This window comes from Diabrotica virgifera, chromosome 4, assembly GCF_917563875.1.
Source record: "Diabrotica virgifera virgifera chromosome 4, PGI_DIABVI_V3a".
NCBI classification, from domain to species: Eukaryota; Metazoa; Arthropoda; class Insecta; order Coleoptera; family Chrysomelidae; genus Diabrotica; species Diabrotica virgifera.
Genome location: NC_065446.1, coordinates 142,273,106 through 142,345,194, shown reverse-complemented (window position 1 = coordinate 142,345,194; position 72,089 = coordinate 142,273,106). Strand labels below are relative to the sequence as shown.

The following is a 72,089-nucleotide window of genomic DNA, read 5'->3' as shown; positions in this document are numbered from 1 at the left end:
AACAGTGACGTCAGTGACTAAATAAAAATAACAGGAAAGACATCAGCTAACTTCGTACTTCTCCTAACTTAAAAATGACGTTTATCATACTGTCGCAGCTTTACTATGTGTAAGAGTGAAGTAGCACTAATCCAAAGAAAAAAGATGGTGTCGTCACTTCGCTCCGAATGACACTCTCTCTATGTCAATATATACCTCTATGGGCAGTAATGGAAAGTCACATTCTAATGTTTTGACAGTTCTCTTACGTCAAAAATTTTGACCTACGTAATAACGTTTTTGTAGTAAAAATACTATATACTATATTAATAATGAATCAGTAGAAACGATTATATTTAAATTTGGTAAATTATCTATAACTCCACTCGACCAGTGAGCAGCGCACACAACTCAAAACACAAGTACGCAAATACGGTTGCGTGAAGCGTGGCGCAAAGCCGTGGAATTTACGAGACTCGCTAGGTCTGTAGATCCAAGTAAAGTTCATCAGTAAAAGTATCTTTATCATGTATGTATTATTTATTTTACAATATTGGAAAATTGTTATTTAAAATGTGGTTTGGAATAAAAAAGTATGTTCTGATATAATATGAAATTACATCCTTCTAATGGAAAAAAATATTTGACGAATTTTCTCAAATTATGGATACCAACAGCATTTTCATTTATAACTCTTGTATTTTTAATTTGACGAAGAAAAGTTATTCTTCATAAAAATCTCTTCTTGGTCTAAGATTTATGATGCAACCATCATGAATCAAATTTTATTAATTTTATACGAGGTATGTAAAAAAATATGAATTTCGAGTAAAGTATCTTTATAGTTCACAACATTTAAATTAGAATGATGTACTTGCACATTAAAACATAATTTTTAATTCTAAACAGTTTTTCGTAATAGCAATTTTCTATATTATGAATTTAAATAGGTATATAGACAAAGTTTTCGTTATGATAATGCTCGCATTTTCAGCTTGTTTATTTTTTAAAGCTTTAAAATGAAGATCTTTCAATTATAAACATAAAAAAATATTGTAAGGCCTGATTAACGAATTTGTTGCTTAGATATTATAAATTGTTTATCCCAAGAGGTCAAATGTCGAAGGCTATAACTTTTTGAAAAAAAATCGTAGAGAGTTGGTGAAACATACAATCTACTTCTAAAGAGTTATATTTTTATATTCTGATGTAAATAAATGCGTAAAACGTTTTTAAACCTCTAATTTTTGGGTTTGAAAATAAGAGGCAAATTTCGTTAAAAACATTTAGAGCTGAAGCGGCCCTGTACATCCTATAAGTTTTTAACTTACAGATTATTGTTTCTGAAGACGAAACGAAGATTTATAAAAAAATTTAAAAATTTTACGACCAACTGAAGCCGAGCTAAATGTTGGGTTTGAAAATAAGGGGGCAAATTTCGTTATAAACATTTAGAGCTGAAGCGGCCCTGTACATCCTATGAGTTTCTAACTTACATATTATTGTTGCTGATGACGAAACGAAGATTTATAAAAAAATAAAAATTCTCTACAACTAACTGAAGCCGAGATAATTGTTTATTTTTTCTTAAATCGTGGTGCCTTTATTTAAAATAATTAAGAAATTATTTTACAGTCATTGACTAAAGAAAGACTTATATTATCTTAAAATAAAAATTATTATAAAATATAGTTACATATAATTATTAAAAATTATTTTTAAAATCGGTGCTTTTGCGAGCGGCCGAATTTTGCAAATCGCCCGGCTCGCTTCAAATCCGCGCGCTCGGAAAATTTTTACGGAACTTGTATTAAATTTTGACCAAAAACAATTTAATAATATTACCATTATAATATACAGTCTATTTACCACTGTACTTGTTTTTCTTGATAAACTTTTATATGTGAAATCTCATTTCTGAAGAAATAATATTACAAAAATGATACATATAAAACTTTTTCTTCTTGTAGTGACTATCCGTTTTGGATGTTCTCGACCATCATGGCAATTTGGCTAACCCCATTTGGAAACTGAGAACCAGGAAGGCGAAGGATTACCTTGCTATGTAGAAAAATTTACGTACGTCGTTCAACACAACAACTACAAATCTTTTTAGAGCAGCAGTACCGATTTAGTGAGCAAGTACAGATTGCTATGATGGTCGCCAACATCTAAAACGGATAGTCACTACAAGAAGAAAAAGTTTTATATTGTATAATAAGAAGTACCATTATTATTATTATATTTATAAAACAATGAAAAAATTAAAAATATAGTTATATATTTCATTATATGTACTTAATGTATCATTTTTGTAATATTATTTCTTCAGAAATGAGATTTCACATATAAAAGTTTATCAAGAAAAACAAATACAGTGGTAAATAGACTGTATATTATAATGGTAATATTATTAAATTGTTTTCGGTCAAAATTTAATACAAGTTACGTAAAAATTTTCCGAGCGCGCGGATTTGAAGCGAGCCGGGCGATTTGCAAAATTCGGCCGATCGCAAAAGCACCGATTTTAAAAATAATTTTTAATAATTAAATGTAACTATATTTTATAATAATTTTTATTTTAAGATAATATGTCTTTCTTTAGTCAATGACTTCAGCAACAATAATCTGTAAGTTCGAAACTCATAGGATGTACAAGGCCGCTTCAGCTCTAAATGTTTATAACGAAATTTGCCCCCTTATTTTCAAACCCAACATTTAGCTCGGCTTCAGTTGGTCGTAGAAATTTTTAATTTTTTTATAAATCTTCGATTCGTCTTCAGCAACAATAATTTGTAAGTTAAAAAGTTATAGGATGTACAGGGCCGCTTCAGCTCTAAATGTTTATAACGAAATTTGTTCCCTTATTTTCAAACCCAAAAATTAGAGGTTTAAAAATGTTTTACGCATTTATTTACATCAGAATATGAAAATATAACTCTTTAGAAGGAGATTGGATGTTTCACCAACTCTCTACAATTTTTTTTTTTTTTCAAAAAGTTATAGCCTTCGACATTTGACCTTTTGGGATAAACAATTTATAATATCTAAGCAACAAATTCGTTAATCCGGCCTTACAAATTTTTTTTATGTTTGGAATTGAAAGATCTTCATTTTAAAGCTTTATAAAATAAAAAAAATTATTTGTACAATAAATTACGCAATTGTAAAAAACGGTTATTTTGGACCTTTCGCAGGCTGTTTTGCAATAACCAATAAACGAAATTAAACTTGCCATAGCTCAAATTGTAGATTTTTTAATTTACTACAACTTTCTATTAAAAAGTTTTTCTTTAGAATCAATATCCTAAGCTGCAAAATTAAAAATCTTTAAAAATTGCAAATTTAACAAATTAAAATCGCAATAACAAAAAAAGCTCACAATATTTTTGGTCACATTTTAGCAGAAGTTATTCCTGGCATCGTCCTTTACAACACCTCATAGGTTTCAAAAATTTCTGAATTATATCCTGAAATCGACCTATTTTTCACCCACAGCCTGGAGTATAAGGCACAACAGTTTTTTCTTATATTGCAGTCACTTTTATGTTAACGTTGCTTAAGCCATTGTTTACTTTGACCAATATAACAACCTTGACATCCAATGCAATTTATATTGTAAATTATGTTGCTCTTCAATGTGTTTGGAGTATTAGCTTTAGTTTTTGAGAACAAACTTGAATTTAGAAGTGGATTCTACTTAACTAATTTGATGTTAGGAAAAGTTTTAAAAAGTGGAACAATTTTAAAAAGTACAATCCACTTCTAAATTCAAGTTTGTTCTCAAAAACTAAAGCTAATACTCCAAACACATTGAAGAGCAACATAATTTACAAAATAAATTGCATTGGATGTCAAGGTTGTTATATTGGTCAAAGTAAACAATAGCTTAAGCAACGTGTCACTCAACATAAAAGTGACTGCAATATAAGAAAAAACTGTTGCGCCTTAGTAGATCACCACATAAATACAGGACATAAATTTGATTTTAATAATGTAAAAATATTGGAACAAATTGATAATTATAAAAAGCGACTTTTCCTTGAGATGGTACATATTAACAAAACTCCAGAATCAATTAATTATAAGACTGATACTAACCATTTGAGTAATATCTACTGTAATATTCTAACTAATACATAACATTTAAATAAACAAATTACTCAATTTATCTTCTAATAGTTAATCTACCTCAATTTTATCTAAGTTCTAAATACCAATCTTACACTAACTCATTAAGTACCATCAATTACATTTTATAAATCAATTTAACTTACTCTAGGTCCTTTCTTAGTTTTCTACTATTACCTTTCCACCTTAAAATTTCGTAAATGTGTAATTTCCTTTTTTTTTACTTTGACCTATTCACTAAAAGTTGTATATATCAAATAACATTCTATTAAAATAAAATATATTGCAGTTACCTTAACTCCCAAATAAGTCAAAATAAAATCTGTCATTTTCTAAATCAATTTTCAAAATAATGTTAAAGAAATTTAAATTTTTACTCTTATAGTTGTAAGTATCGAAATATTTAAGTTTGTCCATGTCTAATATTAATAAATTTGCAGTTTTCTCCTGAAGAAGTCACCAAATAGTGACGAAATATTGAGACTTAAAACAAATAGAGTTTTCTTTCAACTGACCGAATCGCCGTTATTAAAACATTAACATTTAACACAGTACGGTCGAAAATATTTGTACAAATATATATATATATATATATATATATATATATATATATATATATATATATATATATATAATAAATATATATATATATATATATATATATATATATAATAAATATACGTACAAAATTTATTTCGCCGCAGAGATGACGGTCGCCAAAAAATCCTTTTCCCCATCCAAAAATAGATTTTACATTTATTTTAAATTTAAATATTTCTATACAATTTATATATACATACACATAATATACTGTTGTAGAATTGTTTTTATCTCCTCATTTGTTATTCTGTCTCTTCTGGTGAGACCACAGCATCTTCTCCAGTATTCCATTTCGGTTGCCAGAATGCTTTTTTGGGTTTTTTTGTTTATGACCCAAATTTCTGCGGCATATGTCATGATGCTTATTACTATTGTTTGGTATATCATTCTTTTTGTTTTTCCCTTGATGTTTTTATTCCAGATTACATTATGGAGTTGTCTGATGCAAGATCTTGTTTGTCCCAATCTAATTTTTATTTCTGCTTCTGTTGTTCCGCTTTTCGACATTATAAAACCCAAATATTTAAAATTCTTCGTTCCTTTTATTTCAACTTGTTCTTCTACTTCTAAGTTTTTTACGTCTTCTTCCGATATTACTAAGTATTCCGTTTTCTTCATATTTATTTCCAGGCCCACCTTTTTGTATTCCTCTTTTAGTTTTCTTACCATGTAACTGATATCCTCTTCATCTTGAGCCATCACCACCTGATCGTCTGCGAAACACAATGTGTAGAGATAATCGTCCCTTATCGGTATTCCCATACCCCTACACTTTGTCTTCCAAGTTGTTAGTGCGTGTTCTAAAAATATTTTAAATAGAGTCGGTGACGTTGGGCATCCCTGTAGTAATCCTTTTGTTGTTTTGAAGTTAGCAACTACCTTGTTTCCGATTTTTATATTTACTTCATTTCCACTGTACATGTTTTTGATTGCTTGTGTTAGGTTAGGTGGTATCCCTATTTTAGTCATTGCTTTGTACAGTTCTTTCCTTGGCACGGTGTCGTATGCCTTCCTAAGGTCTATAAACGCCATGTGTACATCTTTGTTCTGAGAAGAATGCAAGTGGAAAAAGATGCCCTGCAATATATAGACGAGAGAAGACTGAAATGGTACGGCCACGTACGCAGAGCAGAAAACACTTGGATAAACAAGGTTGCAGAATGGAGCCCAAGAGGAACGAGAAGAAGAGGACGACCTAGAAGATCTTGGAAAAATGAAGTCGACGAAGCCATGTCTAAGAAAGGATTGGAAGACGGAGACTGGGAAGATCGAAAAAAATGGAAGTCCTGGCTGACGGAAGGGAAACGGCATTAGCTGTAGACAACCCTTTATATATATATATATATATATATATATATATATATATATATATATATATATATATACATATATATATATATATATATATATATATATATATATATATATATATATATATATAGAATTGTTTTTTTTTAAGAAATTCAAAAATTATAGTTTATCATTTAAAAAGAAAATTAAATTTATATCAAAGACCATTAGATCCTAGATTCTCATCCCAATCTAATTTAGCTATTAGACAATGTTTCGGGGAAGTGAAGACGATTAGTGATAATGATTCGACGAAATGAATTGGTACAATAACAAACAATTTCGGGTTTAGAAAGTGGACATATCGTTTTGGCGAGAACAATAATGTTTTGAAAATGTTTCCGGGAAGGTTTGATGATTGTAAACACTTTGTTTTAGTTTTTAGAAGTAAAATAATGTAGGAAAAATCTAATTATGATATTTCTTAAAATTTGACAAATGGGAAAGTTATATAGAAAAATATTTGGTTCTTGAGAAATGGGTAGGAAAGGTTTTGAGAGAGGCTTGTTTTTAATTGGGTGGAAAAGAACGGTAGAAGGGATAAGAAAGTTGGAGTCTGAATTTGGAGAGAAGAGAGGGTCACTGTATAATGGATATCTAAAGAGAGCAGTCGAGTTTCCAAAAGTGAGAGATCAGTGTATAGTGTTGTGATCGGCCTTTGCGAGCAGAATCAAGTTGAAACCGAATTGTCGACCGGTTGAAAAGTTAGTTTCTCCTGGTCCGAGAGAGATTCCTTTGTTTTGCCTAGAACGAGTAGCTAGATAGCCTAGATAGTTTGTGCCAATTCCTACAAATAAGAGAATCACGTCTAAGAGAAAGAAAATCAAGAAGATCGCAAGAAGATTACAGACCCCGAGAAACACAGGATTACAGGGATAGAAGACAAAACAATAGGAGGGACTATACAAGACGAGATTTTAATCCCAGGAGGGAAAACGAAAATAGAGACAACGGAAGAGGAAATTATGAACAAAGAAATAGGCAATGGAATGAGGACAGAAATCGAGAAACCCAGAATAGAAACACCACACGCACAAATCAAGAAAACAGAAATAATGGTAGACAAAATGAACAGGGATATCGAGAAAACCGAAACAGATCCGACAGACCAAGAGAAAATAGAAGAGAGGTAAATAATACCCAGACAGAAGAATATAACGAAGGGAGACATTACGACGAAAATATAAACAACGAAAAGGAACCGGCGTCTTTTTCACGAAGGCCCTCACTAGAAACAAAAACCCAAACAGGAATTTTTTGTCACCCGAAGGAATTTATAAAACTGACAGGAAACAATGAAAAAAGAAATGGAATAAATTTAAAATTTGTGAATGGTTTTATCAACGAGAAACCAATTAAAATTTTGATAGATACTGGCTCGGAAATAACACTGGTCAACAGAAAATGAATAGAAGAAATCAATTTAACAAATTTAATTTACAAAATACCTAGGGTGAACTTAGTGGGTGCAAATAAACGGACATTGGCAACAATAAATGAAGGCATACGAATAAAGATACGAGTGTGTAAGAGACTTTATGCACTACAATGTGTGATAATGGCAAATCTGTCACATGACATGATTGTAGGAGTCGACAATTTGACAGAAAAATACGTAGCAATTGATCTCAAAAATGACAAGGAACATGAGAAACAGAACATGGACGAATCAGATAAGGAACAAACAGTGGAGATGAATTTGGCAACGAAACAAGGACAAAGCAAAAAGCAGAGAAGGCGGAAAAATAGAATAAAAGGAAATGAAACCTGGGATTCCTCAAAAGAAGAGTTGAGCCCCGAAGAAAAGGAAAAATTAACAGTTACAAAAGAAAATGAGACCTGTGATTCCTCAAAGGAAGAGTTGAGCCCAGAAGAAGAAGAAAAAAGGATAGTGTCAAAGGAAAATGAAACATGGATTTCCTCAAAAGAAGAGATGAACCAGGGGAAAGAAGAAGAAATGAGATTAAAAAAAGAAAACGAGCATAATACAATTGAAACAGTGTTAGGAGAAGAAAAAGTATGTGAAAACGAGGATGCAGAATACACGATAAACATGGGTAAGCAGTTAGAAGGAAAAGAAAAGATGCGCTTGAAATTAAGAGACTATAAAAATTTCATAAATGAAGAACATAGAACGCTCCAAAAATTTGAAAATGCATTTGAGGTAAAAAAACCTAGGAAACGGTCGATCGAAAACTTACCCGATTCCGTATGAATATCGACAAAAGGTGAAAAGGGAGACTAGTAAAATATTGAAAGATCAAATCGTAGAGAGATGTGACTCACCGTGTATCAATATAATCGTAATAGTGGAAACTAGCTATGTTTTGAGACATGTTGATTCGGAAAAGATCAGAGGAATTTATAATATTCACGATGTGTACAAATATCATGAGTAAAGGAAGGAAGGACACATAGGAAATAGCTAAGGTAGGAAATAGGAAATAAATTAGGATAATGAAATAGGTAGACCGGAAAATTGTTTTGCCTCGAGAAAATCGGTTGCAGATGCAAAGAATTTTATCGAATTCAAAAGGCGGGGATTTTGTTGTAGAATTGTTTTTTTTTAAGAAATTCAAAAATTATAGTCATCATTTAAAAAGAAAATTAAATTTATATTCAAAGACCATTAGATCATAGATTCTCATCCCAATCTAATTTAGCTATTAGACAGTGTTTCGGGGAAGTGAAGACGATTAGTGATAATGATTCGACGAAATGAATTGGTACAATAACAAACAATTTCGGGTTTAGAAAGTGGACATATCGTTTTGGCGAGAACAATTATGTTTTGAAAATGTTTCCGGGAGGGTTTGATGATTGTAAACACTTTGTTTTAGTTTTTAGAAGTAAAAGTATGTAGGAAAAATCTAATTATGATATTTCTTAAAATTTGACAAATTAAAAAGTTATATAGAAAAATATTTGGTTCTTGAGAAATGGGTAGGAAAGGTTTTGAGAGAGGCTTGTTTTTAATTGGGTGGAAATGAACGGTAGAAGGGATAAGACAGTTGGAGTCTGAATTTGCGAGAGAAGAGAGGGTCACTGTATAATGGATATCTAAAGAGAGCAGTCGAGTTTCCAAAAGTGAGAGATCAGTATATAGTGTTGTGATCGGCCTTTGCGAGCAGAATCAAGTTGAAACCGAATTGTCGACCGGTTGAAAAGTTAGTTTTTCCTGGTTCGAGGGATATTCCTTTGTTTTGTCTAGAACGAGTAGCTGATTGATATCTATTTGCACAAGATATCGAGCAAGGAGAAAATTGTGTAAGAGAATTCGAGCAAGTTCCTGTGAGTTATTTTGGGAGCAGTTTGGACGAGAGGGACCTTTTCGCAACATCTAGAGGGTACGTTGGGAGAATCAAGAACCACGCAATCCGGAAAAGGAGGGAGTGAAGAAACAAAAAGGTTAGTCAAATAATTTGTCGGAAGGGAGAGAATTTGTTTATATCAGAACCATATTTGTTTATTTTTTTTTTAATTAAACATTACTATAACGCAGTTAGTTAGTTTAATAAATTAAAATTTATTATAAAAATGTGTGTACCATTTTTATATATCCAGTAAGTTTTCAATTTAAAAATCTTTTAGTAATTTTTGATATTTTTCAATATTAATTATTTGCTATTAGGATTGAAAACTTGCTTCGTATTAAAATTTATTAAATTTAATATGAGAAAATAATAATTTATTTAAATATTTTTTTTTTTGTTAAAACAAAGAGATATCAGAATTAAAGTTAAATTTAATTAAGTAAGAAATTGTTGCAACAAAGTTAAATTTAGTATTTTTAAATCATATGTACACGGCTTATTTGGTAAATGAATAATATATTACATTTATATGATATTGTATTTTTTTAATTTCCCTGTTCCATCCTGTTGTATTGTCCTATTGTATGTCCTATTGTATCAAATATAGAATTAGCCCTGAGAATAAAATTTATTGGAATATTTAATTTGAATTTAGTTTTTGTTTTACATAGGCAGTGATTAAAGTAATTGAATAATTAATTGAATTAAGAATTTGCCAATCAATCTAAAGAAATACATAGTTAAAATAGAGCATAACAATACATACGTACAAAATTTATTTCGCCGAAGAGATGACGGTCGCGATGACAATTGCCAAATAAATAATTTTTCCCCATCCAAAAATAGGTTTTACATTTTTTATTTTAAATTTAAATACTTTTATAGAATTTATATATACATACACATAATGTATATACGTACAAAATTTATGTAGCCGAAGAGATGACGGTCGCGATGACGGTCGCGAAATAAATGCTTTTTCCCCATCTTAAAATATTTTTTACAGTTATTTTAAATTTAAATACCTCTACACAATTTATATATACATACACATATAATATAGCATAAGCGATGACGGTCGCAATGACGGTCGCAATGACGGTCGCGATGACGGTCGCCAATTCAATGCTTTTTCTCCTATCCAAAAAGTGCACAACGTCCCTAAAGAAGTTTTCACTTCAAAAAAATTTCTGAGCTAAAAAACTTCAATGACTGTACTAATAACGTCCACGTTGCAAACAGATAAATGCATATTAGCGCCACGGGTGTGAACGTTACAGAATCTGCAATAACTGACAATATTTGGTTGGTTGACCACTAGAGATCAGCACTAGCCGACATTTTATAATAATTCTCAGAGAGCGAGAAACATGGTGCGCGGTATTCCCCCACCTTCCCCTATTATGCAACGAGCATTTAATGATGGTCATATGAAGCGAGTATGAGGGTTACGAAACGAGTCGTATGCGGCGAGTAAAAAAACCCTGAGAAAACTATCAAACCTTGTCTCAACTTACATAGAAACATCAGTAAATCTCTTTTTCCGCAAATCGCCAGGAAATTTTGACATTCCTGTCAAAATTTCTTGAAGAAAAGTCAGGACTTCCTTACTGTAAGGAAATGTCATTTCCTTACTGTAAGGAAATGATATTTCCGTACAGTTGTTAGTGTTCTACATAAATGATAGAAAACCTCAATACGTTTCCATAGTAACCCAAGTAATTTTATTAGGAATTTCAAAGCACCATTTATTTGGGAATAAAATTATCGCGTTTTTTTTTAAATCAATCAATATCTGTGGAATTTTAAACGATTTGCGGAAAAATAGTATGTTTACCTCGTAGGAAAAGCCACATTCCTGGACTCTGTGTTGCTAAGTCTCGGCTTGCGCCTCGACTTAGCAATCTTCACAGTCGTCCAGGAATGTTAAGCTTTTCCTACCCGGTAAACAATGTACTATTATTAATATATCTGTCTTTACTGTTTTCTAAAACAGGATCACAATAAGTAAATAGTTCCTCGAATTGTGCTTTAGTTACTGGAGCCAAACATTGAAAATCTTCATTATCTAAATTATCAATATTTAGACCTTTTATTTCTTGAGCAGCAGCGCAGATTCTAAGTTCGCGTAAAAACAATGCTAATTCTGGACCTTTGATTTTATATGGCCGTTTAGTGAAACCTAGACAAGGTAACAAAATATCAGGAACTAGGCCCTTTTCATTTAAATGTCCTACACAGACTCTGACATCGTAAGGTACGAAAATATTTCTTTTTATAAAAATGTTCACCCTACAAGACATTGATATTCGCTGAATATCATTATTAGCATTACAAAATAAACATACAGCATTAGCTGTTTGTGTGAACACATTCAGTTTAAGGCAATTTGGATCCTCTTCCAGTAACGATATTATATTTCATTTCTAATGGAATTATTACAGTTAATGCACAATTTTGAAGCTTCATTTAATTCCAAGGGTGGAAGATTCAGTGATTCACGTCTTGTGACAGTTATTTCACGTTTAATATTATTTTCATCTCCGTTTATGTGAGCTAACTGTCGGGGATTAAATTGTCTATCGCATGCAAAACATCGCAACCTAGGCTGTCTGTGAGCCATAGTATTGTTTCCAGTCAAATATGATTTATAAATATTTATTAAAGTTTATACTAACAACTAACGAATACTAACACTACTGAACTAACTGAACTGAAGTAACACTATGAACTTTATATAGATACTAATAAATACCTACTAATAACTGAAAAAATAGCTAACAAATGGTATAGTTTAGAAATATTTTGAAATAAACTTGTGTAATGTGTGTTTGATACTTGACAACTCATAGTATCAACAAACCTTTAAACTGTCATTGAGGCAACTCAAGTGCTGAAAGTTATGTGCCATCTAGTGACAAATCTGCGTACACTAGTATCTTTTGAAGATGTAACTTAGTTTAGTCTTTGTCTATTGCAAATGCGTATAATATAAGTATCAGGATTATATCTAACCATTTAAGTAAAGAGACGAAATGACAAATCATATTTCATTTTTGTTTGCTTAAAAAAATACAGAAAGAAAAGTTTATTATGATTATACTCAAGTATGAATATTTTATTTATAAAAGTAACCCTACAACATTATTCTCCATAATATTTTTTATTAAAAAGCTCATCATCATTGGCTATAGAACCCCTGGTGGACCTCGGCTTGTTCGAGAATCAGCTTCCATTCCTTTCTATCCTCCGCCTTGGTTTTCCAATTTCGTACTCTTAACACCCGTAACTCATCTTCTCTGGTCCTTAAATCGTACTCTGGGCCATGGGCACCCATACCCATGGGCAGGGGGTGCCGTGGCCCCCCTAGCTTTTCGGGTGCTTTGAATTATATATGGTTATTCCAAGTATACAAAATATAATCTGCAACATCTTCACGTTTGCCCCCTACCCCTAAAAATTTTTATATGGGCGCCCGTGCTCTGGGCATACGTCTTTTCGTTACACTATCCGCTCTTTGGTTATAAATGGGTTTTGATGGCTCCATCACTTTCATTTTCGTTAAATAAAGTTTTTCATTAATTCTGGAACATGTTACCGGTGTAATTACCCCTATCCCATCCCCCTAGATCCGCCACTGTTCAGTAGTTTTCTAAAGATAAGGCGAAACTGCAGTTTTGCTAGTATTGCATAACTGAGAAGCCTTCATGAAAACAGAATGCTTATATCGATCTAGCAGCACATTTTATACCGCACTTCTTTAGTTTTCTGAAGACGTTTCGGAGGTTTTCTGAAGACTAAAATACGATCCAATTATTTTTGACCACGAATTCATATACAACACGCAAGTATGTATGAAGAACATGAGTTTCTCTTCTTCTAATAATAAACGTTTTCGTTCATTTGACCGTAACTTAGTGCTTAACGTAAACCGAGCAGTTTCCGTTATCAGTAAAACCAATAACTTCAGAAGGCCAATTAGCGTCTCTTTGCAAAGACAATGACGTCGACGTTGCAAAGTAACAAGACACTTACTCAACACACACACTACACATTATACCTGAGTTAGTGATAAGTTATACAATTACGTGGCTAAAGATTCTAGTTCTAAACCAAGGCCAGAATCAGAGAAAAAAAAACTTCAGAAGGCTGTAACTCAAGAATATTAGTTATTCAGACCCAGGTGCCATGGACTTTTTTAATCTACACCTCAAGAAGTATCATTTAACAAACTTTGATCAAATTTGACCGGGACCACTTTTCCATAATAGACTGGGAGATATTATACAGAAGTTCAGCCGCGATTTTCTAAGTCCTGCCTTTTGCAATACTGGAAGGGTAGACGATGTAATTACAATCTGTGGAAACATCCACAAATTTCCTGTGACATTTTCCTGTAAAAATTAGATTTTCCCAAAAAATAAAAATAGGGTTTTGCGATGAATTTCTAAGTCCTGCCATATCCGTAGATAGACAGGATACTATCGATTTTATGAAGAAAATTTTTTGGGCAGGACGGTCGCAAAAGTACTTAGGGAGTATACATATATACAAATATGTAATGAAAATAATGAAATTTTCATGATTTTCTAAGTCCTGCCAACTTAATAAACTAAACATATTTATTTCAAAATGATCAAAAAAATATTGGCATGACGTCTCCTAATGTTTAAGTATACTTGTCCCTTGGAAAATTCTGCGGAAAATTCTCACCCTGATTCCGTGATTTTCTAAGTCCTGCCTTTAAAAAGTTATAATACTCAAATACAATCAATACCTTTTCGGTACTCGGCAGGAAGGTTAAACGGTTCTTGTAAGACGGCAGGAGTCCTAGATTTGTAAGAAAATTCGTGAAAAAGTCAACGATTTTCTAAGTCATGCCATTTTGCACATGTTTCAAGAATCTTAATATAAGTCTATATACAAAGAGGCAGGATGGTTTTATGGTTATTTTGTATACAGGGTGGGGCATTAGTGTGGGCTAGTCCAATTACTCGTTTGTCGTAAGATATACGAAAAAAGTTATTTAGGTAAAACATGTGCCACAGATAGGACTATAATTTAACAGTATTTTCTAATATACAGGGCTACCCGTTTTCACAGGGTGACAAAAATTTATGTTTTTTTAAATGGAATACCCTATATATTTTTACATTTTTGGATTCTACTCGATGTTCTCTTTAATAAAATATAGTGTTTTGAAATATTCTACGAGGTAGTTTAAAATATAATTACGTTTTTTTTTTAATTTTGTAGGAACATTCACACCCTATACATATTGTTAGTGATTTGATATCCAAACTTCTATTAATTTATGTTTAAACGATTTTTAATATAGTCTACTATTGTCAGTTATTAATAGTATACCAAAATGTTTAATTTTAGTATACGGGGTTGGTTGAAACTTGAAACTCGGAATGAGTATTTTTTGAGTTTTCTTAAATGGGACACCCTGTATTTTAGTATTATAATAAAATGATATTTTATGGTACCTTTTTATTTGCTAAGCATTTTCTATACCATATTTATATATTAATTTCGGCAGTAAATTGATACAGACAGATTACTCAGGTGGTTTTTGGGGTTTCTGAACAAGAATGTCACATTAGAACAGATCTTTACCTAGTGCTCGGGGTGACTGATATTTACGCCGTATTCTTAAATTTCGAGGCTTTCAGACACTAAAGTGATGCAAGTAGATTCCTCGAAGAGTTTTGTGGTTGCTGAACATGAATACGCCATCAGAATCGACCTCCAAAAACTCTCTTAAATTCGAGATCAGTCACCCTGGGCACCAGGTGCTCCGAGGGTCGGTTGTAATGTCATATTCGTGTTCGGCCATCCCAAAAACCATCGAATATTCTGTTTTTTTTTTTAATTTATTGCCGATATCCCACGAAACTCCAGATGGCGTGCCTTAGCAGCAACTCTGGGCACTAGGTGATTTAGAGGTCGGTTCTGCTTGCGTATTCTTAACTCCATAAACCTCCCAAATAACAAAATTTTGCCCTTCATACACCGATTTTGACAGGTTTATGCACTTTTGGATGCATGTTATGCACTAAAATGCAATTTCCACCCATTTTTATATTATTCACCTTTTCCTGATGTTATCCTGAACACAATGCAAAAAGTTGCAAGTAGATAGATGCTGTATTTAAAAATCGATTTATTCTGGTGTTGTTAGTGTTAGTAAATTTTGCTATCAAATATAGGAAACAATATCAGGATAATATCTACAATCCTACAATGTCAGGGAAACGAGTTGAGTGCGGCAACTCAGCGCCTGTTACATGCGTGTGTATTTTGTGTTCGAACAAGTAAGAAGGCGGGATAAAATTGCTATGCAAGAAAATAAATTAATAAAAACAAATTGATTTTAAGGCAATTAATAATTGCAATAAAGGCAATTAATAAATTTAATAATTTTAAGGCAATTTAACACAATTCAACTAATCTGAAAATGCTCCCTAAGGCAGATTAAAATAACATAAAACGTGAAAGATGAGACGTGAAACATGAAACTTGAAATAAGAAACAAATAAATTGTGAAAAAACATTTGATTTCATGTGTTATACTAATCGAAGAAACAAAAATAAAATTTGTATAGTCGACAATGGAAAGTTATGACGAGGTCGTTGCTGCCATGGCAAACCTTTATTACTTTCTAAGGGAGGCCTCAGATCAAAGAAACGTGAAGTAAAACATAAAACGTAAAACATGAAACAAAATGAATTGTGAAGGACGAAACCGTTTCATATTATATACTAATCAAAGAAACAAAATGAAAATTTGTATAGCCAACAATGGAAAGTAATGATGACGAGGCTGTTACTCTTGCGGCAACTTTTTATTACTGCCCAACTTCATAATCATAGTACGTATTTGGTTGAAAACGAACTAAGTAATCATCTTCCCAAATTTAAATAATTTTATAGACTATTTATACTACTATAATTTTATAGAGTATTCAAACATCTACATTGTTTTATTGTGGGTCCTGGTTTAAAGAAAACTGATATTTTCTTATCATTACCTATTCGAGTACCTCTCCAGGTTATAATAATTGTACAACTCTTCGTTTTACTTTACAACAGAAACCAATGCAATATTAAATTCTTGGTTGGAATTCATATTATGCACGTAATTAACTGTCCAAAACAATGAAACTGAAACCGAAAAATACAACACGATCTCTTTCCTGAAACAGATTTCACCAAGATAAAAATGTTTTATGTGCATGAATCACACTCGCTTCTTGTGTGTGCGGACTTCAATTTGTTTAGCTGTGTTTTATTTTCATGAAACGTGTTTTACGTTTCATGTTTTATGTTTCTTTGGTGTGGGGCCTCTCGAAGATAAAAAAGTTTCAGGCACATGAATCACACTCGTTTTATTGGTGGGGGTACTTTTAAATAAACGGAGGCCTATGACCAGTACTAGAAATTCACAATTGATAAAATCGATTCATCTCTGGAAGAGAAATAAACGTAGCAGTTTTCGTTTTTCTAAATAGAATTTTTCTAAATTCTTTTAAACTCAAAAAACCAAAAAACGAAAAATTTTTCACATCGATTTTTCTAGAACACTGCACTGCGTATTCTTCTGAGTTAAAGCAAAAGTACCTTTTAGTACAAAACTATCCCAGAATTCAATAATCCAGTGTCAGAGATGCTTAAAAGTTAGACAGAAAAGTTATTCGATAATATATCCGTTTCCGTACCCAAACCGGTACTAACCTATGACCGGTACTAAAAATTGACAATTGATAATTGACATTTGACAATTGACCTCTGGAAGATAAATAAGTGTACCAGTTTTCGTTTTTCCAAATAAAAGCGTTCTGCAGCTATTTTAAAGAAACTAATTACAAGACTTCGATATGCTTCTTCTAGACGAAGCATATCGAAGTAGAGGTCGTCCGCCAACCAGATGGTCTGATGACATTTGTAAAGTTGTAAACGGTTTTAGATTAGTGTTTTTTAAGCATATTCGACATGGTATGACTCAAGAAAAATGTGGTGATATGAATATGTTTGTATAACACCCTGAAATAATTTTACAGACAGATAATTTAATTTTTTTATACGAAATAACTATACAACCATCCTGCCTCTTTGAAAATAGATTTATATTAACCTTCTTGAGATATGTGCGAAATGGCATGAGTTAGAAGATCGTGTAATTTTCCACGAATTTTCTTACAAATTTTTTAACTATATATAGTAAAAAAAGTGTAACTAAACATCCTGCCATTTTGCATAATGTATACTGAAATTATTTATTTTGTAACAAAATTTATTTATGACTTAGACAATCACGGAACCAGAGTGAAAATTGTATACAAAATTTTCCAAGAAACAAGTGCAGTTAAACATTAGGTGACGTCATGCCAATATTTTTTTTGGTCATTTTGAAATAAATATAATTAATTTATTAAGTTGGCAGGACTTAGAAAATCATGAAAATTTTATTATTTTCATTACATATTTGTATATATGTATACTCCCTAAGTACTTTTGCGACCGTCCTGCCCAAAAAATTTTCTTCATAAAATAGATAGTATCCTGTTATTCTATGGATATGGCAGGACTTAAAAATTCATCGCAACTCCCAATTTTTTTATTCATGGAAAATCTAATTTTCACAGAAAAATGTCACAGGAAACCCGTGGATTTTTTCACAAATTGTAAGTACCTTCTCTAACCTTCCAGTATTGCAAAGGGCAGGACTTAAAAAATCGTGGTTGAACTTCTGTTAATATCTCCCGGTTTATAAGGAGTGTTGCGTGGTCCTTTATTAATTTTGTAACAAAAATAAATTCAGTAGTTTGTCAGTTTGACGGTTTGTTCACAGTATAGGAGTGTGGTTTGATTACATATTGAGAACTTTCAAAGCGTATGTATTTGACTCGCCATTGGTCACTGCGCGTGTACCACCTTTGTCGCGAATGCTATATCGCGATTCTATTGGTTAAAAATCTGTATCTTAATGAAAATCTGTATCATAATGAAGTTCATTATAATACAGGTAGTGACATCATAATTGATATATTATAAAAGTAAAAGATGGTTTTACTTGTTTTTGATTTAGAGAGATGCACAATCGCTGGACAGCTGTTCCCACCATTTCAGGCTTTTTCAACAGCGCTAGCGTGCACTCGCACTCCTCTGAATCGAAAAATAGCTCAACCATCAATTTAAGGGGAATTTGAAAGATCATTCAACTTCCCATTGGGACGCGATCCAGCGACATCTCTTAACAAATTGAAGAGTCTCAGATGCCGAATTCGCCATTATAATAAAATTAAAATGGTAAATAGTTATTTAAATGTGAGACTTTTCGTGTTGAAAGTTCTTTCTGGTAGATCCTTAATCTGCGACTTTTACAATTTATAAGACCGCAGACGACGAATATAGAAAAAAAAATGATTCCTTGCAATCACATTCCGTTTTCATTCGTCTAGGAAAAGGACAGAAGAGGAACTTTCTAGTACTCAAATCTAAGTAAAGATAGAAAAGTAAAAGATGGTTTTGCTTGTTTTTGATTCAGAGGGATGCACAATCTCTGGACAGCTATTTCCACCATTTCAGGCTTTTTCAACAGCGCTAACGTGCACTCCTCTGAATCTAAAAACAGCTCAACCACCAATTAAGGGGAATTTGAAAGATCATTCAAATTCCCATTGCATCTAATAGCGGCTTCCCACGATCGGCAATATTGCGGACGGACACGGACCCGCTCGCACCACGCACCGTGGGAAGCGTATCGTCCGTGGTAGCAAAGACAAGAATCTACAGGTCGAGCAAGTCTCGTAAATTTCACGATTGCGAGCCACGCTTCACGCAACCGTGTTTGCGTACTTGTGTTTCGAGTTGCGTGGTCGTGCGGAGTTATATTTACCAAATTTAAATATAATCGTTTCTATATGATAAATCCTTAGACAAGGAAAGAGAGGATAAATCAATATGGCTACTGGCTGTAAAAGATAAATCTTATTCTATCTGTTCTTAATGAGTTTTAGATAATTTTAGTTGTATTTCTTTGTAATTTTGTGTTTTACAAAGATTAATTTAACATTTTCTCTGGAAGTATTAATTTAGAAAGATAATATGCTTCATTGGTGTTGTGTTTTGAAGTGTGAAATGCAAAGTAATTGTGATAAAGTCAAGATAAAGTTCACTTTTAAACTGAACTAAATAAGGTATCTGAGAGACAACAATGGTTAAATGCAATACAATGTACAGGTTTTACTAGCGAAATGAAAATTTTCCTGTCCTGTCTGCTGTAATCATTTTATATCTGGTAAGTTACAATTACAATAGTAACGATTTTTGAAGATGTTAACATTTTAATCTTATAGGAAAACCAGCCGACTTAATCGATAATAACAATCTCCAGATTGGGTTCCTTCAATAAATATGGGCTATAAACACAATGAAATAAGTTCCCCAAAATCTAAAATGAAGTGGTATCAAAGGAGAATTAAAGGAAAAAATATTCATATTGAAATTATTTATAAGGCACTGGACTGTTTTAAATTCTACAATAATACTAGGTGGGTAAATGATTTTAGACATTTTTCATTAAGAGTAGATTAAGATTAAGTAGATTTTCATTCAGTAGATTTAAGACTTGTTTACACGGGTAGAGTAATGATGCAAGTACTTGATAGAGTAGAGTAACTCTACCTGTAAAAATGCTCAGCACAGTAGAATAGCTGGTAGAGTGTATAGTTGGAGTTAAAGTAGAGTGACTAGCAACCTATGGCAAAGTAACTACTCTATGACCACCACTACTGCCAAAATGTCTACTCAGCTGCACACTCTACCCATGGAACACGCTCAATTATGGCAGAATAGAGTAGGTAGGAGAGTACATGGGGGCGCTGTCATTCTGGCTGGAATTGTGTTTTGTGTAAATAGTGAAAATGAAGTTCACCGAAGATGAAACTTTAAAACTTGTAGAGCTATAATACGGCGAATACCAATGTTTATGGAATTTAGGTAGTGTATACTACAGAAATAAAAGTTTGCAGCAAGCTGCGGAGGATGAAATCGTCGAAAGAATGGCAAAGGGGGCTTTGGAGTAAACGAGCTTAAGCAAAAAATTAAGAATTTAAGGTGCACTTATAATCAAGAGTGTTTAAAAATACAAAAATCGGTTTCACTATACTAGCATCAGTACTATACTTGTACTCTCCTCATGTCAATGGTATCAAGCCATTTTTGGTAGAGTACTACCGCTACTCTACTCTCCTCAAAACTCTACCCATGTAAACAAGTCTTTAGAAACAGTGGAAAATGAGGTAGCTAGTAGAGTAGTAGTAGAGTAAAATATACTGGTTTAGCAAATCACAATGTTTTAAGGTAATATAGTAGCGATCAACAGGTAGCCAAAACGTGTTCCAAGATTGCCACTGTAATTTTGAATATTTTTTCGAGGTATTTGGCACACGTATTCGTAAAATAATAAAGAATGGCGGTACAGAGCCCAATTTGAAAAATATATTAATATGTGGAAATTACTCTGTAATTATACAATATTTAAAAAACGAGCCTGTACCGCCATTAAGAAGAACAAAAAAATACACTTTCTTCAAATAAATTTTTTATGCGATGCCTAGATTTTGTGTAATTTTGGAACTACTAATGAAATAAAAAATTTTAGTAGTTCCAAAATAACACAAAATCGGATAAAAAAGTTGTATTTGAAGAAAGTGTATTTTTTTGTTCTTCTTAATGGCGGTACAAGCTCGTTTTTTTATATTGTATTTAATTACAGAGTAATTTCCACATATTAATATATTTTTCAAATTGGGCTCTGTACCGCCATTCTTTATTATATTACGAATATGTGTGCCAAATATCTCGAAAAAATATTCAAAATTACAGCCGCAATCTTGGAACACATTTTCGCTACCTGTTGATCGATACTGTTTCCTCTTAAGATAGTTTTAATAGTTATTTATGATATAAGTATTAAAAGTACAATTTTAAGATGCGCATGTGAAAGTTAACTTGAAAAAAAAATTTTATTAATGTTTTGACTTCCACATCAGATGTCATTGTCAAAATACAAAATATTCATTATTATTAGGTTTGTTCTAGCAAACAGTCAAACTAGTCAAAAACCGTCAGCAAACAGTTGGTCAGTAAAAGAACATAATACAGTCACCAGTGCGATCCCCTCTACTCGCGCTGGTCCACTATTCGCTGATGGTTTCAAACTGTTTGAAACTGATGCTAGAACAAACCTATTATTATTATGCATATCATTATCTGTAAATAATATTTCTTCTGATTGTTAATTGTAAAGGATAGAAAAATTACCATTTATTTTATTTTTTTAGAATCAGCTGAGAGAAGTGGTCTACAAAAAACCAGGAAGGAAACGGAATATGTGGCTACGAAAGGCAAAAGAAAGGTTTACAAAGCAAATGTGACACATTTTTTTGAAATATTTAGGAATATCAGTAAATTGCATTAAAAAAATGTATGAAAAGATTTTTTTCAATAAAAATGTTTATATTTATCAAGGATGTATTATTTGGTATGGCCACATATCGTCAGTGATGTAATAATACATCCTATCTGTTTTTTCATGAGTTTTGTAAGAGAGACTAAAAACTTGTCTTAGGGTCACCTCCTGTTTTCATATGATATTTTTTGACTTGTTTTGTAGTAAATTAAACTATCTATGAGCTACAAAACAAGTCAAAACTTACATATGAACACAGGAGGTGACCTTAAAACATGTTTTTCCATCTCTCATACAAAACTCATGAAAAAACAGATAGGAGGTATTGTCACATCAGCAAGGATGTACAGTGATGAGTGCCCTAATAACCGGCAAAATATGGGCAACATATTTAGTTGTGAGATAAAAAGAAATGAAACTAGTCGAGCTGGGAAATTTAGCGAAATTAACCTTTAAATTTACGTTATATTGATCCCACCTTTACACATATCGGAGGAGTATGTCAACTAAAACTGTCACTGTGACAGTGGTAGTTTCCAAACTCGTCTGATACATCTGAAGATGGTACAAAATCAATACAATCTAAATGTATAAGTTAATATCGCTAAATTTCCCAGCTCGACTAGTTTCATGTCTTTTTATCTCACTACTTAATACATCTTTTGTGCTATTTTGCCGGTTATTAGAGCGCTCATCACTGTATGTCTGGTATATCCAGGGAATGTCTACAAAATATATTTTGAATGTCCAGAGAACATTCGTGGACATTCATGGAATGTTCCAATAAGACATTCAGGTAATGTTTAAAATGCTGACACAGGATTTTCCTGGGATGTTCAGGGAACATGTTTTCGGGGATATTCCAGGAATTTTTCAATGTCTTGTGTACCTTCTATGGAATATTTTGGTGTTATTACCGCCGCACTCCACTTGCGATTTGTAATCAGGAAGATTGAACACATTGTTTCAAATACAAGTCAATCCATTTGTGACTAAATAATCATGGATTGACTTCTATTTGAAAGAATGTGTTCAATCTTCACAACTACAAATCGCAAGTGGAGTCCGGCGCTTAGGGCTACTTCCTCTTCGGTAGTATGTATTATACTACAGAAATCAGGAACTTTCCTTCTAAATATATGTATGCATCTTGGCCATCAAACATATTCTTCCAAACATTTTTTTAAGGGGTTACATAGGCCTTGTGGGTAAAAAAAGTGACTTTTAAAAAAAATTATATCTCGAAAACTAAAATTTATTTTTATTTATAATTGGAACATGTAAAAGTATAGTACTTAAGGTAGTCTCAAAAAAAGTTTCAGCCAAAAATATTCATTTTTGTAGAGTTTAAGTTTTTTTTGCGTTGGCAGCATAACTAAGTCCAGTCTCATCTGAAATCAAAAAGTTTCTTGTAGTTTATACCTCTGGCTAGAATATGAACGAAGGAATTAAAAAAAATGAAATTTGAAGATTTTACATAAGTTTAAACACATTTTTGACCCCAATTTTTCTCATTTTTAAAGTAGTTTTTTTTATAAAACAAAAATGACCTCATCTAATAAAAAATCCTTTGTTCATTCACTAGCCAGAGGTATAAACTACAAGAAACTTTGATTTCAGATGAGACTGGACTTGTTATGCTGCTCACCGCAAAAAAGGGCTGTTGTCGAAAAATTGCAGTCAACTCTACAAAAATGAATATTTTTGGCTAATATTTTTTTGAGAGTACTATACTTTTACATGTTTCAATTATAAATAAAAATAATTTTTAGTTTCCAAGATATAATTTTTTTAAAAAGTCACTTTTTTTACCTGCAAGACAACAACTTAACAAATTGTTGATTTCAAATTGTAACAGTTGTTTTGCAAAGTATGCTGCCCTCTTGTATTTTCTGTGTTATCTTCAAAAAACACAAAACAAAAAAAAATAAAACAAAAGTTTAACCACCTTTACACCACAGAATCAAGCAATCAAGTTACACAAATTTTCAAACACCTCACCTGACACAGCGTCTCAAGTACGATTGCGCGAATTGGTAAATATAACTCCGCACGACCACGCAACTCGAAACACAAGTACGCAAACACGGTTGCGTGAAGCGTGGCTCGCAATCGTGAAATTTACGAGACTTGCTCGACCTGTAGATTCTTGTGTAGCAAAGACGCATCTGTGCTGGTCCGTAGTAACTACGGCTTCTCAAGATCGGCAATATCGCCGACGGACGCGAACCAGCTCGCACTACGCACCATGGGAAGTGGTCGTCCGGGATAGCACAGACACGTCTGTGGTGATCCGTCGAAAGTCGGTACAGATCAAAGGTGCGTTAATGACCCGTGTGGACGCTGTCATGATTTTTTAACACGTTAAACGCCAGTTTTTTTATAAATTGATAATTTAACACATTTTGATAAAAATAACATACATAATATGTATAATTATTGATTTGAATCATAATATAATACATTTCTTCTTAGTAGCTACTAATAAAAATTTAATAACTCTTTTCATGAATATTATTGCATTAATAATTCTGATTTATGTGTAACAACCAAACATTCGAAACAACAAAAAATTTTACAAGCACTACATTTGTAGCGAGTTTGTGAAGATTTAGCTTGGGTATATTATTATTATGAATATCATTAGCTTTGAATAAAGATTTTCATGGAATGTCCATACTACACATTTCACACCATAATATGCTATTAACGAAAACATGAAAGTGATAAGAAACGTGAGAAACGCAAAGTAATCAATAGCCAAATTACAAATTAAATGAGTCACATACATAAAATCCGAAATTCATGACAACGTCAGTTTTCGCTATCCAGCATTTCACTGATATTTTTCGCGTCACTGTTTTAACGGACGACAAGGCATTGATTGGCAAGTTAAAGAAATTGTTCATTTGCTGACACCAGAAGTTGTATTTAGTGTTGCTAAAGTGTGTTGAGTTGTTATTAGATTTTTTTTTGCTAAAAGATGGAATGGACCAACGAATTAATTTTTGATTTTTTTAAATCTGTACTAAAATGAACCCACTTTGTGGAATTCGACGGCACCAGACCATAAAAATAGGAACGATACATACGATACATGGAGCCGCATCAAAAGCCAAATAAAGAATGGCACTGTTTCGATAAAAGATTTAAAAAAGAAGGACAATTTAATGTCGACCTTCTTCTTAAAGTTCCATCTCCTAGAGGAGGTTGGATATCATAATGGCTATGGTCATTTTGTTGGCTGCTGCTCTGAACAGTTGTAATGAACTACAGTTAAACCATTCTCTAAGGTTCCTCAGCCAGGATATGCGTCTTTTTCCAATGCTTCTTCTTCCTTGGATCCTTCCTTGCATAATAACTCTCAGCAGCTCATATTTCTCTCCTCTGGTAATGTGACCCAAATATTCATAATTTCTAACTCCTTATTTAAACGTCGTAGCACTTCAACATTGGTAATCCTTTGATCCCACTGAATTTTCAACATTCTTCTGTAACACCACATTTCGAACGGTTCTATTTTCCTTATGTGTTGCCTTTTCAATGTCCAAGCTTCCATTCCGTATAGTAATATAGAAAATATGTAATATCTTAGAGCCCTCAATCTGAAGGCAACTGAAGGTCTTTGTTTGAAAGCAGTGTCTTCATTTTTATAAATGCTTGCCTTGCAGTTTCAATTCGGACTTTAATTTCTTTGCTTTGGTCATTTTTGTCATCAACCCAGGTTCCCAGATATTTGTATGTCTTTACTTTTTCTATTTGGGTTTGCTCTAGTATTAACCTTTCATTTCCATGTTGTGTTTTTGAGACAATCATAAATTTAGTTTTTTTCTTGTTTATTTTGAGTCCATATCGAATGCAATAATCGTTAATTCTATTTAACAATTCTTGTAGCGACTCCAGGGTGTCTGCCATTATAACGGTGTCATCAGCGAATCTTATGTTATTTACTATTCTTCCGTTTATAGAGATTCCATCACTTAGTTCCGCTATCGCTTCCTGAAATATGGCTTCACTGTACACGTTAAACAGTAGCGGTGACAGTACACAACCCTGTCTTACCCCTCTATGGACCTCTACTGTCGACCTATAGAAGGCAAAAAACAAAAGTTAAAGAATCAATGGGAATTGGTAGTGGGACTGATGACGTTTACAAGCCTGAGTGGCCTTTTTATGATATCATGGCGAAAATCTCATATAGCGACCAATGCCGGGTTAAACAAAGTTGTTGTGCATGACTGAAGGTTACTGAGTTGGTACGACTAATGTAAGTGTATAGGGGGTTGCCTCCCCCCACACCACAGTCTTTTTTATTTTTTTGGACAAACTGTTTTTTCCTAATTTTATATGATGTATAATCAAAAGATACATGCAACCCTAAACAACCCTTTTTTCTAATAAACAATAGTTTTTTGTGCTGTTTGCGCAAATAATTATTACTTAGGTTGGTCGAATTCACTCAGAAGCCTTCCCGGGTTCATGTACAACAACTTTGCTTGAGGTCATCCTATTATGATCAAATGCATAGTTTACAGGGGCGTCATTTGGGCGTCCGGGGGGGGCATTTGTCCCCCCTGGCCCTAAAAAATGACTAAAATTTACAAAAAATACATCAATATTCATCATAACATCATATATAATGTATTGTATATACAGGGTGTAACAAAAATACAGGTCATAAATTTAATCACATATTCTGGGACCCAAAATAGTTCGATTGAACCTAACTTACCTTAGTACAAATGTGCACATAAAAAAAGTTACAGCCCTTTGAAGTTACAAAATAAAAATCGATTTTTTCCAATATATCGAAAACTATTAGAGATCTTTGATTGAAAATATCCATGTGGCATTCTTATGGTAGTAGTACCTTAAGAAAAAATTATAGTAAAATTTGGACACTCCATAAAAATTTTATGGGGGTTTTGTTCCTTTATACCCCCCCCCCAAACTTTTGTGTACGTTCCAATTTAATTATTATTGTAGTACCATTAGCTAAACACAATATTTTAAAAACTTTTTTGCCTCTTGGTACTTTTTCCAAAAGTCAGTTTTTATCGAGATATTTTGAATATTTGTCAAATCCACCACATATTTGTATATGGCTAAGTACGATTATGGAGACTTGGTAATAATATGAAAATTTATTTATGATTTACATGTTTAGGTATATTTTGAACCATATTAAAAAAGCAGTAATATCTTGATAAAAAGTGCCTTCTCGAAAAAATACAAAGAGGCAAAAAAGTTTTAAAAACACTGTGTTTAACTAATGGTACCGCAGTAAATGTTTAATTGGAACATACACAAACATTTGGGGGGTTTAAAGGAACAAAACCCCCATAAAAGTTTTATGTAAACATATTAAAAAAGAAGCCGCAACTCGATAAAAACTGCCTTATCGAAAAAATACTAAGAGGAAAAAAAGTTATAGAAATATTGAATTGAACTAATGGTACCACAATAATAATTTAATTGGAACGTACACAAAAGTTTGGGGGGGTTTAAGGGAACAAAATCCCCATAAAATTTTTATGGGGTGCACAAATTTCACTATAATTCTTTTTTAAGATGTTCCTGCCATAAGAATGCCACATGTCCATTTTCAATAAAAAATCTCTAATAGTTTTCGATATATTCGAAAAAATCGATTTTTATTTTGTAACTTCAAAGGGCTGTAACTTTACCGGTGTTACCTTAGCCATAAATTCCATCCATAATTTTTTTTTCATATTTTCACAAAAATTTGGTATAAATTTATCAAAAATGAATAAAACAGATAATATTGACAAGAAAAATGTTATATATGTTATATATGTTTGGAAAAAAAAATTAAACGGGCGATGTATTGACGGTGAGTAGATAATGCCACTCAAATTCAAAAATCCTTTATGGATGGTACGTTAGTCAACTTTTTTTCTCAGTTTTTTGTTAAATTCTCAAAGTAAATATAATAAAGCATAACATATAAAAAAATCGTGATGGAGGTATTTTCCAAAACAAGCGAAAAAAATTCTGAAACTTAGATGTATTGCGCGCTATTCGTTAATACGTCTCAAATTCAAAAATCCTTTATGGATGGTACGTTAGTCAACTTTTTTCTCAGTTTTTTGTTAAATTCTCAAAGTAAATATAATAAAGCATAACATATAAAAAAAACGTGATGGACGTATTTTCCAAAACAAGAGAAAAAAATTCTGAAACTTAGATGTATTGCGGGCTATCCGGTAATACGTCTCAAATTCAAAAATCCTTTATGGATGGTACGTTAGTCAACTTTTTTCTCAGTTTTTTGTTAAATTCTCAAAGTAAATATAATAAAGCATAACATATAAAAAAAACGTGATGGAGGTATTTTCCAAAACAAGAGAAAAAAATTCTGAAACTTAGATGTATTGCGGGCTATCCGGTAATACGTCTCAAATTCAAAAATCCTTTATGGATGGATCGTTAGTCAACTTTTTTTCTCAGTTTTTTGTTAAATTCTCAAAGTAAATATAATTAAGCATAACATATAAAAAAAAACGTGATGGAGGTATTTTCCAAAACAAGAGAAAAAAATTCTGAAACTTAGATGTATTGCGGGCTATTCGGTAATACGTCTCAAATTCAAAAATCCTTTATGGATGGATCGTTAGTCAACTTTTTTTCTCAGTTTTTTGTTAAATTCTCAAAGTAAATATAATAAAGCATAACATATAAAAAAAATCGTGATGGAGGTATTTTCCAAAACAAGCGAAAAAAATTCTGAAACTTAGATGTATTGCGCGGTATCCGTTAATACGTCTCAAATTCAAAAATCCTTTATGGATGGTACGTTAGTCAACTTTTTTTCTCAGTTTTTTGTTAAATTCTTAAAGTAAATATAATAAAGCATAACATATAAAAAAAACGTGATGGAGGTATTTTCCAAAATAAGAGAAAAAAATTCTGAAACTTATATGTATTGCGGGCTATTCGGTAATACGTCTCACATTCAAAAATCCTTTATGGATGGTACGTTAGTCAACTTTTTTTCTCAGTTTCTTGTTAAATTCTCAAAGTAAATATAATAAAGCATAACATATAAAAAAATCGTGATGGAGGTATTTTTCAAAAGAAGCGAAAAAAATTGTGAAACTTAGATGTATTGCGCGGTATTCGTTAATACGTCTCAAATTCAAAAATCCTTTATGGATGGTACGTTAGTCAACTTTTTTTCTCAGTTTTTTGTTAAATTCTCAAAGTAAATATAATAAAGCATAACATATAAAAAAATCGTGATGGAGGTATTTTCCAAAACAAGCGAAAAAAATTCTGAGACTTAGATGTATTGCGCGCTATTCATTAATACGTCTCAAATTCAAAAATCCTTTATGGACGGTACGTTAGTCAACTTTTTTTCTCAGTTTTTTGTTAAATTCCCAAAGTAAATATAATAAAGCATAACATATAAAAAAACGTGATGGAGGTATTTTCCAAAACAAGAGAAAAAAATTCTGAAACTTAGATGTATTGCGGGCTATTCGGTAATACGTCTCAAATTCAAAAATCCTTTATGGATGGATCGTTAGTCAACTTTTTTTCTCAGTTTTTTGTTAAATTCTCAAAGTAAATATAATTAAGCATAACATATAAAAAAATCGTGATGGAGGTATTTTCCAAAACAAGCGAAAAAAATTCTGAAACTTAGATGTATTGCGCGGTATTCGTTAATACGTCTCAAATTCAAAAATCCTTTATGGATGGTACGTTAGTCAACTTTTTTTCTCAGTTTTTTGTTAAATTCTCAAAGTAAATATAATAAAGCATAACATATAAAAAAAACGTGATGGAGGTATTTTCCAAAACAAGAGAGAAAAATTCTGAAACTTAGATGTATTGCGCGGTATTCGTTAATACGTCTCAAATTCAAAAATCCTTTATGGATGGTACGTTAGTCAACTTTTTTCTCAGTTTTTTGTTAAATTCTCAAAGTAAATATAATAAAGCATAACATATAAAAAAAACGTGATGGAGGTATTTTCCAAAACAAGAGAAAAAAATTCTGAAACTTAGATGTATTGCGGGCTATCCGGTAATACGTCTCAAATTCAAAAATCCTTTATGGATGGATCGTTAGTCAACTTTTTTTCTCAGTTTTTTGTTAAATTCTCAAAGTAAATATAATTAAGCATAACATATAAAAAAATCGTGATGGAGGTATTTTCCAAAACTAGCGAAAAAAATTCTGAAACTTAGATGTATTGCGCGGTATTCGTTAATACGTCTCAAATTCAAAAATCCTTTATGGATGGTACGTTAGTCAACTTTTTTTCTCAGTTTTTTGTTAAATTCTCAAAGTAAATATAATAAAGCATAACATATAAAAAAAAACGTGATGGAGGTATTTTCCAAAACAAGAGAAAAAAATTCTGAAACTTAGATGTATTGCGGGCTATTCGGTAATACGTCTCAAATTCAAAAATCCTTTATGGATGGATCGTTAGTCACCTTTTTTTCTCAGTTTTTTGTTAAATTCTCAAAGTAAATATAATAAAGCATAACATATAAAAAAAATCGTGATGGAGGTATTTTCCAAAACAAGCGAAAAAAATTCTGAAACTTAGATGTATTGCGCGGTATTCGTTAATACGTCTCAAATTCAAAAATCCTTTATGGATGGTACGTTAGTCAACTTTTTTTTTCAGTTTTTTGTTAAACTCTTAAAGTAAATAAAATAAAGCATAACATATAAAAAAAACGTGATGGAGGTATTTTCCAAAACAAGAGAAAAAAATTCTGAAACTTATATGTATTGCGGGCTATTCGGTAATACGTCTCACATTCAAAAATCCTTTATGGATGGTACGTTAGTCAACTTTTTTTCTCAGTTTCTTGTTAAATTCTCAAAGTAAATATAATAAAGCATAACATATAAAAAAATCGTGATGGAGATATTTTTCAAAAGAAGCGAAAAAAATTGTGAAACTTAGATGTATTGCGCGGTATTCGTTAATACGTCTCAAATTCAAAAATCCTTTATGGATGGTACGTTAGTCAACTTTTTTCTCAGTTTTTTGTTAAATTCTCAAAGTAAATATAACAAAGCATAACATATAAAAAAAACGTGATGGAGGTATTTTCCAAAACAAGAGAAAAAAATTCTGAAACTTAGATGTATTGCGGGCTATCCGGTAATACGTCTCAAATTCAAAAATCCTTTATGGATGGATCGTTAGTCAACTTTTTTTCTCAGTTTTTTGTTAAATTCTCAAAGTAAATATAATTAAGCATAACATATAAAAAAATCGTGATGGAGGTATTTTCCAAAACTAGCGAAAAAAATTCTGAAACTTAGATGTATTGCGCGGTATTCGTTAATACGTCTCAAATTCAAAAATCCTTTATGGATGGTACGTTAGTCAACTTTTTTTCTCAGTTTTTTGTTAAATTCGCAAAGTAAATATAATAAAGCATAACATATAAAAAAAAACGTGATGGAGGTATTTTCCGAAACAAGAGAAAAAAATTCTGAAACTTAGATGTATTGCGGGCTATTCGGTAATACGTCTCAAATTCAAAAATCCTTTATGGATGGATCGTTAGTCAACTTTTTTTCTCAGTTTTTTGTTAAATTCTCAAAGTAAATATAATAAAGCATAACATATAAAAAAAATCGTGATGGAGGTATTTTCCAAAACAAGCGAAAAAAATTCTGAAACTTAGATGTATTGCGCGGTATTCGTTAATACGTCTCAAATTCAAAAATCCTTTATGGATGGTACGTTAGTCAACTTTTTTTCTCAGTTTTTTGTTGAATTCTTAAAGTAAATATAATAAAGCATAACATATAAAAAAAACGTGATGGAGGTATTTTCCAAAACAAGAGAAAAAAATTCTGAAACTTATATGTATTGCGGGCTATTCGGTAATACGTCTCACATTCAAAAATCCTTTATGGATGGTACGTTAGTCAACTTTTTTTCTCAGTTTCTTGTTAAATTCTCAAAGTAAATATAATAAAGCATAACATATAAAAAAATCGTGATGGAGGTATTTTTCAAAAGAAGCGAAAAAAATTGTGAAACTTAGATGTATTGCGCGGTATTCGTTAATACGTCTCAAATTCAAAAATCCTTTATGGATGGTACGTTAGTCAACTTTTTTTCTCAGTTTTTTGTTAAATTCTCAAAGTAAATATAATAAAGCATAACATATAAAAAAATCGTGATGGAGGTATTTTCCAAAACAAGCGAAAAAAATTCTGAGACTTAGATGTATTGCGCGCTATTCATTAATACGTCTCAAATTCAAAAATCCTTTATGGACGGTACGTTAGTCAACTTTTTTTCTCAGTTTTTTGTTAAATTCCCAAAGTAAATATAATAAAGCATAACATATAAAAAAACGTGATGGAGGTATTTTCCAAAACAAGAGAAAAAAATTCTGAAACTTAGATGTATTGCGGGCTATTCGGTAATACGTCTCAAATTCAAAAATCCTTTATGGATGGATCGTTAGTCAACTTTTTTTCTCAGTTTTTTGTTAAATTCTCAAAGTAAATATAATTAAGCATAACATATAAAAAAATCGTGATGGAGGTATTTTCCAAAACAAGCGAAAAAAATTCTGAAACTTAGATGTATTGCGCGGTATTCGTTAATACGTCTCAAATTCAAAAATCCTTTATGGATGGTACGTTAGTCAACTTTTTTTCTCAGTTTTTTGTTAAATTCTCAAAGTAAATATAATAAAGCATAACATATAAAAAAAACGTGATGGAGGTATTTTCCAAAACAAGAGAAAAAAATTCTGAAACTTAGATGTATTGCGGGCTATCCGGTAATACGTCTCAAATTCAAAAATCCTTTATGGATGGATCGTTAGTCAACTTTTTTTCTCAGTTTTTTGTTAAATTCTCAAAGTAAATATAATTAAGCATAACATATAAAAAAATCGTGATGGAGGTATTTTCCAAAACTAGCGAAAAAAATTCTGAAACTTAGATGTATTGCGCGGTATTCGTTAATACGTCTCAAATTCAAAAATCCTTTATGGATGGTACGTTAGTCAACTTTTTTTCTCAGTTTTTTGTTAAATTCTCAAAGTAAATATAATAAAGCATAACATATAAAAAAAAACGTGATAAAGGTATTATCCAAAACAAGAGAAAAAAATTCTGAAACTTAGATGTATTGCGGGCTATTCGGTAATACGTCTCAAATTCAAAAATCCTTTATGGATGGATCGTTAGTCAACTTTTTTTCTCAGTTTTTTGTTAAATTCTCAAAGTAAATATAATAAAGCATAACATATAAAAAAAATCGTGATCGAGGTATTTTCCAAAACAAGCGAAAAAAATTCTGAAACTTAGATGTATTGCGCGGTATTCGTTAATACGTCTCAAATTCAAAAATCCTTTATGGATGGTACGTTAGTCAACTTTTTTTCTCAGTTTTTTGTTGAATTCTTAAAGTAAATATAATAAAGCATAACATATAAAAAAAACGTGATGGAGGTATTTTCCAAAACAAGAGAAAAAAATTCTGAAACTTATATGTATTGCGGGCTATTCGGTAATACGTCTCACATTCAAAAATCCTTTATGGATGGTACGTTAGTCAACTTTTTTTCTCAGTTTCTTGTTAAATTCTCAAAGTAAATATAATAAAGCATAACATATAAAAAAATCGTGATGGAGATATTTTTCAAAAGAAGCGAAAAAAATTGTGAAACTTAGATGTATTGCGCGGTATTCGTTAATACGTCTCAAATTCAAAAATCCTTTATGGATGGTACGTTAGTCAACTTTTTTTCTCAGTTTTTTGTTAAATTCTCAAAGTAAATATAATAAAGCATAACATATAAAAAAATCGTGATGGAGGTATTTTCCAAAACAAGCGAAAAAAATTCTGAGACTTAGATGTATTGCGCGCTATTCATTAATACGTCTCAAATTCAAAAATCCTTTATGGACGGTACGTTAGTCAACTTTTTTTCTCAGTTTTTTGTTAAATTCCCAAAGTAAATATAATAAAGCATAACATATAAAAAAACGTGATGGAGGTATTTTCTAAAACAAGAGAAAAAAATTCTGAAACTTAGATGTATTGCGGGCTATTCGGTAATACGTCTCAAATTCAAAAATCCTTTATGGATGGATCGTTAGTCAACTTTTTTTCTCAGTTTTTTGTTAAATTCTCAAAGTAAATATAATTAAGCATAACATATAAAAAAATCGTGATGGAGGTATTTTCCAAAACAAGCGAAAAAAATTCTGAAACTTAGATGTATTGCGCGGTATTCGTTAATACGTCTCAAATTCAAAAATCCTTTATGGATGGTACGTTAGTCAACTTTTTTTCTCAGTTTTTTGTTAAATTCTCAAAGTAAATATAATAAAGCATAACATATAAAAAAAAACGTGATAAAGGTATTATCCAAAACAAGAGAAAAAAATTCTGAAACTTAGATGTATTGCGGGCTATTCGGTAATACGTCTCAAATTCAAAAATCCTTTATGGATGGATCGTTAGTCAACTTTTTTTCTCAGTTTTTTGTTAAATTCTCAAAGTAAATATAATTAAGCATAACATATAAAAAAATCGTGATGGAGGTATTTTCCAAAACAAGCGAAAAAAATTCTGAAACTTAGATGTATTGCGCGGTATTCGTTAATACGTCTCAAATTCAAAAATCCTTTATAGATGGTACGTTAGTCAACTTTTTTTCTCAGTTTTTTGTTAAATTCTCAAAGTAAATATAATAAAGCATAACATATAAAAAAATCGTGATCCAGGTATTTTCCAAAACAAGCGAAAAAAATTCTGAAACTTAGATGTATTGCTGAAACTTGTTTTGGAAAATACCTCCATCACGATTTTTTTATATGTTATGCTTAATTATATTTACTTTGAGAATTTAACAAAAAACAGAAAAAAAGTTGACTAACGATCCATCCATAAAGGATTTTTGAATTTGAGGCGTATTAACGAATAGCTCGCAATACATCTAAGTTTCAGAATTTTTTTCGCTTGTTTTGAAAAATACCTCCATTAAGATTTTTTTATATGTTATGCTTTATTATATTTACTTTGAGACAAAAAACTGAGAAAAAAAGTTGACTAACGTACCATCCATAAAGGATTTTTGAATTTGAGACGTTTTACCGAATAGCCCGCAATACATCTAAGTTTCAGAATTTTTTTCTCTTGTTTTGGAAAATACCTCCATCACGATTTTTTTTATATGTTATGCTTAATTATATTTGTTTTGAGAATTTAACAAAAAACTGAGAAAAAAAGTTGACTAACGATCCATCCATAAAGGATTTTTGAATTTGAGACGTATTACCGAATAGCCCGCAATACATCTAAGTTTCGGAATTTTTTTCTCTTGTTTTGGAAAATATCTCCATCACGTTTTTTTTATATGTTATGCTTTATTATATTTACTTTGAGAATTTAACAAAAAACTGAGAAAAAAAGTTGACTAACGTACCATTCATAAAGGATTTTTGAATTTGAGGCGTATTAACGAATACCGCGCAATACATCTAAGTTTCAGAATTTTTTTCGCTTGTTTTGGAAAATACCTCCATCACGATTTTTTTATATGTTATGCTTAATTATATTTACTTTGAGAATTTAACAAAAAACTGAGAAAAAAAGTTGACTAACGATCCATCCATAAAGGATTTTTGAATTTGAGACGTATTACCGAATAGCCCGCAATACATCTACGTTTCAGAATTTTTTTCTCTTGTTTTGGAAAATACCTCCATCACGTTTTTTTTATATGTTATGCTTTATTATATTTACTTTGGGAATTTAACAAAAAACTAAGAAAAAAATTTGACTAACGTACCATCCATAAAGGATTTTTGAATTTGAGACGTATTAATGAATAGCGCGCAATACATCTAAGTTTCAGAATTTTTTTAGCTTGTTTTGGAAAATACCTCCATCACGATTTTTTTATGTTATGCTTTATTATATTTACTTTGAGAATTTAACAAAAAACTGAGAAGAAAAGTTGACTAACGTACCATCCATAAAGGATTTTTGAATTTGAGTGGCCTTATCTACTCACCGTCAATACATCGCCCGTTTAAATTTTTTTTTCCAAACATATATAACATATATAACATTTTTCTTGTCAATATTATCTGTTTTATTCATTTTTGATAAATTTATACCAAATTTCTGTGAAATTATGGAAAAAAAATTTATGGATGAAATTTATGGCTAAGGTAACACCGGTTGTAACTTTTTTTATGTGCATATTTGTACTAAGGTAAATTAGGTTCATTGGAACTATTTTTGGTCTCAGAATATATGATTTAATTTATGACCTGTATTTTCGTTACACCCTGTATAGTGCTTGCCCCCCACCCCCCAAACAAAATTTCAAATGACGCTCGTGATAGTTTACGATTTTATAAAGGACATACAAACTTTTTTATATTGTGTCGTATAAACATCAAAAACATGGTATTATAAAAATAATTATTTTTCAAATCAAAATGTCAATTTTAAAAACAAAAAAAACTTCCAACGTGGGGAATGGAACCCGGCTTGCCTGGGTGAAAGCCAGGAGCTAGGTATTTTAGGCCATGATGGATGTAAGTAAGCCACGGAGATAAATATTTGACATATAGTTGTAGGGTTTTCCATCTAGTTTCATATTTTATCTTTTTTTGCCTAAAAGCCCCGGTTTTGGGCTGGCTGACACACCATTTTTTAACGGAACACCTAACTCAATAAAGAAAAACACCCATGCTAAAATGCTCCGGTCAAATTTTACACTACCTCCCTGACTATTATAAAGCATATCCAAAGTTGGTCCAAAATTTGTTTTTGAGCAACGATTTTTTTACAAGTTAATAATTTAACATATTTTGTTAAAAATAAAATACTTACATTATGTGTGTAATTATTGATTTACATGGAATGTGCATACTACACATTTCACACCATATTCTAAACGAAAACATTGGAAAAGATAAGAAACTTGACAAACGCAATGTAATCAATGCCAAAATTAAATGAGTCACATATACAGGGTGTAACAAAAATACAGGTCATAAATTTAATCACATATTCTGGGACCAAAAATAATTCGATTGAACCTAACTTATCTTGAAGTTACAAAATAAAAATCGATTTTTTTCAGTATATCGAAAACTATTTGAGATTTTTTATTGAAAATGGACATGTGGCATTCTTATGGCAGTAGCATCTTAAGAAAAAGTTATAGTGAAATTTGAACACCCCATAAAAATTTTATGGGGGCTTTGTTCCTTTAAACCCCCCTCCCCCCCCCCCCCAAACTTTTGTGTACGTTCCAATTAAATTATTGTTGTAGTACCATTAGTTAAACACAATGTTTTTAAAACTTTTTTGCCTCCTAGTACTTTTTCGAAAAGTCAGTTTTTATCGAGATACATATTTCGAATATTTGTCAAATCCACCACATATTTGGTTAAGTACGATTATGGAGACTTGGTAATATAGACCGGGAGATATTATACAGAAGTTCAGCCACGATTTTCTAAGTCCTGCCTTTTGCAATACTGGAAGGGTAGACGATGTACTTACAATCTGTGGAAACATCCACAAATTTCCTGTGACATTTTCCTGTAAAAATTAGATTTTCCCAAAAAATAAAAATAGGGTTTTGCGATGAATTTCCAAGTCCTGCCATATCCGTAGATAGACAGGATACTATCGATTTTATGAAGAAAATTTTTTGGGCAGGAGGGTTGCAAACGGGGTAACGGAGTATATATGTATACAAACATGTAAGGAAAATAATGAAATTTTCATGATTTTCTAGGTCCTGCCAACTAAATAAACTAAACATATTTATTTAAAAATGATCAAAAAAAATATTGGCATGACGTCTCCTAATGTTTAAGTATACTTGTCCCTTGGAAAATTCTGCGGAAAATTTTCACCCTGATTCCGTGATTTTCTTAGTCCTGCCTTTAAAAAGTTATAATACTCAAATACAATCAATACCTTTTCGGTACTCGGCAGGAAGGTTAAACGGTTCTTGTAAAAAGTCAACGATTTTCTGATTCATGCCATTTTGCACATGTTTCAAGAATCTTAATATAAGTCTATTTACAAAGAGGCAGGATGGTTTTATGGTTATTTTGTATACAGGGTGGGGCATTAGTGTGACAAAGTCCAATTACTCGTTTGTCGTAAGATATACGAAAAAAGTTATTTAGGTAAAACATGGGCCACAGATAGGACTATGATTTAACAGAATTTTCTAATATACAGGGCTACTCGTTTTCACAGGGTGACACAAATTTTTGTTTTTTTAAATGTAATACCCTGTATATTTTTACATTTTTGGATTCTACTCGATGTTCTCTTTAATAAAATATAGTGTTTTGAAATATTCTACGAGGTAGTTTAAAATATAATTACGTTTTTTTGTTAATTTTGTAGGAACATTCACACCCTATACATATCGTTAGTGATTTGATATCCAAACTTCTATTAATTTATGTTTAAACGATTTTTAATATAGTCTACTATTGTCAGTTATTAATAGTGTACCAAAATGTTTAATTTTATTATACGGGGTTAGTTGAAACTCGGAATGAGTATTTTCTGAGTTTTCTTAAATGGGACACCCTGTATTTTTGTATTATAATAAAATGATATTTTATGGTACCTTTTTATTTGTTAAGCATTTTCTATACCATATAAAATAAAATCCCCATAAAATTTTTATGGGGTGCACAAATTTCACTATAATTTTTGTTTAAGATGTTCCTGCCATAAGAATGCCACATGTCCATTTTCAATAAAAAATCTCCAATAGTTTTAGATATATTCGAAAAAATCGATTTTCATTTTGTAACTTCAAAGGGCTGTAACTTTTTTTATGTGCATATTTGTATTAAGGTAAGTTAGGTTCATTCGAACTATTTTTGGTCCTAAAATATGTGATTTAATTTATGACCTGTATTTTTGTTACACCCTGTATAATCTCAATCAAAAGCACAGACTGTCGCGGACCGCGGACCATGGGAAGACCTCTGTTAGAATCCGCGGTGGTCGGCTGTTCGTGATGATCCGTAGAATCGCAGACCATGGGAAGACCTCTGTCTGCGGTGCGTGGTGGTCCGTGCTCGTCGGCTGTGCGTGATGATCCGTAAAATCGCAGACCAGTGGGAAGCCGCTATAAGACTCTTCAATTTGTTAAGAGATGTCGCTGGATCACGTCCCAATGGGAATTTGAATGATCTTTTAAATTCACCTTAAATCGTCAATACGTAAATCATAACAACTATAGAATAACATCTTACTTTTATTGTTGTATATTCTAACAAATTTTAATAGTTTTTTTCTACAAACGTGTTAAAAATGCAATAATACAGTTTAAACTAAATTTTAAAAAACCTTTTAAACTACCTTTTTTAAATTGCGCAAGTTGTACCATTAATATTAATGTTAATAAATGAAATATAAATATTTTGACGTTTTACAATTTGACAATTCACTTTTAACTGCAGTGCCTTAAAAATTTTAAAGCACTAGTGCCTTAAAGTAGCATTTTTAACGCTCCTATGGATTGCTAAAAATTGCATTTTTAACACTGTTGTAGAAAATTAGTATATTATTCAACGAGCATGTAATGATGGCTATTACTCACGATGATGAAGTTTGCGACACGAGCCGTAGGCGAGTGTCGTAATTCATCAGAGTGAGTAATAGTCATTACATGCGAGTAGAATACTATACTTTTTCTACGATCTTTTTTATTTTAATTAGTAAAAAATTTAATTATCAACTACTCGAGATTTAAATTATAATAATTTACAAGAATTCCTAAATGCTATTTACTCCTAGTAAGTGGCTGAATAATTGGTTGCCGACTATTCCCAAATTATTATTTATTGTAAAAATACAACTAGAAATAGTCAAAGTTCTATTCGTTTCCGAAAAATTATAAGCTTAAATTTGTACCTACTGTCAATTAATCTAATAAATAGCTGTTGTCGGTGGACGTATTTCAATAGTTATAATGTATATTTACATTTAACTATATATAATATAATAATACAACTATACATAATATGTTATAATATATTTACCATACTATAACTTGAAAAATAAACACAATATTAGTTATAAATTCCAATTAATATAAAAAAAATGAGCAAATGTCATTGTCACTAAAATAAATGATAAACGTTAAAATTTTTAGTAAACAAGATATAAACGTAAAAAATATACTGACATTATTACAGTTAAAATTCCTTTAAAAATTTTTCGAAGTTAATTATTGATATAAATTACAATAATTATTGTATTAAATAAACAACTTTCAGTAATTTTATTTGCAGTTTATATATGATTAATATTAAAAGTGACATGCGTCATTTGAATCTAACTTCAGCCCGTGAGTAATGACCCGTGAGTAACTTCAGTCCGTGAGTAATGAATTATTTCCACCTACCTCTACCGAAAGTATACTTTTCCGGACCTGATTGTAAGGAGCAAAGTTGTAGGAAAGTAAAAGTGACGTCATGGTATTTCATTCATGAAATATAACTTATTGACGCCCTGTACTATATCTATTTTCTATTACGTAAGTGTCTATACATTTTAACGTTTATTTAAAAAACACTCTGTATTTTGCAGAATGGTAAAAAACAGTAAATTGTTATTCTGATTTACCAATGTTTACATTAATAATTTGACTTATATTTGACAGTTGACAGTTATATTGTACCTACTTGTTAGTTTTAGTTCTAATAAATTTTGTTGGTTAGTTACATAAATAAATTAAGTAAAAATGAAAAAATGACTTGTTATTTGAGGAAGGTGGAAAAACCGGGTCTAGGACATTTCGGCGTCGCCGTTTCGGCGTGGCCATTTCGGCGTGGCCGTTTGGGCGTAGAGCCGTTTCGGCGTAGGCCGTTTCGGCGTCGGCCATTTCGGCGTCAGAGATTTTATTTTAGTTGACTAAATACCTACATTGGAGTCTATTAGTAAGACATTATTTTGAAAAAAATCTTTTAATATAGTTATTTAAGTAGATACATTGGAGTCCATTGATCACAAAATTTTAATATTAATGGTAGATTTGTATATGTCAATTTTATACTTATGTGTGTGTGCTTGTTATTTAGCTCATAGTTAATGTAATATCTGTAATTGGCTTCTAGCTGTAGATATTATATATAAATAAATGAATAAACAAGATTTTGGAAAAATGAATATTTTATTTTAGTTATTATTTACATGTTATAATTAGATATGTGCTAGTCCAATTAAAAATTCTGAAACATTTATACTTACATACAAGACATTTATATTTAACCTACAAAACTTATTCACGAAATATTAATTAAAATAAAGTACCTACTTACATATTATAATTATGTGCTAGTCCTCTTAAAAATTCTAAAACATCCCCGTTTGCATCAAAATTTCCCACAAGCCGTGAAATGCGATCATCTGCGTCTCTGTATTTTCTTAATTTCAATGGTGGGAGATTACCTGCCACAAGTTGCTCGAAATAGACATCTCGACCTTTCTGCACCTGACGCAGGCCATCTATAAATTTCCATATGGTTGGATGATCTGCTCCCAATTCCATCTTGAGTCTTCTATGGGCGGCCTCAGCGTGATTATTTGTCCGGTCTTCTCCATCCAGAGTTCTCTGGTAGAGGTTCCACATCCTTTGGGGAAATAAACTTGGTCTTCTGCCATTTCCTCTTCTGTTCATACGTCCAATATAGTAGTCTTCAAACCAGTCTACAAGTGGTTGGTGTTCAGCAGGTAGAGCTTCCGCTAGAACGGCAAAGGCATCATCTAAATGTTCGATAGGAACAAATGCTAATGCTGTCAACATTCTGCAATTTAAAGCGAATTGTGGATCAGCATTATACTCTCTCGTATATCCCATAGCAGCCACTTGTTTCTTCATATTTTGTGCCAAATGGAAAAAACATCCATTGATGTCGACGCCTGGAAAACAATCTTCCATTGCCTTAAATGCCGCCTGTTCGAAATCGCAATGGATTGCTCTGGGTTGCAAATTTGGTACAATTTGTCTGATCAATTCAAACATACGGGTATATGTGGATCTTGTTTTATTCGGCAGCATGGCATAAAATATTGGATGGACTCCATTATATTTTGTGGCCATAACTGTGTATACTTGTAAAAATAGAGATGGTGCTATAGCAAATGTACCGTCACCATACCACACATCTGAGGTCTGTAGATGTTGCAGCCACGATTCTCTCCCGAAAATCAAAATTCTTTGCAATCCTTCTCCATCATCTGCTAATAAAAAATTTTCTTCTACACCATCTTGTAACGTGTAAACACGATAAGACTCGGGAATTACTAACTCTTCAACAGTTGTCGGATTTGATGGGGCTGCATGAACTTCGTTACGTTTTCGTCTGATGAATTTTCTCATCGCGCCAGTGTTTGGGAGCCGACCATGACAAGCTTGACTTGTATTTCTCAGGCACTCATTGATTACCACTATTGTCCCTTCGTTTGTTTCTGTAGCACGCTTTTTCATTTTTGTAACAACTTGTGCTACTTCCACGTCCATCGCCGAGGAGTCGTGAGTGTGAACATTTACTTTCTTGATGACTTCACCATCTCTTGTATGTATTCTTGCTTTGCACGTTTGTTTCCTCTCACACCTCCAAAATTTTAGGGATTCATCGCTTTTACTAACAGCGTCAAAAACATACATGAAACCATCAGTGGTAAATTTCTCTCTTCCTCTGGTCGATAAAATTTTTCGTTCCATAGCTTAAAAATTCTTCGTCTGTATATCGTATAAATACTACTATGAAATATTATAAGACACTACATAAACTCTTAAACTGATCTCTGTTCGAGGTATTTCCTAATAATAGTACATTATATACCGCGGGACTGAAGTAGTACATTTAATCCTGAAGGTAAAGTTTATGGCCCGACCGCAGGGAGGGCCATAATTTACCTGAAGTTTTACCTAAGTTTTCGAGGAAATGTTAATAACATTATTATGTGATTTATAGAATTTTGTATTTAAATTTTCGAAGAAACTGCAATAAATATAGGGATAACTATTATTATACTAACTAATGGTAAATATTTTAAAAGCAGATTCCTTTCAAGAAAATATTGTATAATTTAATTTTTTTTAAAAATATACATTCTGCAAATATTTTTGCTTAAAAAAGATATTTTAACAATATTAAAATTCTCCGTCTATATACCATATAATGTATGTCTAATTAAAGTTGAAAAATGTCAGTTATCATCTAATTAGCTCTGGGACAATTAAGAGAACAGCAATTATTATTAATATGCATTAATAAAAAATCCAATATAGGTATTTGCAGAATAAAATATAACAAAATGTTTATAAAAGAAATATATTTAGTTTATTTTTCTACTTGACCATTAATGTTAAAATTGTGTGACCAATGAACTCCAATGTATTTAAATAACTATATTAAAAGATTTTTTTCCAAAAAATTGCCTGACCAATAAACCTCAATGTAGGTATTTAGTCAACTAAAATAAAATTTCTGACGCCGAAATGGCCGACGCCGAAACGGCCTACGCCGAAACGACCTACGCCGAAACGGCTCTACGCCCAAACGGCCACGCCGAAATGGCCACGCCGAAACGGCGACGCCGAAACGTCCCATTCCGGGAAAAACCATATATGTATAACATGGAAGTAAAGTGCCTTTTCCTCCCTTGAATGATTACTGCCCTTTCATTCTTGGGAGGAAAAGTAGTACTTTCCTCCCTTGTTATACAAATAGCTATTACTCACGGGTACAGTAATGGGTGCTATTATCTATGAAAAAATAGCGAATAATGAGCATATTATTAAACGGTCGTAGAAAATTAGTATATTGTACAACAAGTGAGAAAAAAGATATATTTCTCACGAGCGCAGAAGTTTGTTGGCAGTAGCCGAGGCACGAGACGAGGTCCGCAAATCAAGCGAGGGAGAAATATGTCATTTTCTTATGTGTTGTACACTGTACTTTTTCTATGGATGCGGTTTTGTCAAGAATTCAAACTTCAAAATTAAATAATTTAGGTGCTTTTAGGTATATTATACCTACGCATAAACTGAAATAAAATACATATACCTACATGTTACATGTAGGTATTTAATATTCTAAAACTTATATACCTTATTTTTTTGAATTCTAATTAACAGTTATTTTTGAACAGTTTTGAAAGGCAATTCCTGGTAAGTTTTGATTTAACACATTTATTTGACAACATTAATTGTGTTTGTATTGTGCATGTTACCATAGAAACGGCGATCATAATATGGAAGATCGTAGGAGAACCCGTGAGAAAAAATATTTCTCACTGCAATGGCCGACTTTTCTCACTGCCTGAGGAATTGTTCGTTTTTAATGTATGTAAGTACCTAGTGAGAGAAGTTGCATATTGTATAGCATCCATAGAAAAATGTATTTTTTCTATGGATGCTATACAATATGCAACTTCTCTCACTACTTACGTACATTCAAAACGAACAATTCCTCACGCAGTGAGAAAAATCGGCCATTGCATTGAGAAATTTTTTTTTCACGGGTTCTCTGCTGGTTTTCCATATACGATCGCCGTGTCCATGGTAACATCCACAATACAAACACAATTAATGTTGTCAAATAAAATGTGTTGGAGCAAAACTTACCAGGAATTACCTGTCAAAAGTGTTCGAAAATAACTGTTAATTAGAATTTTAAATAAATAACGTACGTACATAAATTTTAAGAATATTAAATACCTACTACCTACATATATATATTTTATTTCAATTTATCCATAAAATTTACCTAAAAGCACCTAAATTATTTAATCTTGAAGTTTGAACTCTTGACAAAACACATGCATAGAAAAAGTACAGTGTACAACAAATTAGAAAATGACATATTTCTCCCTCGCTTGATTTGCGGTCCTCGCCTCGTGCCTCGGCTCGTGCCAACAAACTTCTGCGCTCGTGAGAAATATATCTTTTTTCTCATTTGTTGTACAATATACTATTTTCTATTCTCATAATATAATATATTAATTATAATGTCACTACCTGTATCATAATGAACTTCATTATGATACAGGTAGTGACATCATAATTGATATATTATAGTAAAATGTATTTTTTCTATTCTCATACTATAATATTATATCAAATTGAAGAGTCTCAGATGCAGAATTCACCATTATAATAAAATTAAAATGGTAAATAGTTGTTTAAATCTGAGACTTTTCATGTTGAAAGTTCTTTCTGGTACAGTGGTACCTCGATATACGAGCGCCCTAATATGCGAGTGTTTTGAGATAGGTACGAGCCGCCAAGCGAGCGATGTTTTGCTTTGAGATGAGAGCAAAATTTGAGATACGAGCAACCGCTTTTTATTAAAATTCATGCCTCTTTTTGACTACCTACTTCTAACTTGAAGGAGGTGATAAAGGGTATAATGTGAGCTAAGGGCGTTACAATAATTTCCAAGCTCCGGACCTCTCTCCATGAAAAGATGGAGAACCTAATGATGGTGTGGGTGACAGAAAAGCAGATTCAAGGAGAAACCTTAACACAAAGCATCATATGTGAGAAGGCACGGGCAATTTATAAAAGGGAGGAAGAAACAAACCTCTTTGGACAGTTTTTTTAAACAAGCTGCAGATGAAAATGAGCAAAGTGTGACGAAAAAAGCAAACACCACTGACGAAAATTAAGCGCTTCCGTAAGCACCTCACTTTTCCTTATGTTTTTACAGAATATGTATGTATTTTTTGTTATTTATAAATAAGTGTTTATTCTTGTAAAAACATTTTTCTTATTTAAAAATACTTAACAAAAACAACTAAAGTGATTTTTTGGGACTGGAACGGATTAATGACATTTCAGTTAATTTCAATGGGGAAAATTGCTTTGGCATACGAGCAATTTGATATACGAGCAAGGTTACGGAACGAATGACTCTCGAATATCGAGGTACCACTGTACATCCTTAATCTGCGACTTTTACAATTTATAAGACCGCAGACGACGAATATAGAAAAAAAAAGGCTTCCTTGCAATCACATTCCGTTTTCATTCGTCTAGGAAAAGGCCAGACGAGGAACTTTCTAGTACTCAAATCTAAGTAAAGATAGAAAAGTAAAAGATGGTTTTGCTTGTTTTTGATTCAGAGGGATGCACAATCTCTCGACAGCTATTTCCACCATTTCAGGCTTCTTCAACAGCGCTAACGTGCACTCCTCTTGTTCCACCGTTGCTAAAGTCTACCCGTTATTAGCCGGCCGGAGAAGTTCGGAAGAAATAATACGATATTTCCTTCACCTGAGCTTTATTTTAAGAACTTTACTTTACTTATACAAAAAATACAACAACTGAAAACGTGAACAACAAACATTTCTGTCTTGGAAAAAAAAGATTGACTTTTTAGGTTATGATAGTCTTCTTCTTTTTTACATAATGCTTCACAGGTGATCCGCGGTGCGAAATCAATCCGAATTTGATTTTCTAACATTCTCCCACCTGAGAAACGGATCAACCATGAAACATTTCTCATTAAAAACTAGAAAATAAATTTACAAATTACAAGTAACGAGCTGGCTTCTTAGTAACACGTCCACTACGCGTAATTTTCGCATCGGGTACTCTGCTTTTAGATATCACTCCCGAACGCGTTTCATCTTGATGAACTTCAAATTGCTGAGACTGGTTGTCATCTAAGTTCTCAACATCAGGAAAATCTATGGAATCACCCTCACGTTCCAAGAGAAACAGTCGCTGCACTGGTCGTAGAAGTTCACCTCGCGACGTTTTGACTCTTACTAAACGTGTACTTCCATCTTTACCGGGTAAAAGTTCCATGACCCTTCCAATAGGCCACTCAATACGCTTAGCATTGTAGTTTTCTACTAAAACAATATCTCCCATCTTTACGCTCAAATTTATTCCTTTGTGATACCTAAGTTTTAGTTGACCAAGATATTCTAGTCTAAACCTTGCACGTAATTGTTCGCGTAGACGTTGTGTGTTTCGAGCACTACGCGAGAGTGAAGTATTGTCTATCAAATCACAGTCTGGCATTTCACTTCCCGCTAAGTCACGCAGAAACATGGCCGGAGACATAGCTATCAAATCGTTCGGGTCATTAGAAATGTAAGTTATTGGTCGAGAATTCACCACTGCCTCACAATCGCAAATTAATGTTAAAAGTTCTTCATAGTGAAGACTTGAGTGTCCCAATACTCGACGTAATAAGTTCTTTACTATACCAATAAGTCTTTCAAAAAAACCGCCCCACCACGACGCACTAGGGGGATTAAACTTCCATTTTATACGTTGCGTTGATGAATCCCGCGCGATTAAGTCCCAGTCTATATTAGCGAATGCATTTTCCGCACCGCGGAAATTCGTATCATTATCACTATAAAGTATTTTAGGCCGGCCCCGTCTAGCAACGAACCGACGTAGAACTTGCAAAAAGGCCATTGTAGAGAGCGACAAAGTAAGCTCCATATGCACCGCTCGATAAACTGCACACGTGAACAAGCATATCCACGCTTTTTCACCACTTTTGAGGTATAGTGGACCGGCAAAGTCAACACCTGTGATTTCGAAGGGGACAGCATCTCTTACTCTATCCTCTGGCAACGGAGGTGTTTGTACAACGTAGGGCTTAGAATCAAACCTTTTACAAATTGAACATTTTTTAATAACAGACTTAACAGTGCGTCGGCCACCTACCAACCAATAATTTTCACGCAGCTGGGCTAATAAACTTTGGGTTCCTATATGACATAAACTTCTATGCTTATCCATAATGAGAGCATGAACAGCGCTATGCTTGGCAGGTAAGACAACTGGAAATCTATAATCTAAGGTATCTTCTCTATTGGCTATTCTTGATTTCAGACGTATTACCCCCCTTTTGTCATAAAATGGATTAAGACATTTTATCTTCTCATCGTTCAACCCTTTAAAACTTTCTTGTTGAATTATCTTGAAAATAAACTCTTCGCCTTTGCTCAATTCTTCTATAGTTAATTCACCTTTCATTTTTTGATCTGAATGCTTTAAATTGTAAGCTAGTCTGAAAATATATGCTATCATACGAATAGTTTTGGTAAATTTACTAAAGTAAGATAAGTGCCAAAAATCAACGGGATTTTCATTAACAAGGGTTGTTACCACTTTCTTCTTATATTCTTTAGCAATTTCTTCTTCATTTACCTCCAAAACTTGAGTCGGCCAATTTTCTTTGGGTTGGTATAACCATCTAAGTCCCTCCCACCATTTTGACTCAAAAAGTGTTTTAGGATCACAACCACGAAATGGTAGATCTGCCGGATTCAGCACACCTGGAAGATGGTGCCACTGATCTGTAGAACTTAATTCTCTTATTTCACGAACCCTATTCCAAACAAATGGACCCCACTCATCTTGCCTTTGAATCCAGGAAATGACAGTTGAAGAATCACTCCAAAAATATTTCTCATAACAATCTCCACTGAAGTTTTCTTCTACCTGACTATAAAGCCTAGCTGCAATAGTTGCACCCATTAACTCTAGACGTGGAATGGTTAGCTTTCTTAACGGCGCAACTCTGGACTTCGCAGCTAGCAGGTGTACTGAAACCTTGTCGCCTCTTTTAATTCTACAAAAAACCACAGCTGCATATGCAAGCTGACTAGCATCACAAAAGGTATGAATGCTAGTTTCTTCTGAAGCAGTTCCAAATGATATCCAACGAGGAATCTCAATGTTAAAGAGGTATGGTAACTCAGCAACCCAATGTTTAAACCTATCCGAGACTTCATCACTAACAGGATCATCCCAGGGTGTTTGTTTCTCCCATAACTGCTGTAACAACAATTTAGGTATCAAAGTGGTTGGAGCAGTAAAACCTATGGGATCAAATATTTTTTGTGCCATGGAAAGAAGTTTTCTTTTTGTCACAATGGAAAGATCTGGTTCCAAAGAATCGCTGTTAATTTTCAAAACGTCTCCTTTGGTGAACCACTTAAGACCCAGAACCATTACATAAAAATCATCACTGTCGGAGTTTCCAGAAAACTCCCACCCTCGTAAATCAAACTGCGCATCAGACATTGCAGAAACCGCTTCCCTAATAAAAGTGTTTAAACTCTCTCGGTTGGTCATGCTACAAATGCAATTATCTACGTAGAAGCTTTTGGCTAAACGCTCAATGGTTTCCTTTGAATATTTAGCATTAGGTAAAGAACAATTTTCGAGGCATTTCGACAGGTGGTAATCAATGGTAGCCCCAAGTAAGAACGGACTACAATTCACACCAAAGACTACTCTTTTGTGTCTTAATACAATTTCTTCACCGTTATCATTGAGCCATAAAAACTTTAAAAATTCGCTATCATTTTTATTGACACTTATTTGCAAAAAAGCCTTCTTAATATCAGAGACAACTCCAATTTCAAATTTACGAAATTTAAGAAGCAAAAGTGGAATACTTTCAATCAGATTTGGTCCCTTTTCAAGGCACTGATTAAGTGAAGGTTTATTTTTCTCTCTAGCTGAGGCGTCAAACACTGGCCTCACAGCGGTCGTAGATCCCTCCTTTAACACAGGTCGATGGGGTAAAAAATGTCCAGTGGTGGAGTCACTATTTGTTTTTTCTATTATTTTCAAATTTTCCCATTCCTGAAATACTTCATTACAACGAGAAAAGAGATTATCTCTTTTGAGCTTGGACACGACCGAATGTAAACGACGTTTTGCCACATTAAAATTAGCTGGTAACGACGGATGCCCTTCCAGCCAAGGAAGTCCAACCTCGTATCTGCCTTCTTGGTTTATGATTACAGTTTGTAAAAATAACTCCTTCGCTGCCAATGCCAATTGCTCCTTGGACTTCTTCTCACTAGGCTCCTGAATCCCCAAAACATCCAACTCCCACAGTTCAGTAATGGATGGATTAACAAATAAACTTAAACAAGTCATATTAGCTTGTGACACTGGGCTTGTATTTGCAGATTTCCCCATTATTGTCCATCCAAAGTATGTTTCAACAGCTACAAGTCCACTAGGTAATATATGACGCCTCCCTGTATAAAAAATATCAGCAACATTTAACCCCAATAAAAGTTCAATCGGACCACTACCTTCCGTATCAGATAATTCAATATTTAAAGACTTTAATTCCTAAGTCCATGGACCATAAATAGCTGAAGGTATTTCGTTGCAAATATACGACTGATCTAAAACTTCCATATTATAAGTGTAGTCTCCATAACTTGCTAAAACATCATAACAAAAGTGTGTACTATTTGATTCAGTACCTCCAAAAAGACAATGAACGATTTTTTCCCTTCGTTTGGCTTCCAAACCCAAAGCTGAAGCTACAGACTTCAAAAGATACGACCTCTGTGAACCACTGTCAATTAAGGCTCTCACAACACAAGTACCATTAGGACCCTTTAGATTAACTCGAACAGTTTGCATAAAAACATGAGTGTGAGTAAAATTACTTAAAGTTTGGTCCTTTGGAGTATTATCAACATTTTGTTTATCTGTCAGATCAGGAAATTTTCTGGTAGAAAGGTTAGGACACATAAGTGGAACATGGGATTTGCTGCATAAAATACATCTTAAACGTGTGCGACATTTCCTCGCCTGATGACCCCCCTTCAAACAAAAGAAACATGCCTTATGTTTAGACAAACAATTTTTCTTTTCTTCTAGATTCATTTTCTGTGCCTTAAAACAAGAAGTGCTCTCATGTGCTCCATCACAAAACAAACATTTGACAACATCTGTACTATTTAACAAACCAGCAGCAGTGTAAAATAAAGGTTCCCTCTTGACATTGCGTTTACGAACATGTTCGCTATCAGATTTTAAATTTAAGTTACTAAAATTCTGTGCTAAACCAAAACCATCGCTAGCTAAAGATATTTTTTGTTCATTTTCTACCTCAGATCTCAAAAAACTCATAAGGTTGACTAGTTTCAATTCCAAAGTTGTGTCTTTATTCATATTAGAATTCAAAGAAAGATTTGATCCTAAATTACGATCAGCCGAGCTTGCTGTACTGCAAAAACTAGATCTCTGCCAAATTCTCAAAATATCCTGTGGCAAACAGGATTCAATCAATGGATACAATATTGCGGCATATTTATCCGAGGTTATCCCTAAAGTATCTAAAGCTCTCAACTGTGTTTCAATGCTGTCATATAACAGAGATAATTCTAACTTTTGAGTAGCCATAGAGTTTTCTAAAACTAACTTAAGTAACTCTCTAACATAAATTTCTATCTGAAGATCCTCCCTGCCAAACCTAGCCTGCATGCACTCTATAATCTTTTGATAATTATCAGCTACCATAGGAAAACTTGTAACAAGTTGTCGAGCCCTACTGCCTTCAACAGTTGCTTGTATCAAATATTCTATTTTATCACATTTATCTATGAATGAATCATCGTGAATATTTTTGAACTGTGACCAAAAAGGTAGCCATCCCTTTATATTTCCATCATAACGCTTAAACTGAATAGAGGGCAACTTAAATCTACGCTTACCTTTTAATTCTTCTTCTGAACTTACTGAGTTACCAGAGTCATCAACCACTTTCACTTCATTACGAGCATTTACCAGCCTTTTAAATAACATGTGTAACTCTGTAAACCTCATTTTGTATCCATCGCAGTCTTCCATCTCAGCAAGAAGGTTCTCTTCAGTGGCTTCAACCAACATTTCACTATAAATCTCATTGTCTGCTACCTGTAGTTCAGTATACTTCAATTCAAAACACGTCCAATCTGTTTCAATTGCATCAAAATCGGGCTCACTTCTTTTAAACAAAGAGTACAAACGATTGCCTGCCTTTGTAAAACTTGTTCTCAGCACTTTTCTATGCTTCTTTTTTGCTTCAATCGCAGCCATTTTAAATCTTTAATTTGTTGCCCCTTGGCTGACTGTATTTCTCTCGACTTCACTAAACTGTTTTTTTTTTCTCGTAAATCAATAATTATGTACGTAAAATACCAACAAAAGTTCCAACAAACTCACGTGTCCTCTGTCACGGTCGCCAAAAATGTTCCACCGTTGCTAAAGTCTACCCGTTATTAGCCGGCCGGAGAAGTTCGGAAGAAATAATACGATATTTCCTTCACCTGAGCTTTATTTTAAGAACTTTACTTTACTTATACAAAAAATACAACAACTGAAAACGTGAACAACAAACATTTCTGTCTTGGAAAAAAAAGATTGACTTTTTAGGTTATGATAGTCTTCTTCTTTTTTACATAATGCTTCACAGGTGATCCGCGGTGCGAAATCAATCCGAATTTGATTTTCTAACACCTCTGAATCGAAAAACAGCTCAACCACCAATTAAGGGGAATTTGAAAGATCATTCAAATTCCCATTGCATCTAAGACTCTTCAATTTGTTAAGAGATGTCGCTGGATCACGTCCCAATGGGAATTTGAATGATCTTTCAAATTCACCTTAAATTGATGATTGAGCTCTTTTTCGATTCAGAGGAGTGCACGCTAGCGCTGTTGAAGAAGCCTGAAATGGTTGAAACAGCTGTCCAGCGATTGTACATCCCTCTGAATCAAAAACAAGCAAAACCATCTTTTACTTTTCTATCTTTACTCAGATTTGAGTACTAGAAAGTTCCTCTTCTGTCCTTTTCCTTGACGAATGAAAACGGAATGTGACTGCAAGGAATCCTTTTTGTTTTCTATATTCGTCGTCTGCGGTCTTATAAATTGTAAAAGTCGCAGATTAAGGATGTACAGTGGTACCTCGATATTCGAGAGTAATTCGTTCCGTAACATTGCTCGTATATCAAATTGCTCGCATGCCAAAGCAATTTTCCCATTGAAATTAACTGAAATGTCATTAATCCGTTCCAGTCCCAAAAAAATCACTTTAGTTGTTTTTGTTAAGTATTTTTAAATAAGAAAAATGTTTTTACGAGAAGAAACATTTATCTATAAATAACAAAAAATACATACATACTCTGTAAAAACATAAGAAAAAGTGAGGTTCTTACGGAAGCGCTTAATTTTCGTCAGTGGTGTTTGTTTTTTCGTCACACTTTTCTCATTTTCATCTGCAGCTTGTTTAAAAAAAACTGTCCAAAGAGGTTTGTTTCTTCCTCCCTTTTATAAATTGCCCGTGCCTTCTCACATATGATGCTTTGTGTTAAGGTTTCTCCTTGAAGCTGCTTTTCTGTCACCCACACCATCATTATTTTCTCCATCTTTTCATGGAGAGAGGTCCGGAGCTTAGAGATTATTGTAACGCCCTTAGCTCACATTATACCCTTTATCACCTCCTTCAAGTTAGAAGTAGGTAGTCAAAAAGAGGCATGAATTTTAATAAAAAGCGGTTACTCGTATCTCAAATTTTGCTCTCATCTCAAAGCAAAACATCGCTCGCTTGGCGGCTCGTACCTATCTCAAAACACTCGCAGATTAGGGCGCTCGTATATCGAGGTACCACTGTACCAGAAAGAACTTTCAACACGAAAAGTCTCAGATTTAAATAACTATTTACCATTTTAATTTTATTATAATGGTGAATTCTGTATCTGAGACTCTTCAATTTGATATATTATAGTATGAGAATAGAAAAAATACATTTTACTATACTATATCAATTATGATGTCACTACTTGTATCATAATGAAGTTCATTATGATACAGGTAGTGACAGCATAATTGATATATTATAGTATGAGAATAGAAAAAAATATATTGTACAACCAATGAGAAAAAAGACATATTTCTCACGAGCGCAGAAGTTTGTTGGCACGAGCCGAGGCACGAGGCGAGGGCCGCAAATCAAGCGAGGGAGAAATATGTCATTTTCTCATTTGTTGTACACTGTACTTTTTCTATGCATTTGTTTTGTCAAGAGTTCAAACTTCAAAATTAAATAATTTAGGTGCTTTTAGGTAAATTTTATGGATAAATTGAAATAAAATATATAAATATGTAGGTATTTAATATTCTTAAAATTTATGTACGTACGTTATTTATTTAAAATTCTAATTAACAGTTATTTTCGAACACTTTTGACAGGTAATTCCTGGTAAGTTTTGCTAAAACACATTTTATTTGACAACAATAATTGTGTTTGTATTGTGCATGTTACCATGGACACGGCGATCGTATATGGAAAACCAGCAGATAACCCGTGAGAAAAAATATTTCTCACTGCAATGGCCGACTTTTCTCACTGCGTGAGGAATTGTTCGTTTTGAATGTATGTAAGTAGTGAGAGAAGTTGCATATTGTATAGCATCCATACAAAAAATACATTTTTCTATGGATGCTATACAATATGCAACTTCTCTCACTAGGTACTTACATACATTAAAAACGAACAATTCCTCAGGCAGTGAGAAAAGTCGGCCATTTCAGTGAGAAATATTTTTTCTCACGGGTTCTCCTACGATCTTCCATACTATGATCGCCGTTTCCATGGTAACATGCACAATACAAACACAATTAATGTTGTCAAATAAATGTGTTAAATCAAAACTTACCAGGAATTGCCTTTCAAAACTGTTCAAAAATAACTGTTAATTAGAATTCAAAAAAATAAGGTATATAAATTTTAGAATATTAAATACCTACATGTAACATGTAGGTATATGTATTTTATTTCAGTTTATGCGTAGGTATAATATACCTAAAAGCACGTAAATTATTTAATTTTGAAGTTTGAATTCTTGACAAAACCGCATCCATAGAAAAAGTACAGTGTACAACACATGAGAAAATGACATATTTCTCCCTCGCTTGATTTGTGGCCCTCGCCTCGTGCCTCGGCTCCTGCCAACAAACTTCTGCGCTCGTGAGAAATATATCTTTTTTCTCACTTGTTGTACAATATACTAATTTTCTACGACCGTTTAATAAGATGCTCATTATTCGCTATTTTTTCATAGATAATAGCACCCGTTACTGTACCCGTGAGTAATAGCTATTTGTATAACAAGGGAGGAAAGTACTACTTTTCCTCCCGAGAATGAAGTTTACTGCCTGACGCGTAGCGGAGGGCAGTAATCATTCAAGGGAGGAAAAGGCACTTTACTTCCATGTTATACATATATAGTTTTTCCACCTTCCTCAAATAACAAGTCATTTTTTCATTTTTACTTAATTTATTTATGTAACTAACCAACAAACTAAAACTAACAAGTAGGTACAATATAACTGTCAACTGTCAAATATAAGTCAAATTAAGGTACGTGTACCAAATAAGGCCCACCTAACAGTTATTAATTTTTTATGTAATATACATAGGAGATAGGATGTCGGGAAAAAGTGTGTAACATGCTTCAGTTCTAGTAATATAAAAATAAAATACAAAAATAAATATTTCGTAATTAGTATTATCATAATTAAATAAATTATTAACCCTTGTCGTAGGGCCTTGTTAGGAACCCATCTTCCAAATAAGGCCCACCCCTGGTCCCTAATACGGCCCACCCCAAAAATTTAATTTATAAAGCATGTTAATGACAATGAAACAATGACAAGTTTTACAAAATATTTAATTAACATTAATATAATTAATCAATGATATACGAGTATTATCAATTCTCACACCATGGACATACGAAATTCGGCACTTTGTAACGGTCCACCCGTTATAATATCATTTTAGCCCTTTAATTATTTTTTATAATTATTTTCTCTTGACCTCCCAATTAATTTCTGTAACTTTCTCGTAAAGGACCACTTATGTGACGTCACACGTCGACGTCTGCGGAACAATTGTCGAATCGTTCCGTGACATTTAATTCATGTTCTGTGGTCGTTTGAGATGCTCCTCTTGGAAGGTGAGGGAGAAGTTCCGTGGCACGTGGCACTTGTGGTTGGGGATTCAACGAGCATGGTGGGTGGAGTGTGCAAATAGTAGGTCAAATTTAGAGGTTAGACCTCCAATATGTGAATGTTGGAGTTTGGATCACCAAAAACTTATTTGTGGAAGGAATAAGTAATTAATCCAATGGGATTTCTGCACAACATCATCGTATCACACGCCACCCATGTGAGAACTTAAAACACCTCGAAACACCGTGAGGCCAATCTCCAACCATAAGTCGCCAGGGAATACGTCTTTTTGGGAACAAGCTATGGGAGCGTTCCAGCTCAATTTTCGTCTTGGCACCTGGGCCTACAGGAGTCATGGGGTCGCACCATCCTGGTGCATCATTTTCTAGGATGCAACCGCAACCTCGTTTGGGAACATTTAGTGAGGTGTTTTAGTAACTATTGGTTTTTTTTATATTTCAGACATTTGATTTAATGCACCATGTTAATTAATTTTTTTTCCAGATTTAGGTTACCTCTGGTTTTTTTTGACATATTTTTTTTATATTAGATTATTTGGTTCCCAAACTTTGTATCTACGGTAACTTCTTGTGCACAGGAATAAGCCTAGAGAAAAAAAATTAGGTTTTTAATACTTTATTATTGCTTTAATATTGGTTTATGTAATTCGGGTAAATTTATTTTTTAATATTACTAGCTTGTTTCCCAAATATTTTACTGTTATACGCTTTATTCCATTTGTTCGGTTAATTTAGGTCATCGTCAGTATTTATCTCAACTTCATTACTACTTTAATCAATTGTATATTTAACTTTATTTATTCATTATTGTATTTTCCCTTAGTGAGGCTTGGGCCTATTTATTTGTATTATTTTCATCTTTGTCGGTTTCATTTAGTTGTACGTAGCAAGCGTACTATAACCATTTGGTAGAAGACTCATGTGAGTGTACCCTATATGTAAGCAAGAGGTATCTAATTTTGTAAAAGATAACATTAGTGTTGTTGTATTGTATAATATCCTCTTTAAAATATAACTTTTTGTATAACTTATGTCATTTTAGAGTCACAGCATAATATGAACTTGCTTAACTCAGAGATTGTTAAAAATCTGGTAGTTATTTTTAATAAATATGTATTTATTTTGTATATCAATTATTTTATTATTCCTTTATGTTCATTATTACAGGTTTAATATATTTAATATTTGAAAGCAGTGTAAGATACCTGGGAAAATGATCGAAGATCATTTTCATGGCGCCCATGATTTGTTAGATTTATTTATTTTGTTCGTCTTTAGCAATTATCCATCTTCATTCAGTTTCAGTACATTATTCTTATTTTATTATTTCATCTTTTAGTCATCATTACTATCTATATAGAGCTACTGTTCTTCGACAGGCATGCAAACGAGCCGTATCCATCCTTGAGTGTCAAGTGGTTTTCTTGCATCTCTTGCTAGCCAACTCTATTCAGTTTGCCTCTGTCTCTTCCCACTTCTACTTCTATCCCTTCTAATTCCCCTTTCTTCAGTACTACTGCAAAGTAGTATTTTTTATTTTTCTTACTTCGGCTTCTCAACGTAGAAGTCACTTCACCCTTTTCTTTACACACCCCACACTCTCTTCTTTTCAGCCACAACTATTTAGTTTAGCTAGTCTTTTTCTTATAATCTTTTTTCCTTACTTCTGTTGGAGTACCTATATCTTTCTTTTTACTTTCACTCCAACAGAAGTTTTCTTCTTTTTGTTACACTGGCGCCCAAAGTGGGGCCAACCGTTTTTGGTTCTAAGACAGTAGTTCTTTTAGTTCAATTTTCTTTTATTGGAATTTTCTGTTTTATTAACTTTTTGATATCTTTGTATACATGTTACTTCTGATTTATTTTTGGTCTTTAAAACTTTACGAATACTAAACAGGTAGACTTATGCTGCTTTTGGTTTTTGATTAGTTTATTTTCGATACCTCATTTTTAGTTAGTGGTACAGCTCATATCTTAGTTTGGATTTTATATTTTTATTAGAAACTTATTTGTGTATTTAAACTGAGTATACATAACTGACAGTATGTTCTATTAGTATAAATTTTGATTCCTTCTACCAATGGTAGTATGTTTGCACGTACAATTAATCGGTGACTATATGCATACATTTTTTCTAGTATGGTTATATTTTACACCTAACTAGAAATTATTTGCAGTATTTAGGTATTTTATTTACTTTATTGATTTGATTATTTATATATTTTGCTGGCATTTTGATTTGTTGGTGTGTCGCTAATATTTTCTCCATATGTATCTTTGTCTTACAAACTTTAGATTATATTTTATATTTGTTATTTTTGATATTTGGGTTGTTTGGTAAGACAGGCACACACCACAAAGCACAATCAGTCCACAACATTAGCTTCTACACATGATATGTTGAATTCGCATGGTTCGGATGATTACAGATGGTCATCCAAATTATTTTTCTTTAATTGGTAGTGTTAAACATAACAATTATAATTATTGTATGGTAAAGTAGTTCCATTATCCATCTCAGTTTCTAGTTTTATTATTGTTGATAATAATATTATATCAATTTGGGTACCATAATATAATGCTCATAGAAATCAGATACTTTAGGTTGAGATTTAAATATAAATTCTTTATTAGTTAGGAAACATTGATTCCATTTTTCTATTAAGTTATAGAACAATCTTCAGAAGAAGATTACCTTAACAGTGTTGTTCAAGCTAATCTCTTCTTCTGTTTGTCTTTAGCTTAGCTCAATCTTTAGTATGGTTAGAAATTTTAGTCTAATTTTTTTTCCATCTGATAATGCAGGTACCTACGTACATTGCTTGATTTCATCTTTGGCTTAGTTTTGATGACTTTTATTTATTACTTATTAATTTAATTATTATGTAGTACTTTATGTATGAGTTTATTTTTTTTTTGGTATTAGGTATGGTGCATTTTAATTATTATTATGAGTCAATATTATTAATTGCTAATCCTGTCAGTAGGATTATCCAATTAATAAAAACTTCACTTGTATTTTTGTCTAGTTTTTGCACACCTAACCCCTAAGTTAGAAGGGTTGTTGAGTATTATATATTTATATATTTGGATAGGTGAACTCATACAAGTACCTACTCTTGGTTAATATGGATATTATTATGGAACTATATGTTATGCACTACATATCTCAGATTACCTATGTGTTATATATTTTTGAATATTTGATTACCTACTATTTTTTTTATATTATTTTTATATCTAGTTATGAATTTGCCATATTGGACAGATGTGGTTTTTAATTTGTTATTGGGTTACTCTATTAACATTTGTCTATGTATACACCGTTTATAGGCGTCAACGCCCTTCCGGTAGGGATCTATGGAGGAGTGTCACCGAGCCGCAAGCCCTTATCCCTTGCCGTACGGCTCCTCCATAGGCCGATCAGACACCAGCTTATTCCAGACTAAGTCGTAGATTCTTTTTAGAATTTTAGACTACGACGTCAGCCTTTTTATTTTTCTATTCACCGGGCTGGGGCACGAACCTCGATCGCCTCGACCGCATATCCACTATAGATTTGTCAATCGTGCGCCTCAGTCCGCTTGGCTAATCTGATCGACTAACATTTGTCTCCAATATCTTAAACACTTTATAATAATTTATATCCTTCTATCCTACACACTATGATTCTGGAATTAGATTGGAATGTTGATGTGAGTATGTATGGTTTCTTAAGTCTTTTATTGATTTCTTCTTGTGGACTAGCCTGTCCTTACTCTGTTAATGCTAGTGAGTGAGTACGTGGGTTCGAAATTCAGCAATTGGCCATTGCTATCCGGTTTCGTAATCTATGTCCTCATGGCAGAGTATGCAGATGTCTATTCATCATCAGTTCCTAACCATTCTCCTGTAATTAGTCCACTTATTCCAGTTTTTGTTACAAATTGATAGGGAGGTTTATTTAATTTGTATTATGTCTCGTACTTCATAGTATGTATGTGGAACTTTGACTGATGAGGGATAAATATCCTAGTGTGCACGTATTCATCGATCAAAGCTTTGACTATACCTATACATAGTAGGTTCATTAATTCAGTATTTGGAGTGTTTAGACAAATGAGTTGTTCATTTGAGTATATTCCCACTTCTTTCCTTAGGCATTAGTTTTGTTATTTAGATTTTGGAACATTTCCTGAATAATTCCACGTATGTGAGAGCGCATGAATCTGCAGTTTTAATTAAAATTGGTTGCCCGTTCTCGTCAATTTTTTTTTCCTATCACTTATCACATATTTTTTTTTCCTATCACTTATCATAGTGTCATAAAACTTATGAGTTCATCATTTATTCTTTTTCTTTCTTACTTATTCTTACATTATTGGTACTTTATCTACGTCTGGTTATTCTCACATATCTGTTGTAGCAACATGCTATAGTTCGCGAATACCAGCACGAATTAGTTTATGTAGTTTCTATAATATTTCAGTCAATACACATTAGGTATTTATCTTACTTTTGATTTAGTTAGGTTACATCTCTGTTACTTAGTCTGTTAGCAATATTTATTCTGACTTATTTTGATTACTTAGTTTGGATAGGTTCATATTACCGGATGAGGGTGTATGTAGACCTAATTTATTTATTTTGTGCAGTATTAGTTACCATTGGATCCAATAATTTAGTTTATTTAGTATTAGTAAGAATGGGTCCATAAATTTGCCTGATCGTTCTTCTTTGGATATACTCTTATATAAATCTGGTGTCCATTGATAGTCCGATTCTGGATAAGTGTCCGATTCTTCATTTATTTTGTGTATTTGGTTGGATAGGTTCGTATTACCGGATGTGGGTGTACGTAGACCTGATCTGTTTATGTGGTTTAGTATTGGTGTGAATTGGTCCATAAATTTGCCTGGTCGTTCTTCTTTGGATATGCCTTTTATGAATCTGGTGTCCACTGATAGTTCGACTTTGGATTAAGTGTCTGATTCCACATTTATTTTGGTTATTGAGTTTTGGATTCCTTTGGTATGTTTATTATTGGTATTATTTGGCATTAGTGAGAATTGTTCCATAAATCTTCCTGATTGTTCTTCTCTGGATATACTATTATGAATCTGGTGTCCATTGTTAGTTCAGTTTTGGATAAAGTGTTCAATTCTTTGCTTATTTTAGTTACTGATTTTTTTTATTTACTTTGATATATTTTCTTGTGATATGGTTCGAATTGGCTCACACCTTTTCCTGGTTGTTCCGTCCTTGGATATATCCTTTATAAATCTGATGTCCATGGATAGTTCAATTTTGGTTTTAGTGCCCAATTCGACACTTAGTTATTAGTATGAACTTTAGTACAATATTTAGTTTGTTTGGTTTTTGAAGCAATTCATTAATATTGGTAACAGAGAGTAACATAGTAACATTTTAGCATGAGTTTGAGTCATATATGTATTTATTTTTCCTGATCATTAGTTTATTCTTATTGGTAATCTTGCGAATCAACGTGGATTGTTAGACTATTGTAAGTTTATTTGTTAACATTTTGAAGTTTAAAAAAAAAAATTTTTTTTGGTAAAAAATTTTTTTTTCCCGAGCAGAAGGGGATTGTAACGGTCCACCCGTTATAATATCATTTTAGCCCTTTAATTATTTTTTATAATTATTTTCTCTTGACCTCCCAATTAATTTCTGTAACTTTCTCGTAAAGGACCACTTATGTGACGTCACACGTCGACGTCTGCGGAACAATTGTCGAATCGTTCCGTGACATTTAATTCATGTTCTGTGGTCGTTTGAGATGCTCCTCTTGGAAGGTGAGGGAGAAGTTCCGTGGCACGTGGCACTTGTGGTTGGGGATTCAACGAGCATGGTGGGTGGCGTGTGCAAATAGTAGGTCAAATTTAGAGGTTAGACCTCAAATATGTGAATGTTGGAGTTTGGATCACCAAAAACTTATTTGTGGAAGGAATAAGTAATTAATCCAATGGGATTTCTGCACAACATCATCGTATCACACGCCACCCATGTGAGAACTTAAAACACCTCGAAACACCGTGAGGCCAATCTCCAACCATAAGTCGCCAGGGAATACGTCTTTTTGGGAACAAGCTATGGGAGCGTTCCAGCTCAATTTTCGTCTTGGCACCTGGGCCTACAGGAGTCATGGGGTCGCACCATCCTGGTGCATCATTTTCTAGGATGCAACCGCAACCTCGTTTGGGAACATTTAGTGAGGTGTTTTAGTAACTATTGGTTTTTTTTATATTTCAGACATTTGATTTAATGCACCATGTTAATTAATTTTTTTTCCAGATTTAGGTTACCTCTGGTTTTTTTTTTTGACATATTTTTTGTATATTAGATTATTTGGTTCCCAAACTTTGTATCTACGGTAACTTCTTGTGCACAGGAATAAGCCTAGAGAAAAAAAATTAGGTTTTTAATACTTTATTATTGCTTTGATATTGGTTTATGTAATTCGGGTAAATTTATTTTTTAATATTACTAGCTTGTTTCCCAAATATTTTACTGTTATTCGCTTTATTCCATTTGTTCGGTTAATTTAGGTCATCGTCAGTATTTATCTCAACTTCATTTCTACTTTAGTCAATTGTATATTTAACTTTATTTATTCATTATTGTATTTTCCCTTAGTGAGGCTTGGGCCTATTTATTTGTATTATTTTCATCTTTGTCGGTTTCATTTAGTTGTACGTAGCAAGCGTACTATAACCATTTGGTAGAAGACTCATGTGAGTGTACCCTATATGTAAGCAAGAGGTATCTAATTTTGTAAAAGATAACATTAGTGTTGTTGTATTGTATAATATCCTCTTTAAAATATAACTTTTTGTATAACTTATGTCATTTTAGAGTCACAGCATAATATGAACTTGCTTAACTCAGAGATTGTTAAAAATCTGGTAGTTATTTTTAATAAATATGTATTTATTTTGTATATCAATTATTTTATTATTCCTTTATGTTCATTATTACAGGTTTAATATATTTAATATTTGAAAGCAGTGTAAGATACCTGGGAAAATGATCGAAGATCATTTTCATGGCGCCCATGATTTGTTAGATTTATTTATTTTGTTCGTCTTTAGCAATTATCCATCTTCATTCAGTTTCAGTACATTATTCTTATTTTATTATTTCATCTTTTAGTCATCATTACTATCTATATAGAGCTACTGTTCTTCGACAGGCATGCAAACGAGCCGTATCCATCCTTGAGTGTCAAGTGGTTTTCTTGCATCTCTTGCTAGCCAACTCTATTCAGTTTGCCTCTGTCTCTTCCCACTTCTACTTCTATCCCTTCTAATTCCCCTTTCTTCAGTACTACTGCAAAGTAGTATTTTTTATTTTTCTTACTTCGGCTTCTCAACGTAGAAGTCACTTCACCCTTTTCTTTACACACCCCACACTCTCTTCTTTTCAGCCACAACTATTTAGTTTAGCTAGTCTTTTTCTTATAATCTTTTTTCCTTACTTCTGTTGGAGTACCTATATCTTTCTTTTTACTTTCACTCCAACAGAAGTTTTCTTCTTTTTGTTACAACTTTGTCTTTGGATGTCAACCCTACACATTCCTCATGAACATACTTTTTGCACTTTGTGCAGAGTCTCATGTCAGCTGTTCGGTCTTCACGGCATAAATGACAAAACCAGTTAACAGTTTTTGATGCTCTACTGCAGCTTTGGACCAGAAGCGTCGATTTCATTACTAGATTTCTCTAATTTTTTCTGTTTCGCCGGAATTACTTTCCCATTCCCAACTGAAACCTCCTTAGAGGCATTATTTACTTTGGTATTCTGCTGGTTTTGTCTTTCAGCGAATAGTTCCCTAGTTACTACTTGCGCCTGATAGTTTACTGCCTTTCGTCTAGGGGTTTGTAGTTTCTTGCTCAGCTCTGGAGTTTTCAAAATTTCTTGGAAGGAACAGTTGAGTTCGTCAGGGTTGTCACTACCATCATCATCGCTATTAAGACTGACGTCAGGTGAACTATCCCTCACAGAAAATGACTCACTTTCCGAAGAACTAGAACTGCTGGATTGACGTCTCCTTTTTCGGGAACTCCTTTGTTCGGAAACTGTTGGAATATCTGACGCTTCAGCAGGTTCGGGACCTGTTGGTATGTTCTCTTCTGGATCAGGACGCTGTGAAGGATGGGAAGGAGCGAATGCACAGTCAGGAATAGATTCTGGATCAAAAGGATAAATCCCAGTAGCTCGAAATCCAGACATGACATTAACTGGGGATGCTGCTTTTGGCCATACCTTGCTGAAGATTTTTCCAAATACTCGTCTACTAATTGTTCTGTTTTCTTCCCCTTTATTTGTTGACCAATGTAATTGGACTTCGTCATCCCAATACGACTCGAACGGTTTAAAGACTGACTTGTCCATAGGTTGTAGCTCGTGAGTCGTATTGCTAGGTAAGCAGTACAGTCTAATACTGTGACCTTCAGCAACGTCACAAATATCTGGATCTAGATGTGACGATGCTCCATCAAAAATCAGAACAACTTCTCCTGCAGGCTTGTATTTGGCAAAATGATTCAGCCACTTAATAAAGGTCATTGTAGTCATTGAGCCCTTGTCTGTCATTTCCACCGCTGTTCCAGGTGGCAAATAATCTTCCCATTCTGCCTTGCGTCGCTTTCCTTTGAAAATGATCATTGGAGGAATGACCTGTCCAATTGCATTCCCACATGACACGATAGATACATTTTGCCCGTGTTCAGGAGCAACAAAATGTAGCCCTTTTTACGCCTTTCTTTGCCAAAACTTGAGGAGACTTATGGAGAGACAGACGACAGCCCTTTTCATCCATATTATAGATGAGCTGTGGCTTGTCAAATGCCTCTAATTCGGTCATGATATTTTTTAACTTCTGGAAATGATCGTTGACAATAAACTTATTCAGTTTTGCAGCTCTTCCTGGGTTCATATGTTGCGCCTTCCTTCTGGCAACCTCTGGGTTCCTCAGTAGAAATAACTTGAGCCATTTGCTCCCAGCCATACCTTTTGCTTCATTGAAGGGATTCTGAAAATTATTTTTTTCGCAGAACTCAAATACACAGCGTCGGAGTACTTTAGCTGTAACTGGATACCCAACTTCAGCAAGCCGAAAAATTCTTTGAGTAAGTTCTTTTTCTTGAGCTTCCTCTAAGCAAGGTCTCCTTCCTAACCTCTTGGTTGCTACACCGCTGCTTACGTGGTTACGTAACGTACGCCTGGGGATACCGTAAGTTTTGGATGCAGTTCTGACTGACATCCCTTCATTAACAGCTCCCATCGCTTTTTTTAAATCATCCTCACTCCAGGTAGCACGTTTATTCTTTGAATTCATCTGAAATTAAAAAAATAAATGAAACAATACGCTCACACTCGTGAATTGTATGCTTATATTTATTTTTATAGTCTTTGAAAAATTATTTCGACGTAAGTACAAATAAATTGCCGGATGAACAAAACCAAATAATTTAACTTCCATGTTAGATTATAAAAAAATGTGTTTTAATATTGCTTATTAAATTTATTTTTTATATTAGCCTACTTGTAATATTTTATGATTTTTCTTATCTATTTTTTGCTTATATAATTATTATTCTCTATATTTTCAACTTTAAGTGATCCCTTGTAGCACAATAAATATTATTTTTTCATGCAACTTGGCTTTTGTCGAAATGTGTTATCAATTAGCTCTTCTTAATTTCCAAACTGTACTCAATAGTACACAAAAACACGAGCGTGCCGATTAAGGCCCACCCGGGCCTTCTTGGGAGAGCCACGGGTGGGCCTTACTAGGAGCTACCCGCTTAATAGCAGTTGAAACTGTTAAGTTGTTAATAACTTTGTAAATATACGCCGTTTTAGAAAAATAAAACTACCATATTAAAAAACACAGTTTCCTGTTTACGAATACAAATTTACAATTAAAAATTATTTATAACATAATGGATGTAAGCAGATGTAACATACCTTACAAATAAGAAGACAGCTATGCTTCCTCGGTTGCGGTAACACAAATGAACATAAAATGACCAACACACAAATGGCTTCCGAAGTAGTTGTTGTCTCGTCCACTAGATGCCAGTACCTAACTGGTTTCAAGATAATTTAGTACTTTTTCAAATTATTTAGGTGAAAACATGAGGGTGGGCCTTGTTGGGAACCGGCCCTTATTTGGGACATGTACCTTATTAATGTAAACATTGTTAAATCAGAATAACAATTTACTGTTTTTTACCATTCTGCAAAATACAGTGTTTTTTTAAATAAACGTTAAAATGTATAGATACTTACGTAATAGAAAATAGATATAGTACAGGGCGTCAATAAGTTATATTTCATGAATGAAATACCATGACGTCACTTTTACTTTTCCTCCCTAGGGAGGAAAAGTACAACTTTGCTCCTTACAATCAGGTCCGGAAAAGTATACTTTCGGTAGAGGTAGGTGGAAATAATTCATTACTCACGGGCTGAAGTTACTCACGGGTCATTACTCACGGGCTGAAGTTAGATTCAAGTGACGCATGCCACTTTTAATATTAATCGTATATAAACTGCAAATAAAATTACTTAAAGTTGTTTATTTAATACAACAATTATTGTAATTTATATCAATAATTAACTTCGAAAAATTTTTAAAGGAATTTTAATTGTAATAATGTCAGTATATTTTTTACGTTTATATCTTGTGTACTAAAAATTTTAACGTTTATCATTTATTTTAGTGACAATGACATTAGCTCATTTTGTTTATGTTAATTGGAATTTATAACTAATATTGTGTTTATTTTTCAAGTTATAGTATGGTAAATATGTTATAACATATTATGTATAGTTATATTATTATATTATATATAGTTAAATGTAAATATACATTATAACTATTGAAATACGTCCACCGACAACAGCTATTTATTAGATTAATTGGCAGTAGGTACAAATTTAAGCTTATAATTTTTCGGAAACGAATAGAACTTTGACTATTCCTAGTTGTATTTTTACAATAAATAATAATTTGGTAATAGTAGGCAACCAATTATTCAGCCACGTACTAGGGGTAAATAGCATTTAGGTATTCTTGTAAATTATTATAATTTAAATCTCGAGTAGTTGATAATTAAATTTTATACTAATTAAAATAAAAAAAAAGATCGTAGAGAAAGTATAGTATTCTACTCGCATGTAATGACTATTACTCACTCTGATGAATTACGACACTCGCCTACGGCTCGTGTCGCAAACTTCATCATCGTGAGTAATAGCCATCATTACATGCTCGTTGAATAATATACTAATTTTCTACAACAGTGTTAAAAATGCAATTTTTAGCAATCCATAGGAGCGTTAAAAATGCTACTTTAAGGCACTAGTGCTTTAAAATTTTTAAGGCACTGCAGTTAAAAGTGAATTGTCAAATTGTAAAACGTCAAAATATTTATATTTAATTTATTAATATTAATATTAATAGTACAACTTGCGCAATTTGAAAAAGGTGGTTTAAAAGGTTTTTTAAAATTTAGTTTAAACTGTATTATTGCATTTTTAACACGTTTGTAGAAAAAAACATGTCGGTAAAGTCAGCAGCACCACTTCATAAGACCAAATTCAGACTATGACTATATTTTATTGCTAATTTATTGCTAATTTATTGCTAATTTATTACGCAAAGGAAAAATTTATTGCTGTAGCCGTTTCCGAGAAACAGTGGGTGCTGCTAGCTTTACGGTAAAGCTAGCAGCACCCACTCTATATCTCGGCAATGAAAAGGAGTACAGGGATCATTTTAACGGCATATTTTATTGCTATTTAATTGCTCTTGATTGGTATATTAACCAATCCTGAAAAGCTACCCCATCATCCCCTAGCGTAAAACTCACCCCCAAAAAGATGATGAAAATCGAAAAGTCAACCCCAAGGAATTAATTGCTAATTTATTTCTAATTAATTACGGAAAGAAAAAATTTATTGCTGTAGCCGTTTCCGAGAAACAGTGGGTGCTGCTAGCTTTACGGTAAAGCTAGCAGCACCCACTCTATATCTCGGCAATGAAAAGGAGTACGGGGATCATTTTAACGGCATATTTTATTGCTATTTAATTGCTCTTGATTGGTATATTAACCAAACCCAAAAAACTACCCCATCATCCCCTAGCGTAAAACTCACCCCCAAAAAGATGATGAAAATCGAAAATTCAACCCCAAGGAATGAATTGCTAATTTATTGCTAATTTATTACGGAAAGAAAAAATTTATTGCTGTAGCCGTTTCCGAGAAACAGTGGGTGCTGCTAGCTTTACGGTAAAGCTAGCAGCACCCACTCTATATCTCGGCAATGAAAAGGAGTACGGGGATCATTTTAACGGCATATTTTATTGCTATTTAATTGCTCTTGGTTGGTATATTAACCAATCCTGAAAAGCTACCCCATCATCCCCTAGCGTAAAACTCACCCCCAAAAAGATGATGAAAATCGAAAATTCAACCCCAAGGAATTAATTGCTAATTTATTGCTAATTAATTACGGAAAGAAAAAATTTATTGCTGTAGCCGTTTCCGAGAAACAGTGGGTGCTGCTAGCTTTACGGTAAAGCTAGCAGCACCCACTCTATATCTCGGCAATGAAAAGGAGTACAGGGATCATTTTAACGGCATATTTTATTGCTATTTAATTGCTCTTGATTGGTATATTAACCAATCCTGAAAAGCTACCCCATAATCCCCTAGCGTAAAACTCACCCCCAAAAAGATGATGAAAATCGAAAATTCAACCCCAAGGAATTAATTGCTAATTTATTGCTAATTAATTACGGAAAGAAAAAATTTATTGCTGTAGCCGTTTCCGAGAAACAGTGGGTGCTGCTAGCTTTACGGTAAAGCTAGCAGCACCCACTGTATATCTCGGCAATGAAAAGGAGTACGGGGATCATTTTAACGGCATATTTTATTGCTATTTAATTGCTCTTGATTGGTATATTAACCAAACCCAAAAAACTACCCCATCATCCCCTAGCGTAAAACTCACCCCCAAAAAGATGATGAAAATCGAAAATTCAACCCCGAGGAATTAATTGCTAATTTATTGCTAATTTATTACGGAAAGAAAAAATTTATTGCTGTAGCCGTTTCCGAGAAACAGTGGGTGCTGCTAGCTTTACGGTAAAGCTAGCAGCACCCACTCTATATCTCGGCAATGAAAAGGAGTACGGGGATCATTTTAACGGCATATTTTATTGCTATTTAATTGCTCTTGATTGGTATATTAACCAAACCCAAAAAACTACCCCATCATCCCGTAGCGTAAAACTCACCCCCAAAAAGATGATGAAAATCGAAAATTCAATCCCAAGGAATTAATTGCTAATTTATTACGGAAAGAAAAAAATTATTGCTGTAGCCGTTTCCGAGAAACAGTGGGTGCTGCTAGCTTTACGGTAAAGCCAGCAGCACCCACCCTATATCTTGATAATGAAAAGGGGCACAGGGCCCATTTCAACGACATATTTTGTTGCTAATTAATTGCTCTTGATTGATATATTAACCAATCTCGAAAACTACCCCATCATCCCCTAGCGCGAAACTCACCCCCGAAAAAATTATGAAAATCGAAAATTCAACCCAAGGAATTAATTACTAATTTATTGCTAATTTATTACGAAAAGAAAAAAATTATTGCTGTAGCCGTTTCTGTATAAACAAAAAATATATATAAGATATAATGTGGCGCCCCAAGTTTACGTAAAGCTGTATTGCCCATATAGAATCCAAACGATTAGAGAAAATCTGAATAAACCAGTGCTAGGTTTGTTCTGCATTTTTGCCAAAGCGTGTAATTTTTTCTGCATAAACAAAAAAGATATACAAGATATAATGTGGCGCTCCAAGTTTGCGTAAAGCTGTACTGCCCATATAGAATCCAAACGATTAGAGAAAATCTGAATAAACCACAAGTTAGTGCTAGGTTTGTTCTGCATTTTTGCCAAAGCGTGTAATATGTTCTGCATAAAAAAATAGGTTATACAAGATATAATGTTGCGTTACAATTTTGCCTAAAACTGTAGTGCCCCACAAACGTTTATGGAAACGATATGATTCGGGACTCGTATAGCACTGATCATTTGAAGAAAACTTGTTAGAAAAAATAGTCTATAATCAAGAATAAAACAAAAGATTTGCTTTTTGTCTTGTTTGACCCCACCGAAGTTTTAAGATCATCGTAAATTTCCCATTTATTGTTATTTCGTCGGCAGTGGGAAATATAATGTCCAATTGTTATTTCGTTTTCAGGAGGAACAAACTCAACAATGCCTTTAATTTGGTATGTTTTGTTTTTTAAGGTACTTAACTAACTGTTGCTGGAATGTCGGTTAACTCGACTAATGTACAATTTTCAAGACAAAAACATGAATGGGAGCAAAAAAATTGCTTGAAAACGTAGTAACAATTAATGTCTCTTCCACAAACGGAACACATAGATATGGTTACATTTAATGCATTTTACAAATTCTTGATTCCCTTCCTTGACAAATACTGTGTGCTATTGATAAACCGATTTTTTATTTATGCTGAAAAAAATCATGTATTGCTGCTGTATTTGAAATTTCTCATTATTTCAGTTTTCATTTTGTTATTATAACGCTTACGGAAAAATTTATCTGTATCCAGAAATTTAGTGTCTCATTATAAAAGTTATTTTAATAACAGTTGTAAAGCTGAATAATCCCTTGTAAATATAATACCTACTCTATTGTTGTATAGTTTTCAGAATTACCCAAGATGTCAGGACCGGCTTCCAAGTCAACTGTAGGAACATAATATTATCATCAGATCAAATAATCTGTACTAGGCTTCCAGCTTTCATTAATATGAGTACCCAGATATACAATATTACTTACTCGTTCAATTGAGTCATTACCGATTGTTACGTTATAAGTAGTTATTATTATTTACGGCTGCCTGTTTACTAATAACCATAAACTTTGTTTTTCTTGCGTTGAGTTTGAGTCCATATATAGCGCAGAATGCCACCATTCGTTTCAATAACGCTTGAAGATGTTCAATTGATCCAGTCAGCAACAAGGTGTCATCTGCGTATCTGATATTGTTCATAAGCATACCATTAATGAGTATTCCCTCTTTTGCGTTTTCCATTTAAGATTGTTTCAGCGTAAAGATTAAACAACATTGGTGACAATATACAGCCTTGTCGAACTGCACGCTTGATTTTTACTTCTTCAGAGCACTGATTCGCAACCCTAACACATTCAGCCTGGCCACCCAATACAAATTTGCGATTATTCTAATGTCCCTACCGTCCAGACCGGTAGTTTTGAGAATATGTAGCATTTTTTCATGGCGAACTTTATCAAAGGGTTTACACATACAAAATGTCAGAAATGTGGTGTGGCACTGTGTTTCAATAGAAATAATACTTAGCAAGCAAGCATAGTGATTTAACCCAGCCTGAGAGACTTGCTCACCCCTAAAGAATGACATTCGGGTGATACAATTCATTGGGGCGAGGAGGATTAACTCCCGTAAGCAGGAATCACTCCACCCCGCTTCAATGCTCCAGACCATCCACTTACCCCCCGATAGCACTCTGATGCGCTGTAGGGGCTCTCAATCAGCAAAGTGCTTATCATATGGGAGTCTTGGGTACACGGACTCCCATATGAAATCCTACCCCGATCAATGCAGGCCAGCGTGAGGCGCTCTATTCCCGCTATCTCTAGTGACTTATCTTCGATCTGTTTTGCTTGCTCGGGCGCCGAGTCCCCGCTCTGGGCTATGTCCAGTTCGGCGACTCGGCGCTCGAGGATGTGGGCCCCTCATGCCCTTTTTTGGGTTTTGTTACTAATATTTTTTTTGTGGCTTTCGCCTATTGTTAATATTTTATTGATTTGTTTAGTGGCTGAACTTAATTGTTTTTATAATTTTCATGTAAATTAACAATGTAGATTTTATATCCTTACTTGACCTTGTATGCACAATGTAGAATTTTGGCAACAAACTTGCTATTGTCAAAAACAAGTGTTTAAAATTAAACTTAATTTTTTTTATTATTTTTTCATCATTTCTAAGCTTCCGCTAAAGGCCTTTTTTTGATATGTAACATCAACAAAAAAAATCATGCATTTAAGGGTTAAACCAATTTTATATTCTCCAATTTCTGAATGTGCACTTAGGCGACCATATAAGATACTCGAAATATTTAATATTATATAAAAAATATAATATTAAAATTAAATAAATAATAAAGAAATAAAAAAATAAATGGTACAGTGGAACCCCGTTAAGTCGGCCTCCGATAACCCGGAAGTCCGGCTAACCGGGACCGATTTTCATCAGACAAACATTTCAACAATAAAAACGTAATATTG

The 72,089-nt window shown here is 32.9% G+C and overlaps 1 protein-coding gene and 2 long non-coding RNA genes across 3 annotated transcripts in view; 1 reads left to right on the top strand and 2 right to left on the bottom strand.

The window, feature by feature from the left end:
- LOC126883172 (uncharacterized) overlaps positions 1-198 on the bottom strand; it is a 2,032-nt gene extending 1,834 nt beyond the window's left edge. The window contains exon 1 of the long non-coding RNA XR_007697539.1: positions 1-198. This exon is cut by the window's left edge and continues 429 nt beyond it. This is a non-coding gene — a long non-coding RNA (uncharacterized LOC126883172).
- A 19,200-nt stretch (positions 199-19,398) lies between these two features.
- On the top strand, positions 19,399-21,909 carry LOC126883171 (uncharacterized). The gene is made up of 3 exons (XR_007697538.1): positions 19,399-19,680; positions 19,739-19,933; positions 21,728-21,909. It is a non-coding gene; the product is annotated as an uncharacterized LOC126883171 (long non-coding RNA).
- Positions 21,910-25,921: 4,012 nt separating this feature from the next.
- On the bottom strand, positions 25,922-49,869 carry LOC126883674 (uncharacterized). Its single transcript, XM_050649334.1, has 2 exons — positions 48,808-49,869; positions 25,922-25,942 (listed from the first exon to the last, which is right to left on the bottom strand). Exons 1-2 carry the CDS (start codon positions 49,867-49,869, stop codon positions 25,922-25,924), a joined length of 1,083 nt encoding a protein of 360 aa, XP_050505291.1.
- Between the last annotated feature and the right edge of the window lie 22,220 nt (positions 49,870-72,089).

What these genes read in the sequence shown, in the direction of transcription:
- LOC126883674 (XM_050649334.1), bottom strand. Translation starts at nt 49,869, where the DNA reads ATGGGGAAATCTGCAAATACAAGCCCAGTGTCACAAGCTAATATGACT. An exon ending in TGGAACCAGATCTTTCCATT is followed by an intron (nt 25,943 to 48,807) that starts GTGACAAAAAGA and finishes TGCCTTCTATAG; the next exon opens with GTCGACAGTAGAGGTCCATA.